This window comes from Coregonus lavaretus, assembly GCF_964263955.1.
Source record: "Coregonus lavaretus genome assembly, chromosome: 26".
NCBI lineage: Eukaryota > Metazoa > Chordata > Actinopteri > Salmoniformes > Salmonidae > Coregonus > Coregonus lavaretus.
The window spans coordinates 14,788,385-14,860,473 of record NC_140013.1 but is presented as its reverse complement, the minus strand read 5'-3'; the positions used below and the strand labels follow the sequence as shown (position 1 = coordinate 14,860,473).

Sequence of the window (72,089 nt, the reverse complement as noted above, 5' to 3'; positions counted from 1 at the left end):
AAGTCAAATGACCGCTGGTCCTGCTCACACTGCCCTACCCTATGCTTTGACTTCTTTCTCCCCTCTCTCTCCAGATGAACTCTTGCGACTTGTGACGGCCGGCCGCCCAACAACCTGCCCGCTTGACCCTATCCCCTCCTCTCTTCTCCAGACCATTTCCGGAGACCTTCTCCCTTACCTCACCTCGCTCATCAACTCATCCTTGACCGCTGGCCATGTCCCTTCCATCTTCAAGAGAGCGAGAGCTGCACCCCTCCTCAAAAAACCTTCACTCGATCCTTCCGATGTCAACAACTACAGTCCAGTATCCCTTCTTTATTTTCTCTCCAAAACTCTTGATCCAAACCAGTCAGGTTTCAAGACTGGTCATTCAACTGAGACTGCTCTTCTTTGTGTCACGGAGGCTCTCCGCACTGCTAAAGCTAACTCTCTCTCCTCTGCTCTTATCCTTCTAGACCTATCCGCTGCCTTTGATACTGTGAACCATCAGATCCTCCTCTCCACCCTCTCCAAGTTGGGCATCTCCAGCGCTGCTCACTCTTGGATTGCGTCCTACCTGACAGGTCGCTCCTACCAGGTGGCGTGGCGAGAATCTGTCTCCGCATCACGTGCTCTCACCACTGGTGTCCCCCAGGGCTCAGTTCTAGGCCCTCTCCTATTCTCTCTATACACCAAGTCACTTGGCTCTGTCATATTCTCACATGGTCCCTCCTATCATTGCTACGCAGACAACACACAATTAATTTTCTCCTTTCCCCCTTCTGATAACCAGGTGGCTAATCGCATCTCTGCATGTCTGGCAGACATATCAGTGTGGATGTCGGATCACCACCTCAAGCTGAACCTTGGCAAGACGGAGCTGCTCTTCCTCCCGGGGAAGGACTGCCTGCTCCATGATCTCGCCATCACGGTTGACAACTCCATTGTGTCCTCCTCCCAGAGTGCAAGGAACCTTGGCGTGACCCTGGACAACACCCTGTCGTTCTCCGCTAACATCAAAGCTGTGACCCGATCCTGCAGGTTCATGCTCTACAACATTCGCAGAGTACGACCCTACCTTACACAGAAAGCGGCACAGGTCCTAATCCAGGCACTTGTCATCTCCCGTCTGGATTACTGCAACTCGCTGTTGGCTGGGCTCCCTGCCTGTGCCAATTAAACCCTTACAACTTATCCAGAACGCTGCAGCCCGTCTGGTGTTCAACCTTCCCAAGTTCTCTCATGTCACCCCGCTCCTCCGCACACTCCACTGGCTTCCAGTTGAGGCTCGCATCTACTACAAGACCATGGTGCTTGCCTATGGAGCTGTGAGGGGAACGGCACCTCCTTACCTTCAGGCTCTGATCAGGTCCTACACCCAAACGAGGGCACTACGTTCATCCACCTCTGGCCTGCTAGCTCCCCTACCTCTACGGAAGCACAGTTCCCGCTCAGCCCAGTCAAAGCTATTCGCTGCTCTGGCACCCCAATGGTGGAACAAGCTCCCCCACGACGCCAGGACAGCGGAGTCACTGACCACCTTCCAGAGACACTTGAAACCCTACCTCTTTAAGGAATACCTGGAATAGTATAAAAGTAATCCTTCTTCCCCCACCCCCCATAAAAAATAAAAATAAAAAGTTGAATGCACCAATTTGAATGCACCAATTTCTGGATAAGAGTGTCTGCTAAATGCTGTAAATGTAAATGTAGCTACTCTCTGGAACGCTACAGTGTATTGACTCAGAAACATGGTATAGGGATCTGTGTCTGGTTTGTTTTTGTGTGGGAGGAGGTTGATTTATCACACAGTGGAGTATTTCATTAACTGTTTATGCTGGGTGAATAAGATTTATTTTCAAGGTGGGTTTATTGAAAGTTAAGGGACTACTGAGCTGACAGTGTTTATGTGATTGTCTGGGCGGTCAGTGTGAATAGAAATCCGCCTGTCTGGTCATGCGTCAGATTAGAGAGGCGATCGTTATGGCACCGAAGCTCATCCCTCCTTGCCCTAAACCGCTGCCTACCCCTGGGGGGGAGAAAAGAAAGCATCCTTCATTACCCTGCTGCTCTTCCCTCCTCTGCCCTCCCCCACTCCCCCCTCAGCACTATCCCTTTCCTTGGCCGTTTTGATGTGTAAATGAGTGCATTGAAAACCTGCAGGCCCCAAAGAGATGCTTTCCATGAAAATGCATCAGTCTGAGCACAGCAGAGTTCACACAGCTCAGACCCTTCACTACTGGCCTCCCACTGGGCTCCCAGTCTGCTAGTTCAACACAGTCTCTCTAGCTCTCTCTCACCAACACACATTCACTAACCAGCACACACACACACACACACACAGTTGTAACTATGTAATACACATACAAAAACATAAACATTTTCATATACTGTATACAGTACATACAACGTCCAACAAAATCCAATCCTAAACTTCTGATAAAGAGAATAGTGTGAAAGAAGAACCTTACTGTAGCCTGGGTTGAAAAAATAGCATAATTTCAGAGACCAAGCCATATCTCAGACTGCCCAGCTTAATCTTTTATTTTTATTGGCCAGTCTGAGATATGGCTTTTTCTTTGCAACTCTGCCTAGAATGTCAGCATCCCGGAATCGCCTCTTCACTGTTGATGTTGAGACTTGCGGGTACTATTTAATAAAGCTGCCAGTTGAGGACCTGTGAGGCATCTGTTTCTCAAACTAGACACTCTAATGTGTGGCAAACTAGACACTCCCACTCCTCTTTCTATTCTGGTTAGAGCCAGTTTGCGCTGTTCTGTGAAGGGAGTAGTACACAGCGTTGTACGAGATCTTCAGTTTCTAGGCAATTTCTCGCATGGAATAGCCTTCATTTCTCAGAACAAGAATAGACTGACGAGTTTCAGAAGAAAGTTATTTGTTTCTGGCTATTTTGAACCTGTAATCGAACCCACAATTGCTGATTCTCCAGATACTCAACTAGTCTCAAGAAGGCCAGTTTTATTGATTCTTTAATCAGCACAACAGTTTTCAGCTGTGCTAACATAATTGCAAAAGGGTTTTCTAATGATCAATTAGCCTTTTAAAATGATAAACTTGGATTAGCAAATACAACGTGCCATTGGAACACAGGACTGATGGTTGCTGATAATGGGCCTCTGTACGCCTATGTAGATATTCCATTAAAAATCAGCAGCTTCCAGCTACAATAGCCATTTACAACATTACCAATGTCTACACTGTATTTCTGATCAATTTGATGATATTTTAATGGACAGAAAAATTGCTATTTCTAAGTGACCCCAAACTAACAAGGACATTTCTAAGTGACCCCAAACTTTTGAACGGTAGTGTATGTCTTTACAATATGATGCTGTTTTTCCAACAACACGATAGGTATGAACAATCATAACTCATTATAATGTAATGTCTTCTTTACACATCTGAAAGCCCTGATATCTTCACGTTGTGAGAAGCCTCAATCTCAACCATCATCTCTGATCCTCATTCCTGTCATCCCAATCATCAACACGTGAGACATGCATACCAATGGAACAGTCAAATTTGATGTCAATATGAGAAATTAACTCTAGAGCCGATAAGGATCAGTACAAAGAGCATACAGGAACATTTACCACATATAGCAGTTTAGTTGGATTCGGAACAGACAACTCCATTATTGTAATTAGTTGGAATTTTCCAGACAGACAACTCCATTATTGTAATTAGTTCGAATTTTCCAGTTTTCCAGTTTAATGTTTTGCATGTTTTTTTTTCACAGTCTTTGATCAATAAATCAGAGACAGAACTCTAAAAGCATCTCATCCTTTTTTCTCCTGCCTCTGGACTGGTGGATGAGTCAGAGAAGAGAGGGAGGTTCCGCCTCTCTTGCTGTGAAGCCGCTAATAAGCTAACAGCATTGCTGGGATCATAATCGTCTTTGCCGTCTTCTCAGATACATTGATTTCATTGCATGTTCATTTCATTGCATGTTCATTTCATTTCAGTGTTGCTTATACTCATCCTCTATTTAGATTTAAACTCATCCTTTGATATGACCCGGGGTGCAGTGATTCGGGGTGGAGGCTAGCAATGGCAAGCATTTGTTTGAGGGTAAAAAAATTATTTTGCCCCTTTCATCGTGTTGTTGTGTTGCGCCATAGATCAGAGGCTTGGGATTATGTAGGTCAGGCGTTTGAGAGAGAGAGAGCACCCCTTTTGTAGCTGCCATTTTGAATCGGTTGCTAGGCAGCACCCCTCTCTAATTGCCAGTACCATAGACTCCTTTGAGAGGAGATAAAGAGAGCAGGAACAACAAAAGACAACAAAATCAACAACAGCAACAAAGAACACAAAACCATACTGCATTACGATTTGCTTTATTGAAACACTGAAAAGGAGAAGGGAAGTGTAAAGGACAGGATGTGAGTCTGAGTCTTCACCCTGCATGCCTCTCTCCACTGCTCTGCTTTGTATGTCTGCCTGCACTTTACGCCTCTCTCTGTTTGTCCCCATTACTTTCAAATGCGACAACACAACCCCGTCTGTCACACTAACTGACTCTTACCTCCTAATCCCAGGAAACAACATGACACACCATTTCAAAATGGCTGGCAGGTGTGTGTTGACAGGTGGGTGAAGAGGAGGAGAGCTGCTTGCATCTCTGTTGGCTGGCAAGTGTGGCAAAAATGTGCTCATGTCACGCTCAGCCATCAAAGGCTGGCCCCACGGGTCTGTGTTCCTCTTAGAAAGCCAGCCCAGCACAGCTTTCCTCCTCTCCCCAGGGTAGACTAAAATCTTCCTTTTTTTTCTTTATTTAACTAGGCAAGTCAGTTAAGAACAAATTCTTATTTACAATGACGGCCTACATTGGCCAAACCCGGACCAATTGTGCGCTGCCCTATGGGACTCCCAATCACGGCCGGTTGTGATACAACCTGGAATCAAACCAGGGGGTCTGTAGTGACGCCTCAAGCACTGAGATGCAGTGCCTTTGACCGCTGCGCCACTCGGGAGCCCAAGTTCCTCTCCCTTTGAATTCACTCCACACTTTGATTTGAACTTTTTTAATCTCTGAGCGTTGTTTCATATTTATGGACTCCAAGGAACATTATTTTAGTCAGAGCATTTTCAGAACCACCTGAAATACCACCTTAGAACTAAGGTCTACATTTTTACATATTTTGTGAGGTTGCCTTGGCACGCTGACCCAGCAGTGTCGCTAACAAACCAGAAAGAACAATGCATTGCAATTGAGTGACTGAGATGAATGAACTTAGGGGTACTGAAGGGTTTTCAGCAGTGGTGTTGATGTTCAGCATAGCAGAGGTGTGTGTTGGTTGATTGGGATCTCCCAATGGGGCACACACACAGAGGAGTGATTTTGCCCACTAGACCTGGAGGCCTATAGACCCATTGTGTTCTCTGGCCCATTGTGAAGCGGCTGGTAGCTTTATAGAGGGGTGTAATGAGAGCGACCTCCCCCACCTCAACAATACCAACCCCAACCCCCCAACACAGGGAGGGCAGAATGGGGACTGGGGAGGTGGGGGGCCTACTTAATTAAGCACACCCCCAGGTGGAAGGAAGGAGGGACGGGATGGTGGGGGGGGGGGCCTTATTGTCGCCCCTCTGTACCAATCTAACCAACCAGTGGAGTATGACTGTTCCACTAGACATGCTCTGCGTTATGTTCTCTGTTCTATGCCACTACCAGTAAACACCCTATACACAGCTGAAGTCGGAAGTTTAAATACACCTTAGCCAAATACATTTAAACTCAGTTTTTCACAATTCCTGACATTTAATCCTAGTAAAAATTCCCTGTTTTAGGTCAGTTAGGATCATCACTTTATTTTACATTTACAATTTAGTCATTTAGCAGATGCTCTTATCCAGAGCGACTTACAGTTAGTGAGTGCATACATTTTCATACTTTTTTAAAGAATGTGAAATGTCCGAATAATATATTTACATTACATTTTAGTCATTTAGCAGACGCTCTTATCCAGAGCGACTTACAGTTAGTGAGTGTATACATTTTTCATACTGGCCCCCCGTGGGAAACGAACCCACAACCCTGGCGTTGCAAGCGCCATGCTCTACCAACTGAGCTACAGGGGACCTAGACCTGGAGGTAATAGGAGAGAGAATTATTTATTTAAGCTTTTATTTATTTTACATACACTCAACTAGTATTTTGTAGCATTGCCTTTAAATTGTTTAACTTGGGTCAAACGTTTCGGGTAGCCTTCCACAAGCTTCCCACAATAATTTGGGTGAATTTTGGCCCATTCCTCCTGACAGAGCTGGTGTAACTGAGTCAGGTTTGTAGGCCTCCTTGCTCGCACGCGCTTTTTCAGTTCTGCCCACAAATGTTCTATTGGATTGAGGTCAGGGCTTTGTGATGGCCACTCCAATACCTTGACTGTTGTCCTTCAGCCATTTTGCCACAACTTTGGAAGTATGCTTGGGGTCATTGTCCATTTGGAAGACCCATTTGCGACCAAGCTTTAACTTCCTGACTGATGTTTTGAGATGTTGCTTCAATATATCCACATAATATTCCTTCCTCATGATGCCATCTATATTGTGAAGTGCACCAGTCCCTCCTGCAGCAAAGCACCCCCACAGCATGATGCTGCCACCCCCGTGGTTGGGATGGTGTTCTTCGGCTTGCAAGCACCCCCTTTTTCCTCCAAACATAACGATGGTCATTATGGCCAAACAGCTATATTTTTGTTTCATCAGACCAGAGGACATTTCTCTAAAAGTACGATCTTTGTCCCCATGTGCAGTTGCAAACCGTAGTCTAGCTTTTTTATGGCGGTTTTGGAGCAGTGGCTTCTTCCTTGCTGAGCGGCCTTTCAGGTTATGTCGATATAGGACATATATTTACTGTGGATATAGATACTTTTGTACCTGTTTCCTCCAGCATCTTCACAAGGTCCTTTGCTGTTGTTCTGGGATTGATTTGCACTTTTCGCACCAAAGTACGTTCATCTCTAGGAGACAGAACGCGTCTCCTTCCAGAGCGGTATGACGACTGCGTGGTCCCATGGTGTTTATACTTCTGTACTATTGTTTGTACAGATGAACGTGGTACCTTCAGGCGTTTGGAAATTGTCCCAAGGATGAACCAGACTTGTGGAGGTCTACAATTTCTTTTCTGAGGTCTTGGCTGATTTCTTTTGATTTTCCCATGATGTCAAGCAAAGAGGCACTGAGTTTGAAGGTAGGCCTTGAAATACATCCACAGGTACACCTCCAATTAACTCAAATTATGTCAATTAGCCTATCAGAAGCTTCTAAAACCATGACATCATTTTCTGGAATTTTCCAAGCTCTTTAAAGGCACAGTCAGCTTGGTGTCACGGTTTCGGCCGAGGCTGCTCCTCCTCCTGGTTCGGGCAGGCTTCGGCGGTCGTCGTCCCCGGAGTACTAGCTGCCACCGATCTATGTTTCCTGTTCGATTGGTTTTGTCTGGATGTTGTACACCTGTGTCTTGTTAGTCCTCGTTAGTGCCCTATTTAGTTCTCGTTGTGGGTGCTTGTCGTTGTGTGTGATTGTACTACTGTTTCGTGTTTTGGAGCTACATTTTCCCTCCAGTGTTTGAGAGGGTTGTTTGCACATGTTTGTGCGTCATTCGTTTTGTCGCCTGTGTGCGTCGTGCATTTTGCCTTCGGGCTTATTTTGCTTCGGTTGGATATATATTTATTGCACTAAAGCCTTTGGACTGAGCCTCTGTGTCCTGCGCATGATTCCTACACCACACCCACCTTCAGCACGCCATGACACTTGGTGCATGTAAACTTCTGACCACTGGAATTGTGATACAGTGAATTATAAGTGAAATAATCTGTCTGTAAACAATTGTTGGAAAAATTACTTGTGTCATGCACAGAGTAGATGTCCTAACCGACTTGCCAAAACTATAGTTTGTTAACAAGAAATTTATGGAGTGGTTGAAAAAACGAGTTTTAATGACACCAACCTAAGTATATGTAAACTTCCGACTTCAACTGTAGGCCTACATCTTTTAGCCCAAAACCTCTCCTTAAATACCCCCAGCCATTTCACCTAGTTGGTCTATTTCACACCTGATTCAACTAATCAAGGGCTTGATGATTAGTTGAGCAGTTGAATCAGATGTGTTGGTGGTACTGAAGTAGATCAAAGTGGAACGGCTAGAGGTGCTTGAGGAGGTTTGGGAAACATTGCTTTAGCCCAACACACTGCCTCTTCCCCTTGCCAATTTACCTGTCTGTGTTTCATGGGCAACGAGAACCTGAGAATTCAACAGCCCGTTTATACCTGGTGCTAACATGGGTCCTTTGTCCTGATCTTGTCTACATTCTGATTGAGCCCACATTTCCAGAAATGTGTCTACACATGGTATTAAAATGTTTCTGTTATCCGTCCACTGTATCTGCATTGTGACCAGATTTCCTGGATTATGCAAATTATTTCACAGCTATTCTTTCAGAATAATATTTATTGTAAAGACACATATTGATGTAATTAGTCAATGGTGCCACCTGTCAAGAGGGGCGGAATAATGATGATTTACTGGTTTCTCTGTCCAGATCTGTCTAAAACAATGCGTGTCTGACTACTTCCGGAGGTGGGCAGGATGATCTGATCACTGTCAGATCACAATGTGTCTTTTGATTGTCTACACCTGTCTAAAATTGTGGCCACAATCAGAATGTGGACAAGATCAGGACAAAGGACGCAATTTAGAACCAGGTATAAACGGGGCTATTGAGACAGTTCTTTAGGCAGTTCAGACATATTGGCTCAATTAAGCCCGTTCTCCGGCCAGGGGTGTTGACTTAGGCTGATCACTGCACATTAGACTTCTCAGCACTAAGAGGAACCAGCTGACTGCCTATAGGCCACAGTCAGTCATACACACACTGGACCTTTTTTGTACCGCAAATGAAGGAATGCTCGACCACCCCAAACCTAAAGAAAAATCTGTTATTGCATGAGGGTTATTCTTTATGTTAAGACGAACATGGTTCTCCATTGTGGCGTGGCGAACATTACATGCCAGCTCAATGTAGAACTGAAATCAACTGCCAGCCAATATAGGCTTTGGAAACAGTGAGGTGGTTGGTCAGTGATGATTTTGGCAGCAAGTGATGCTTGGGTGAGTTTTCGAGTCTACCTGCAGCACTTGCGATCACTAAGTTTGATACCTCAGTCTTCAATTTCTCTGTCGTCACACTTCATCCTGCGTTGGCATGAGGCATGTTGTTCTGGTAATAAAACATTTCCTGTGTATTTGGTCTGCTCTGCATCTGGCCTTGTTTACAGGCCAGAGAAGAGCCTCATTAAGGCTTACACACCGCTGGGCGGATGTGTCCATAAAGTACCTATTAGTGGCTCCAGACTGCAGGCCAGAGCCACAGTCACACTGGGCCAGCCTCTAGCTCTATTACACCATGCCAGGCCATTCAGCACCAACAGGGAACATGGCTAATATTGTTGTCCAGCTGTAGGGTGTCAGGGATAGGACTGCATTTCTATTGTTAGGTCAAGCGTGTTTGTGTGTGTGTGTGTGTGTGTGTGAGAGAGATTTCCGAGTGATACCCTGAGAAAGAGAGAGAGAGAGGGCACTCTGAGACAAAGCCCTCAGTGAAGCCTGTGAGATGAATTCCACAAGTGTTTTCAGTTTGAAGTGTCACAAAATGACCAAAAAGAGCTTCTGGACATCAGAACAGTGATTACTCACTTGAACTGGTCAAATAATTGTTCTTTAATGAGTCGGACGAGAGGGATTTGCTCCAGACACCCGACAGGGCCCTCATCCCCGTCATTCGCAGTAGAAAGAAAAGGAGATATAGCGGAAGGAGATCGGGGTGCTTGGTAAGGAGCTGGCGGCGAGTGGCTAATCTGCCTTCGATACTATTGGCCAATTTACAATCACTTGATAATAAAGTGGACGAACTACAGGCACGAATATCCTACCAACGGGACATTAAAAACGGTAATATCATATGTTTCACCGAGTCATGGCTGAACGAAGACATGAGTAACATACAGCTGGTGGGTTATACACTGTATCAGCAGGATAGAACAGCAGCCTCTGGTAAGACAAGGGGTGGCAGTCTATGTATATTTGTAAACAACAGCTGGTGAACGATATCTAAGGAAGTCTCTAGGTTTTTCTCACCTGAGATAGAGTATCTCATGATAAGATGTAGACCACACTATCAACCAAGAGAGTTTTCAATTATATTCTTCGTAGCTGTCTATTTACCACCACAGACCGATGCTGGCACTAAGACCGCACTCAATGAACTGTATACGCCCATTAGCAAACAGGAAAATGCTCATCCAGAGGCGGCGCTCCTAGCGCACACCCGTCGCTATGGGCGGGCCATGGGGGGCCGGGCCCACCCCCAAAAATGCTTGTGCCCCCCCCACTTGAGGCACAGATCTCTTAAAAAAGTACTTTAATTTTATATTATAATAGTTGCTAATTTTGTGTTGCATTAATGTTGCATTCTTTATCATTAAAACATAAAAAATATAAAGAAACAATGGTGTGATTTTGTTTGATTGATGGGAATCTACACTGCAACAGCCTATCACGGCCTTAATAAAAAGAAAGTTAGGCTACGTACGTGACGTAGCCTACGTCAGTGTAGCCGCTCAACAGTTACCGCGCATTTTTGAAAGCTGGATGAGTTTTCGCCGGCTTACTCGCTTCAGTTCGTCATGGATATCCGTAAGTGGTTGAAAAGCCCACCAACAGTCTCCTCTGCCAAATTGGATACGACACCAACGCCTCCTGATGTTGTAGTTGGAGAAGGAGACCCTGGACGACAGTCTGAGCCTGATGCTAGTAGCTCCGTGGAGTCCGACCCTGGGCCTGGCAGGACCTGCAGGTCAAGTGCAACCGCGACTGGGGCAGCATTTGGGCCACAACTGCCTGTTGAATCAGTGGGTGTGAGTGACCTCGGCATGGACAAACCCAAACAGGTTGTGTTGAGGAAATATCCAGTCAAAATGTTTGGTAAAAAAAAAACGATCATTTTCCTCTATTGAACAGGGGACTGGCTTGAGTACTCGGTGGAAAAGGACTCCGCATTTTGTTATGCTTGCAGGAAATTCAAATCTGTATCATCGGACGCGACCTTCTCCATTAAGGGATTTAATGATTGGACATGCAATTGGAACAGGCAAGGGCTTAAATAAGCATGCAGCTTCAAAATAACATTTAGCCTGTGAAGCAATGTGGAGAGATTCAGAAAAACGTAGAGAGACAGGAAAAGACATTTCCACTCTCTTAAATTCATAGCAACTGGCTCGCAACAGATACTACATGTCAGCTGTAATTGATATGCTGGAGTTTTTAGTGGTGAATCAATTGCCGTTACGTGGAGATAATGCTGGTTTTGCCAGTGTGCTAGATGATAATAGCTCAATGGGGCTGTTTTTGTCTCTCTTTGAGTACACCATGCGCAAAGATCCTGAACTGACACGGATTACAAAAACAATCCCACAGAATGCACGCTATACCAGCCCACAGATACAAAACGAGATTATCGAAATGATGAGCAAACTCGTGACAGAGGAGATAGAGAGACAAGTTGGCGATAGCTGGTATTCAATTAAAGTGGATGGCACACGGGATCCTTTAGGCCAAGAAAACATATCTGTAGTTGTGCATTTTGTTGACAAAAACTATGGTCTGTGTGAGCCTCTTGGTAATGGCCACATCTGAGAAAAGTGATGCAGAGGCTCTGACAGGTGTCATCATTGATGAGCTCACCAGCGCCGGACTCAGCACGGACAAAATACTGAGTCAAGTTTATGATGGCGCATCATTCATGTCTGGCAGGCATGGTGGTGTGCAGAAATTGCTCCAAAACAAGCTGGATCGTAACATACCATATATTCACTGCTTTAATCACCAACTTCATCTGATTGTGATTCATGCCATGTCCAGTGAAGCAGCTGTCTATGATTTTTTGGAGTATGCAACATGCTGTACAACTTCATCAGGAAGCCAACCATGGCTATTCTGTACAAAGGCGATACCCTGAAACGTCTCTTGAACCAGAGATGGACTGGTCACTTGGCAACGGTCAAAGTTGTGGTGAAGAGTTTTCACGACATATCCACATTACTGACTGAGGTGGAAAACACACGAGGCCTTGGAGCAGAGGTGCGCGTCGAGGCTACGGGGCTGCTTCGTGCCATTACGCAGCACAGTTTTCTTTTCATTGCGCACCTTGTTATGAAACTGTTGTCACTTTTCGAGCCGCCTAACAGACTACTACAGGCCGAAGATATGGACTTGTTCACTGCGTTGACACTTGTGAACAGCGCTTCTGACTGCGTGAAGACGCTGCGTGAAGTTTTCTGCACTGTGGGATCTCTGCGCTCCTCCAGCATCGGCCACCGAGGCTGTGCCGGTGATCGACCCTGGTCCAAGCAAGAAATGACGCACAATTAATAAGAACCTCTGCGGATTTGCAGTTGAAGAAACAGTTGGTCAGCCACAAAGTGACATAGATGAAAAGACTGAGTTCATGAGATTGTTTTACAGTGTTATCGATGCTGTGCAAGGAGAGATTAATGCGCGTTTTGGAGAGCGCAGTAGCGAGCTCATTGGCGCACTGGCTGCTTTGAACCCAGAGGCAGAGGATAATTTCCTGGACCCATCAAAGGTAACCCCTCTCCTGGTATTAGCTGGAACTGATGTGGTTGAATCTGAATATACTGTGGCTCGTGAGTTCTTGTTGAAGAAAATGACTGACACCCTGGTTCCCCCCGAAGATGGAAAATGGACAATAGCCAACATCCTCAGCACATTCAACTGTGCACTCCAGGCTATGCCGACTGTTCTCACAGCCTACACACTTGCCCTAACTTTAGGAGCTTCCACAGCAATGCGTCTTCTCAGAGCATCGGCGCAGTATGCTGCACAGACGCAAGGCCCGGCTGATTCAGCTTGCTTTTGAAAAGGACCTCACTCACAAGTTTAAGTCTGAGTGGAAGGATACTTTGATGAGGAGGTTCTGCTCGGAGAAACGCCGCCTCCCGCTGTACTGACAGGAGGGACTGGAGAGAGGACAGCGCTGCCTCCACTCAAAGTACCAGTAGGTTCAAAGTCTCTGTGTGTGTGTGTATATGCGTGCGTGTGTGTGTGTGTGTCTCATGGCAATGCGTATCCCTCTGTTGACTGCTTTAAAATGCAATGTTTGAGAGATGCTTCTGGTGTTACATCTAATATGTTGTATAGTCAAGTGTTTTATGGATATTCATAACATTGCTTCTATGTAATGTGGTGTAGGCTATAGGCTACCTGGTCATATTGCTGTTGGTTATGTTTAATGTGATGATTACGTGCTGCGCAAATAGAGTATACGATTATTATAAATATACGTACTGTAGGCTAATAATAATAATTGTGCCCTGCCCTCCCATGCATTTCATATGCCCCCCTTAAGACTGAGGTCTGGCGACGGGTCTGCCCTAGCGGCCGGAGACTTTAATGCAGGGAAACTTAAATCCGTTTTACCTCATTTCTACCAGCATGTTAAATGTGCAACCAGAGGGAAAAAACTCTAGACCACCTTTACTGACGATTACAAAGTTCTCCCTCTGTTTGGAAAATCTGACCATAATTCTAACCTCCTGATTCCTGCTTACAAGTAAAAACTAAAGCAGGAAGCACCAGTGACTCGGTCAATAAAAAAGTGGTCAGATGAAGCAGATGCTAAGCTACAGGACTATTTTGCTAGCACAGACTGGAATATGTTTCGATGGCATTGAGGAGTACACCACATCAGTCACTGGCTTCATCAATAAGTGCATCGATGACGTCGTCCCCACAGTGACTGTACGTACATAGCCCAACCAGAAGCCATGGATTACAGGCAACATCCGCACTGAGCTAAAGGGTAGAGCTGCCGCTTTCAAGGAGCGGGACTCTAACCTGGAAGCTTATAAGAAATCCCGCTATGCCCTCCGACGAACCATCAAACAGGCAAAGCGTCAATACAGGACTAAGATCGAATCGTACTACACCGGCTCCGACGCTCGTCGGATGTGTCAGGGCTTGCAAACTATTACAGACTACAAAGGGAAGCACAGCCGCAAGCTGCCCAGTGACACGAGCCTACCAGACGAGCTAAATTACTTCTGTGCTCGCTTTGAGGCAAGTAACAATGAAACATGCATGAGAGCTTCAGCTGTTCCTGACGGCTGTGTGATCACGCTCTCCGTAGCCGATGTGAGCATGCGCTGACCAACTGGCAAGCGTCTTCACTGACATTTTCAACCTCTCCCTGTCTGAGTCTTTAATACCAACATGTTTCAAGAAGACCACCATAGTCCCTGTGCCCAAGAACACTAAGGTAACCTGCCTAAATGACTACCGACCCGTAGCACTCACGTCTGTAGCCATGAAGTGCTTTGAAAGGCTGGTCATGGCTCACATCAACACCGTTATCCCAGAAACCCTAGACCCACTCCAATTTGCATACCGCCCCAACAGATCCACAGATGATGCCATCTCTATTGCGCTCCACACTGCCCTTTCACACCTGGACAAAAGGAACACCTATCTGAGAATGCTATTAATTGACTACAGCTCAGCGTTCAACACCATAGTGCCCTCAAAGCTCATCACTAAGCTAAGGACCCTGGGACTAAACACCTCCCTCTGCAACTGGATCCTCGACTCCTGAGGGGCCGCCCCCAGGTGGTAAGGGTAGGTAACAACACATCCGCCACGCTGATCCTCAACACGGGGACCCTCAGGGGTGCGTGCTCAGTCCCCTCCTGTACTCCCTGTTCACTCATGACTGCATGGCCAGGCACGACTCCAACACCATCATTAAGTTTGCCGATGACACAACAGTGGTAGGCCTGATCACCGACAACGACGAGACAGCCTATAGGGAGGAGGTCAGAGACCTGGCCGTGTGGTGCCAGGACAACAACCTCTCCCTCAACGTGATCAAGACAAAGGAGATGATTGTGGACTACAGGAAAAATAAGAGGACCGAGCACGCCCCCATTCTCATCGACGGGGCTGTAGTGGAGCAGGTTGAGAGCTTCAAGTTCCTTGGTGTCCACATCACCAACAAACTATCATGGTCCAAGCACACCAAGACAGTCGTGAAGAGGGCACAACAAAAGAAAATATTTGGCATGGGTCCTCAGATCCTCAAAAGGTTCTACAGCTGCACCATCGAGAGCATCCTGACTGGTTGCATCACTGCCTGGTATGGCAACTGCTCGGCCTCCGACCGCAAGGCACTATAGAGGGTAGTGCGTACGGCCCAGTACATCACTGGGGCCAAGCCTCCTGCCATCCAGGACCTCTATACCAGGCGGTGTCAGAGGAAGGCCCTAAAAATGGTAAAAGACTCCAGCCTTAGTCATAGACTGTTCTCTCTGCTACCGCACGGCAAGCGGTACCTGAGCGCCAAGTCTAGGTCCAAGAGGCTTCTAAACAGCTTCTATCCCCAAGCCATAAGACTCCTGAACATCTAATCAAATGGCTACCCAGACTATTTGCATTACACCCCCCCCTCCCACCACCCCACTTTTACGCTGCTGCTACTCTGTTTATTATTTATGCATAGTCACTTTAATAACTCTACCTACATCTACCTACCTCTATGTACATATTACCTAAATTACTCAGTACCGGTACCCCCTGTATATAGCCTCTCTATTGTTATTTTTACTGCTGCTCTTTAATTATTTGTTACTTTTATTTCGTATTATTTTATTGTATTTTTGTGTGATTTTTTTTTTTTTTGTTGTTAAAACTGCATTGTTGGTTAAGGGCTTGTAAGTAAGCATTTCACTGTAAGGACTACACCTGATGTATTCGGCATGTGACAAATAAAATTTGATTTGATTTGAAAATAGTTCCTTGGGGGGAGACAGAAGGGAAGGAGGGATTAGCAGTACTCCCTGAGCTCTCACGAGCTGCGGTCCTGCTCACACACACACACAGTGTAACCGACAGCACTTTCTAACACTCACAGAGTGTGTGACACACAACACAACCAAGCACTCCTCCAGGGGCTCTGCTACTAAAACAAACGGCCGCGGGGGAGCTGGGAACTCTGCAGCCACAGAATGCTGCAGCAGAGGTGGAAGTGATCCCCATGTTTGACACTTAACACAGGGGCCCCCCAGGGGTGTGTCCTCAGCCCTCTGTCGTTCACCCACGACTGCGTAGCTTTGCAAAACACCAACTCCATCATCAAGTTTGCTGACAACACCACGGTTGTAGGCCTGATAACCAACAACGACAAGTCAGCCAATAGGGAGGAGGTAATTGAACTGGCATTGTGGTGCCAGGACAACAACCTCTCCATCAACTTCAGCAAAACAAAGGAGTTGATTGTTGACTTCAGGAAGCAGAGGAGGGAACATGCCCCGATCCACATAAACGGGACTGCAGTAGAGAGTCAGCAGTTTTAAGTTCCTCTGCGTCCACACCGAGGACTTGACATGGACCAACAACTCCACCACTCTTGTCAAGAGGGCACAACAGCGCCACTCTACTTCCTAAGGCGGCTGATGAAATTTGGCATGCCACCCCAGGTCCTCTCCAAATACTACTGCTACACCATCGAGGGCGTCCTGACCGGTTGTATCACGGCCTGGTACGGGAAATGCTCCGTCCCCGGCCGCAAGGCCCTTCAGCAGGGAGTGAAGACAGCCCAGTACATCACTGGGACCGTGCTCCCACCCATCCAGGACATCTACTCGAAACGGTGCCTGAAGGAGGCCCGCAGCATCATCAAGGACCTGTTCACTCCCTAACCGTCGGGCAGAGAGTATCGGAGCATGAGGTCTGATACCAACAGGCTCAGAGACAGTTTCTATCTACATGCAATCAGACTGCTGAACACTTGAACTGGACTGACCACCTGCTCTGATCCTCCGCACCTTTGCACATACAGTATGCACGCACTCATGTACACACACACACACATTTACATTTATGCTACACACACACACACATCACAACTGCTGCTACCAGACTCTTATTATGATTGCTAAATACTGCACAATTTAAACACTTGCCCCCAAATCCCTCCTTCCACAAAAACACGTGTTAATATTGAACTTTAAATTGGGCCTTCTGTATTATACTTATGTAAAAATGTTTATTCTATTCTACTGAGCCATTTACTTTATGTTCGTATTCTTATCTTTTATTATTTCTTATTGTTGTTGCATTGTCGAGAAGGAACCTGCACATAAGCATTTCATTGGATGCTGTATACCATGTATATCCCGTAAATACAACTAATAAAACTTGAAACTTGAAGTGAGGGGAGGCTGACGCCTGGGGTGTTTACACAGAGCAGTTAGAGAGAGTGGGAAATGCCACGGGAACACAATCCAATCCCCATGTTTGCCTTACCCTCGTTAATCCGACAAATGACAGCGAGCAGATTGCCTTACAGAGAAAGCTGGCACTTGGATATTTATCCGAACTAAGGCAAACATCTGGCCTGCCGGCTCCACTTTCTCTGTGAGGCAGAAATGAGGGGGTAGTGGGGTGGCGATCCGCTCGGCCAAATTTATTTTGGGTGTTAAGTTTTAATTCAAAGTGAAAGTGATGCCCGGCAGTGAGATGAGGTGTACCCTGGGTCTTTGTTTCCCCCTGGGTCCCATCTGTGTGGAGGGACAGAGGGGCGTGAAGAGAAGTTGTTTGTGTGTGTGTGTGTGTGTGTGTGTGTGTGTGTCGTGAGGGACGGGGTACGGGGGGGGGGACGGGGGGACGGGGGGGGGGGGGGGTGATACACAGAAGGTGCTGATGGTGTGAAACTTCCCTCCTGGTTGTTTGTTTTCATTATCGGTCAGGCGAAGCGGAACACCTTGGGTCACAGACAATGCCCAATAACGCCCCCCTCTCCTCTCCCCCTCACTGGGAGTAGGATATCTTACTATCGTGTTAAATTGGAATTATGGCACTCCCATTCTAACCTCATGAACTGTAACTGAACATTGTACTAGGGATATCTTCACAGGAGTGAGACCTGTAATATTACTACTAATGTACCGTATTTCACTGCTTGTCCCATATTTCACTGCTTTTCCAGATCAAAGGAATCACAGGATTAAAATACTTTCAGTTTGTTTGTACTTAGTTGTAAGGTACAGCCAGTGTTTATTGTACTCTAGTCAAAGGTGTTTGAATCACCTGTCTCCCCTGTGATCACCTGGCCAAAGTGGCCCCATTGACAGATGAGGTGTGTGAAAGTGAACAGGCCCTCTGTGTTACATGGCTCAGTGAATGGTCTGAAAGATGATCTTACCTGGCCATGTCACCTTCGCGGCAGCAGCTCAGTTCAGATGGCGAACGTATCGTGTGTTACCTGGCCATGCTAACGACTTGAGAGGATTTTAATTGGCCAAGAGGCTCCATCCTAGCCCCCGCTGGCATCAGAGCCAGGAGACGTGGCATAAAACCTACATAAAGCCTAGACCTCCAGACTCGGTGGGTTCAGAGAACCAGAGTGTCTGCGCGCTGTCTGGCTGCCTCCCCTAGACAGGGCTCCTGTCGCTTGGCTGCGGAGGGCCACTCAACCTGGGCAGATATTCTTTCCTCCACATCTGCTGTGTATTAGCCAGAGCCCCGCCATTCAAAGGGTCCTTTATGGAGCCGTCAGCAGCCCCTCTGACTGGTTCCTATTAAAACACAAACACAAGCACACACCAGAAGGGCTCTGTTGCACATGCTCACACCTCTGAAAAATCCCTCCCTTTTATTTTACAGGAATCTGACCTCCTGCAGGACACAACAGCTGCAGCCTGTTTTTTTTATGAATCAACAGTGTTTATTTCTGCTGTGTAGGAGGTGAGAGTCCGGGGGTGGTTATTACGCTGTTACACACTTTAATGGTTTTCTTTCTGATTGAAGTATTCTATCTGCCAAGAGCACACTCAGGATTAGTTTAACTCAGGACTTAGCGGAACTAAATCAGCAGACAAATAAGATGAAGACTATGTTGAAGAGTAGATGTGTTTCTCATGACACGTGTACTGTCATATGAGTGAAACACAAGGAAAATGTTGTAGAACAGAAACCAGTTGACAAGTGAAGAGACTGGTCTAAAAACTGTATTGAAACTATTGTCATTTGTTTTCACACCTTAGACAGGCTTTCAATAGCAACCTGAACTGCTATTCTAATCCTGCCAATACAACAGCTGTAACATGTCTAAAAAGCCAAATTATCAAAGTGCAAGGATGTAACAAGTAAAACACCACAGCACCTCCAAGACAGGAGTGGACCACTTCTCCGTTCAACTTTTCAAATGGATACTGTAAGGGTTGGTGTGAGGTGTGACCCAGGTGCAGTGCAGGATATACAGTAGGCAGTAGGCAGAGATGGTGAAACAAGGATCTTTACTGGTGGTCCCGAAGCCAGAATACAAAATAACGGACATATCACGATAAAAGAAAGGTGGAGCAAATTAGTCTCCAAAAACCGGCTGACAGCCAAAATACGAAATACTACCTACGACTGAAACAAATAACGAAACAGGGAGAACACTTCTCAAGTACCTGTACATAGGTCTCTGATCAGAGACTGAGTAGTACTGCTGGACATAGAGAAACTAGTAGAGGGCTGTTTTGTGAATGGTGCATTAGTAATCCTCTGAGCTCACATTGAAAGGGAGAAGGGGATTTAATTGGGTGCATGGATGTTGCTGATACAGAGGTCTTGGGAGTTGGTTCGGTCTCTCGTTTTCAGGTCATTTTTGTCCTTCTGTATGGTTCTGTGGCTCAGTCTGCCTTCAGTCTGCACAGTCAGGCTGTCAGGATTTTTCTTGCCTGTTTATTTTGTTCCACAGCAAACGTTTCATCACCAGCCCTTATATGAAGATTTATACCCACCAAACCACAGCCACATGACGCACAGACACAAACATGTACACACAATCCCCTGTGGATTCACCTATGAAATATTTTTGTTTGCTGCTGCCAAATGCCCTCTGCACTGAGCAGGACCTTGGACAGAAGTTGTGGGTCAATATTTGCTGGGCGCCACACTGCCCCCAACACGCACAGTCCGTGGCTCGCTCGCTCCAATTGGCAGTTTGCACAAGGCATGTTGAGTCAAAGGTGACCCTGCACGTGGCGACTGTTTACTTGCCGATGGTGATATCTGCCTCTTGTTAAACCTGGGTATTGTTCATTAGTCACCAAACGGAAGAAAACGGACTGAAAAAGGAAAGGACTACCTGGTCTTGACTAATAAGAAACACTAAGTTTTTCTCTTCCTGTTGCAAAACGTTTTTAAAACATTTTCAGTTGAGTGCCCTAATGAACACAACTTGCTCTGTAAAACTTTAGATTTCATGATGTCTGCATCTTGAAGCCCTGCTAGTGTGTTTACATACTTTAAAGGTACCGTTTGCTTTAGCTTTTGCCCTGGTGACCTAATGGTGTAGTCACACTTTCAGATGGAGAATATTGTTCTGACTGTACTTTATAAGGGGGTCACATTATTGTAATGAAGATAACATTGACATCCATTCTCAGTTTAATAACACCCTATGGAGAGTGAAACCCCAACCGATACAATATCCCTACCGGGCACCTGGTCATTAGAATGTTATGCAGAGTCTGGCCACAGCAAAACATATGCTACAGGTAGGGCCTGCAGTAACACAGAAAAACTCTGGGCCCTATTCTAGTTATATAGCCTATAACATTAGAGCCTAAAGTCTTTCCTGGTGAGGTCACATCATGGTCAACCTACATAAAGGCCTAGAACCAGAGAGCTATAAGCTACAGGGTTTGTTTGCTCCTTCCTCGCATTACTGGAAGATGTCTGTAGAAGACACTGGATTTAGAAAGACACTGGGTTTAGAAATGAGCATACTGTCTGTCTGAGCATACATTTCTTTTCCAAGTTTCATCTTGGCTAATTTACAAAAAACTACAGTGTATTCAGGTACAGTACATTCCATCTGAGTTTGGTCAGTTTGGCTCTGAGGAATCACAGGGCTTGACCAGACATACCAAGATGCTCAGAAGATGTGTAGAGTAGACCCACACCAGTAAGCAGACTCAAGTGTACACCGTTTGGTCTGGCTTGACCAAACAGAGTATAGTCTCTCTAGACAGACGGGTTGCCTCCTACAGTATTCTGTTGCCCTATGTCTGGGGTTTCCGAGATTAGAGTGAATTTGGCTGAAGTTATTCCATGGCTGAACCACAGTACACTGGATGAGGACTGAGGAATGCTCTTACCTTTAAGGGAGTCTTTCAGATCCACTGACACATCCCAAAGGATTTGGGGAGGTTGGACAACCCATCTTGAATATAAACAGAAGCCATGATGAGATATACCAGATACAGAACACTTGAAGTATATCAACAGTGGTCTTCATAAGCACTGGGACAGTGAGGTCAAATAATGGGTACTGGCAGTACACTCAATTTGGATTTAGTATCAATGAGGAGTACAAAATGACCTTATGTCTGGATAATTCCCTGTATGGTTAACCATTCTTGAGTCTCCAACTAGAAACTGAACCTATCACTTCCTTAACCACATTATCCAGTCCATATCTCCCCACTATCCCCCCTCTCTGCCGCAGGACCTCTCCCTCCATGCAGCAGTGGAAAGTCTGGAGCCTGTGTGCCTCGTGAGTGACTAGGGATAATTACCTGGTGCCACCTGAGAGGTCCAAGAACAACATGAGTGTCTGTAATTAAGAATGGCATGCTTCTCTGGGTGAGAGAGCGCAAGCCCGGTGAGACCAGACCAGAGAGCCCGACAGCAGACAGACTGATGAAGCCCCACGTCAGCATTCCAGCCGTACCAACGAGACAACGAAAACCCTACAAACCCCAGACACAGAGTTTCACTTGACTCGACACTTGACTTAATAGGACAGTCTTTCAGGGAAAGTCTTGTCCCCCCTCAGATGACTGGAAGCAGTTTTAATTCTGCAAGGTATCTTCAAACTAAGCATACATGTACTGGGTTGTAACCATCTTTTACAATGCATAGGACATTTATCAACATTTACATTTCAGTCATTAAGCAGACAACTTAGAATCAGTGCATTCAACCAAGGAAGGTAAACCAACCACAAAGTATAAAGACGACAGAAATAAGCAAGACACTAGAAAAGCGATACCATTGTATGATGTTTTATTAAAAAGTAAAGAAAACATACGTCAGCCTGGCTAACTCCTCCCCACTAGCAATTATTGATCAGAAGGTTTACCATTGGCAGTGATGGCTGGGGGAATACTATTTACCTCAAAACAAAGAAAAAATAGAAGATCTAAACTTCAAATCCATATCCTTTATTGGAAAATCTTTACATGTGAGCCCCACACCTGTCCAACCAATCCCGACCCCAGTTGAGACTACTAATATAAAAAAAAAAAGCTGTGTAAAATACTTTAGTTCCTCTGGAAAGAAAGAAAGCATTTACAACAGACAGGTATTCTACTGAGGAGGGCAGTCACTTTTGCAATTGTTTAGATTTGCTCTTCCATCTATATATTCAATGTAATTGAACAGCCAACAATGAAATCTCAATCATCTCAGATACAGGAGTTGAGTAGTACAAACAAAAACCTCAAAGCGCTTTTTAAAACTGCCCAAATTATAAGAACCAAATGAAATCAGATCGTAGGATTGATGATTCAATGACAGTGTTGGAAAACCTCCAACATACCGCATAGAACTGTACATACAGAACAGGCCATAATCAAGACATCTGCATTGTATATCACTACCTAACCTGCGGTCTGTACATAGCTACCCCAACACCACATCTGAGAATTACTACAAGGCCCTTAGCGCTCTCCAAGGTGTGATTATGATACACAGTATGGTACACACTCTAGCGAGAGGGAAGGGGTGTTTTAACACCTATCCTACAGTAGAATGTGCATGAGGTTGTTTAAGGCGATATGAACACCACAAGAGGTTCTCATGGGACCACGGCTTGCACTTTGCTGGTTAAACGTGCAGGAGTATTGCGCCACCTGGTGCTAATGGATTTGAACCTAACACTTCCCATGGTCCATGAACCCTCCTCCACACACAGACCACCTACCTCGGACTAGAACCCAACCAGACCTTGTATGGATGACATAAATAAAGGTGACCGCTGACAAATCTTTGTGAAGGAAGTGGCTACAGCTCACAAGTATTTCATACACTGCCTTTGAATCAAATTCAGCCAAATGTGCAACAAAACAATCACTAAACATGAAAATCCCATTTAAGTCAAACACGTTTCCATGCATTTAGAACATGGCTATGCTTGTATGTGGTTTAAAATAATAAATGCCTATAATGTCAATGAGACAGTAGACATGAAAACATAGGCCTAGTTTTACAGGGAGAGAACTACAGGGCTGAGTTTAAGGGGAATCATCTACTTAACCGGAGGACATTAAGGAGGTGAAAGGTTGGGCAACGTGGTGGACCAGGAATGAGACACTGCAGATAAACGTGTTGCTGCACCCACAACAGAGTCCTCTGTGGAGAAGGAGGAGGCTAAGATGTACTGTTGTTTTTACAATAGGTCTTTCCATTGTCAATAACACTGGAAACTGAATTGCATATGTAAAAACCTGGATTATCTGGTTCAATGCTTAGGCAGAGTGATGGCTAGGCAGTGTGCTTGTGTGTAGCCTGAAGGAAGAATTCAGACGTATATGCCAAGTGCTTTGGTGCCCTCACACGGCTGGGTTGCCCAAAGGCCAGTTGTTTAGTCACGTCAAAAAGCAAAACCAGAGAATGATGACACTGTACATCGACATAAATTAGTTATATCCTGGACAACGGTTACCAGCCCATCTCTCACAGCCCAAGCCGCACAGAAGCTAAATTACAAGTTTAAACTTGGGAGGATGACCAGAATGTTAGGTGTGGAAGGGGATAAATTCACATTAAAAAGTCTAAGAGCTCTGACAAATCCTCTCGTCTTAAATGTAAATGTCTTGGTTTGAAAAAAGTATAATATTAAATCGCATTACAAATATAAATCAGTTTCTTTTTTTACTAAAAAATATTAACATAAAACCAAAATCACAAAAAACTCCATCTGAGAAGTTGAGTACCATTTCCTCAGAATTGGGAGATGGGTTCTGTTTTCATTTAGGGGCAGAAATTTGAAAAGACAAAACAGAAAAAGCACCCTGGACTTCATTATGAGCGTTTTTGCCGCTTGGAATGTCGGTGGCTGGCCCGGTTCTCCTCGTCACTATCCCCGCCATCGCCCCCCCGCTGCCCAGTTCTCCGGTTGTCGCACTCCTCGCCATCGCTCTCCTGCTCCCGGTAGTCCCTCCGGCTGGACGTGGCCACCGCCCGCTTGCTCTTCCTCTTTGCTCCGCCCTCTTCCTCGCTCTCCTCCTCTTCCTTTCTCCTTCCTTTCCTCCTCTGCTCCACCACTGCTTTCCTGGGCCGACCCACCTTGCCTTTCGCATTCTGCATCTTCCGACCCTTCGGCGTCTCCTCCTCCTCTTCTTCCTCCTCCTCTTCATCATCCGAGACCTGAGGGGTCCGACTGACTCTCTTCCGCTGGCGGCGGCGCAGGTAGCTGAGGCCGGGCAGCAGCTTGTGGAGCAGCTCGGTGAAGCACTGCTCCGTCTTGGCCATGCAGGAGAGCACCGAGCTGCCCGGCTGGTTGTACTCCTCTGCGTTGGAGAACACCAGCTTGACGTCCTCCAGGAAGTCCTGGGCGTGCCGGTACTGGCCCTCGCTGAACTTGGCCTGCATGGTCTGGAAGTCCATGGGGCTGGAGATGATGTCAAAGTAGTCCTCCGCCTCCTCTACTGACACCGGCTCTCTGGAGAGAGGACGGCGTGGTTAGGGGTCAGGTCTACTGTGTCAAATCTAGTTAGCTTGTTACCATTGCCATGGAATTCACATGGACACCTACATTGAACATCTAATCAACTGTCTGATATCTATATAGTTTGTGTCAATGTATGTTGTTACATTGAGATGGGACTCTGTCCAAAGTTAGTTGTGCCAGTCAAGCCATAGTTGAAACACTTTCAGGAGGCATTTCCTAGCTTCACAAATGTTTCACTGCATGCCAGTCTAACTAAGAGACTAGTAGTGCATCAGTCTCACCTGAACGGCCAGCTGTAGCGGAATTTGACCAGTTTCTGCAGGATCTCCTCACTCCTCTCCAGCTCCAGGGCCTGCCGACGCACACCTGTCTTTGAGCTCTGACGCACCTGCAGCAAACCAAACACACCATATTAGTGTTGGGAAGGGGTCAAATGATCTGCATAGAAGCTGGCTTGCACCAGTGTGTCTTTGAGTCACCAGACCAAAGTCTTTCTAACCATGCGTGTTCTCACCATCTCGTCGATTTCTGCAGGGCTGCTAGGGGCGGCCCTCGGTTTACTGGGTTTACTGGGGGGAGAGTGCTTCTTAGAGCCACCCTTACTAGACGCCTTCGATGCTTTAGAGTGCTTGGTCTTCTTCCTTGATCTCACTGGGAAGCAGAAGAGTCTAGGTAAATACACAGACCATCAGGAAAACATTTCAGTCAGCCCCATTTGTTGTACCTGTATGAACTAAGAATAGTGATGAAGCTATAATCACAAGTAAAATGTTAACATTCAGATTCTTTTTTAAATCTCTCAATAGACATCTTAAAACAGATCTCCTCCGTTCTACTAGGTTCATCAACAAGCCCAACTTCTCAGAGGGAGGGAGCCATGTCTAGTCACGAGACCTCAAAATGCACTAAGCCGTATCCTCTCTGTTTGGTTTGCAATGTTATTGCAGTACTATAACCACCAACCACCACTCTCTTCCAAACCCAATTGTGTATGGTTACCTTACGTGCAGGCCAAAAATCACAGAGGATCACTCTGCCACATACTGTCAGCCAAGCCGGGGGTGAAAAGCCCGCCAGATCAAAAAAGGGGGGGACAACACTCAGACAATGAAGGAGGAAGAGAATGGGCTCCGAATACTGCACCACATTTCTGTCATCCCCATCCCCATCCCCCTCTGCACCCGTGAAATGGAAAAGTGTCCATTGTTCAAGCTGTTCAGAGTTTTCCCTGGTCTGCTGGTCAGGATAGGAGAAACTCACTTCAGAGTGTAAGGGCTTCTGGGTCAGCACTTATACCCAATTCAATAAATATACAGTGGGTATCATAGATAAGTATGAGTTGGGATTGAAATATATTTCATTGTGAATTTGTCATTGATCTACACAAAATACTCCATAATATCAAAGTGAAAATAACTAAATGTGGAAGAGGTCAAGGGGTGTGAATATACTTTCTGTAAGGTCCCTCAGTCAAGTATTACATTTCAAGCACAGATTCAACTACAAAAACCAGGGAGCATTTCAGTAGCCTCAAAGATGGGCAGTGATTGGTAGGTAAATGGGTAACAATAACAAATCAGACATTAAAATATATCTTTAAGCATGGTCAAGTTAATAATTATGCTGTGGATGATGTATTAAACCACCCAGACACAAAGATACAGTCGTCCTTCTGAACTGAGCTGAAGGACAGGAAGGAAACTGCTCAGGGATGCCACCATGAGACAGTAGGTGATGGGAGAAAACTGAAGATGGATCAACATCGTAGTGACTCCACAATAAAGACCAAAATGACAGAGTGAAAATAATACAAATATACATAATACAAATATTCCAAAACATGCTTCCTTTTATCACAGCAAAGGAATACAAAGTTTGGCCTAAATGAAAAGCCTCATGTTTGGGGCAAATCAAACACGTCATTGAGTAACCGCCTCCTTATTTTCAAGCATGGTGGTGGTTGCGTCATGGTATGGGTATGCTTGACATCCGCAAAGACTGGGGAGTTTTTCAGGATAAAAACAAAACGGGATGGAGCTAAGACCAGGCAAAATCCTAAAGGAAAACCTTCTTCAGTCTGCTTTACACCAGACACTGGGAGAGAAATTCACCTTTCAGCAGGACAATAACCTACAACACACAGCCAAATCTACACTGGAGTTTCTTACCAAGAAGACAGTGAATGTTCCTTAGTGGCCAAGTTACAGTTTTGACTTAAATCTGCTTGAAAATCTATTGGCAAGACTCCCACTAAATTGTAAAAAATTGTTTTAAAAAGAAAATGTCGCCAAGGGGGTGAATACTTATGATAGACACTAGGCTGGAACAAAACCCTGCACGTTGGCCACCCTGCTCTCGTCAGTACTGTTACATTGGGTTATGGTAAGTAAGGGTCCCTACAGGAGTCAATAATACTCACAGCTGTGGCCCATGGCCTTGTAATCCTTATCCTCCTCGTCCTCTTCATCAGAGTCCTCAGATTCAGACTCCGCTTCATCCTCAGAATCCTCCTCTTCCTCAGTGTCCTCGTTGTAGTTTCTGGAACAACAAGTAGCCATTAGCATTCTATGTTAAAGAGCGTTCATCCAATTGGTACCCAACAACCACATAACCAGTGTTCTAGCAAAACCCGCTTCTTTCTTTACACGCTGTAGGTTTGGAAGAACATCTGAAACATGGAACAGAATTGTATGATTTTGGGGGGCTCATCAGTGGAGTCAAAATAATAAAACACTAGAGTATTTTCCAAGTGGCTTATACAGCACCATCTTTAGATTGAAACGGCTTGCTCGTCGTGTTTGACGACGAACCAGAAAGTGTAGACACAGCTAAGTCTTTAATCCTCCAGTGAGGTGATGTGTGTTATTGTGTGACCACTACCTTTCGCGGGAGCAGCGTCTTTGCACGGCGGGCTGGCAGGCGGGGCACAGCCACTCCCCTTGAGGGATGCGGTAGAGGGCGGGGCGCAGACAGAACAGGTGGAAGGCCTTGTTGCACTCGTCACACAGGATGAGCTTGTCATCCTCACCTGAAGAAAGGATGGAGGGGAGAGGAGAGATCATCACAAACAGACTCAGTAAGTAGTCATTAACTCAAGACAATGAAATGTGTAAAGTCATTAAGATCAGCAAAAGTTATTCATGTAAAATATTAAATAAGGAGAACCCTCTCTGAACGGACTGCGCGTGCAAAAGCTACAACTGAGAAAACGAACAACGCCCGTGCTGCATCCTTCACCGCCCAGGACCCACAGCTACAAGTTAGGGCCAGAGGTGGTTAATGATTAGAGGTGTAGGAACTATTTTGACAGGGACAGATGTGAGAAAAAAACCCTGAGTGGTACACAAAAGCTGCCCCAAGACATCCAGGGTAATTTGGCTAGGGCTCCGTTTACAATGAGACAGCTGGTCAAAACCCCAGGGAGAAGGGTCCCAGAGTGACTTTTGTTTCACTCATTAGCTCACCCATTAGATCTACTAAAACAAGCATTCATCAAAATAATTTATAACCTATATAAATCTGTCATTTCCAAATATTTGTAGTTCAAGATAAGGCTACAAGTCATGGCTGACCTGAAATCACTGGGTAGGTTTCCACTACACCAACTCTGCTAATGTCAGATCTGCTACATGGATAGGAGGGAGCGGTGTATTTTCATACAGGACCTTGCGTATTGTACTTCTACTAATTGGTGCTTATATTACTTCAATACTTATACAGGGCCTTATACTGTAGTATCCTACTGCTAGTTCACCTGTAGCGTGGCTGTGTGGCAGTGTGTGGTACACCTGCACCTGTCTGACACTACCCTGTCCCTGCTCTGGGCTCGTCCCCCTGCCCTGCCTGGGACTAACCATGTCCCGCAGCACGAGGACAGGTGGCATCAGCCCTGTCCCTGGAGAGAGTACAGGTTGTTATTGGAAGAGAGAATGTGTTCCAATAACATAACTGGTTAAATCAAGGTAATACATTTACTAGAGCAAAGCTCAACACATAGCTGATAATAACTTCTCTTAGCAACTTCACTTCAGTCATTCAAAGATTCTATTATATTAATTATGCATTTCTGCCTGTTCGAGAGGTCTGACTCAAAGGCCAAAATGTGAAAAATATTGTCCTCTATCCATCGCTTTCAGAGTTTTCTATGCTCCCCAACTATCTAGCTTTGATTTCGATGACTGTAGCAAGCTGCACTGAGCAAAACAACACATTTCACTGCACCTATTGGGTGTATGTGACAATAAAATATATATTTTTAAAGAAACTAAATGTAGGTGATTATTTCTACAGTTTCAATTTAGTTTTAGTCATTTCAATGTCGATTAAGATCGTATTTCCACTGAAAGGTTTGTTAATAAAAAAAAATTACTCAAACCACCTCGCGGGCCGGATTTGATGGGCTCGCAGGCCTTGTTTGACACCCCTGCTTTAGTGGCAAGTTGTTTGGAATGCAAGATGATTTGTGGATCGCTGAGTCTTCACAGCACCTTGCTCAGGCGGATCATCTCCAACAGGCAGAAAATGACAGTCAAATGCTGTAGTGTAGATCAGGTTTCCCAAACTCTGTCCTGCCCCCCCCACCATCAAGCTTAGATTATTTGAATCAGCTGTGTAGTGCTAGGGCAAAACCCAAAACTTGCACCCGGGGGGCCCTAGGACCGAGTTTGGGAAACTCTGGTGTAGACTCAATACTGTGAAAGGTTTTCTTGACGAAACTTTGGGGCACGGTGCTCTACCGCCACCTAATGATAGATTTCAGCACAACATACAGTGGGGAGAATAAGTATTTGATACATTGCCGATTTTGCAGGTTTTCCTAATTCCAAAGCATGTAGAGGTCTGTATTTTTATCATAGGTACACTTCAACTGTGAGAGACTGAATCTAAAACAAAAATCCAGAAAATCACATTGTATGATTTTTAAGTAATTAATTAGCATTTTATTGCATGACATAAGTATTTGATCACCTACCAACCAGTAAGAATTCCGGCTCTCACAGACCTGTTAGTTTTTATTTAAGAAGCCCTCCTGTTCTCCACTCATTACCTGTATTAACTGCACCTGTTTGAACAAGTTACATCTGTAGCTCAGCTGGTAGAGCACAGCGCTTGTAACGCCAGGGTAGTGGGTTCGATCCCCGGGACCACCCATACACAAAAAAAAAAAAAAATTATGCACGCATGACTGTAAGTCGCTTTGGATAAAAGCGTCTGCTAAATGGCATATTATTATTATTATAAAAGACACCTGTCCACACACTCAAACAAACAGACGCCAACCTCTCCACAATGGCCAAGACCAGAGAGCTGTGTAAGGACATCAGGGATAAAATTGTAGACCTGCACAAGGCTGGGATGGCCTACAGGACAATAGGCAAGCAGCTTGGTGAGAAGGCAACAACTGTTGGCGCAATTATTAGAAAATGGAAGAAGTTCAAGATGACGGTCAATCACCTTCGGTCTGGGGCTCCATGCAAGATCTCACCTCGTGGGGCATCAATGATCATGAGGAAGGTGAGGGATCAGCCCAGAACTACACGGCAGGACCTGGTCAATGACCTGAAGAGAGCTGGGACCACAGTCTCAAAGAAAACCACTAGTAACACACTACGCCGTCATGGATTAAAAACCTGCAGCGCACGCAAGGTCCCCCTGCTCAAGCCAGCGCATGTCCAGGCCCGTCTGAAGTTTGCCAATGACCATCTGGATGATCCAGAGGAGGAATGGGAGAAGGTCATGTGCTCTGATGAGACAAAAATAGCGCTTTTTGGTCTAAACTCCACTCGCCGTGTTTGGAGGAAGAAGGATGAGTACAACCCCAAGAACACCATCCCAACCGTGAAGCATGGAGGTGGAAACATCATTCTTTGGGGATGCTTTTCTGCAAAGGGGACTGGATGACTGCACCGTATTGAGGGGAGGATGGATGGGGCCATGTATCGCGAGATCTTGGCCAACAACCTCCTTCCCTCAGTAAGAGCATTGAAGATGGGTGGTGGCTGGGTCTTCCAGCATGACAACGACCCGAAACACACAGCCAGGGCAACTAAGGAGTGGCTCCGTAAGAAGCATCTCAAGGTCCTGGAGTGGCCTAGCCAGTCTCCAAACCTGAACCCAATCGAAAATCTTTGGAGGGAGCTGAAAGTCCGTATTGCCCAGCGACAGCCCTGAAACCTGAAGGATCTGGAGAAGGTCTGTATGGAGGAGTGGGCCAAAATTCCTGCTGCAGTGTGTGCAAACCTGGTCAAGACCTACAGGAAATGTATGATCTCTGTAATTGCAAACAAAGGTTTCTGTACCAAATATTAAGTTCTGCTTTTCTGATTTATCAAATACGTATGTCATGCAATAAAATGCAAATTAATTATTTAAAAATCATACAATGTGATTTTCTGGATTTTTGTTTTAGATTCAGTCTCTCACAGTTGAAGTGTACCTATGATAAAAATACAGACCTCTACATGCTTTGTAAGTAGGAAAACCTTCAAAATCGGCAGTGTATCAAATACTTGTTCTCCCCACTGTACATATACACTACCGTTCAAAAGTTTGGGGTCACTTAGAAATGTCCTTGTTTTTGAAAGAAAAGCTATTTCTGTCCATTAAACGAACATAAAATTGATGCGAAATACAGTGTAGACATTGTTAATGTTGTAAATGACTATTGTAGCTGGAAACGGCTGATTTTTAATGGAATATCTACATAGGCGTACAGAGGCCCATTATCAGCAACCATCAGTCCTGTGTTCCAATGGCACGTTGTGTTTGCTAATACAAGTTTATCATTTTAAAAAGACTAATTGATCATTAGAAAACCCTTTTGCAATTATGTTAGCACAATATATATTATTGGTATTTTACCCCCTTTTTTGCCCCAATTTCGTGGTATCCAATTGGTAGTTACAGTCTTGTCCCATCGCTGCAACTCCCGTACGGACACGGGAGAGGCGAAGGTCGAGAGCCGTGCGTCCCCCAAAACACAACCCAACCGAACTGCTTCTTGAGACAGTGCCCGCTTAACCCGGAAGCCAGCCTCACCAATGAGGAAACACCGTACACCTGGCGACCGAGTCAGCGCGCACTGCGCCCGGCACGCCACAGGAGTCACTAGTGCGCGATGGGACAAGAACATCCCTGCCGGCCAAACCCTCCCCTACCGTGGACGGTGCTGGGCCAATTGTGCGCCACCCCATGGGTCTCCCGGTCGCGGCCGGCTGCGACAGAGCCTGGACTCGAACCAGGATCTCTAGTGGCACAGCTAGCACTGCGATGTAGTGCCTTAGACCACTGCGCCACTCGGGAGGCTGTATTTCTGATCAATTTGATGTTATTTTAATGGACAAAAATGGAAGGACATTTCTAAGTGACCACAAACTTTTGAACGGTAGTGTATATTTTCTACATCTAATTGACTTTAGTGTTAAAATTAGATCCACTTTTAGGATAATTTCTGCAATTGTTTCTTATCAATTGGCATGCGCTTTCCATTGACACCATTTTAAATTCCCCCTTCAGTTTTCGGACTCCCTCACACAGCTCCAGGACATTGAGGATCACTCACCTTTCTTGCGGCAGACCTTGCAGCGTGCGTTCTCTGCCGACATGTCCCACTTGATGCAGGCGTCCAGCATGCCCAGCAGCACGTGCATCCGGGAAAAGGTCTGGGCCTCGCGGATCGCCGTCTTCCATTTCTCGACTGCTGTCGCCACCTGCACGGCAGACAAATTACTATTATTGACTTTTGTTTTTTAAAATCTCTTCTATTGTATAGACTTTTACAGAAAAGTATGTGTTTAAAATGCACTTTAAATAAACATGTATTTGATTTGAAAAGACAGTCCTCCTTAAACTCAAATACAGCTTAGGATAGAATAAGCTCTTTAAAACCAGATCAAGGATCAGATTACCCTAGCTTCAATCCTATTCTTAACCATTAGCAGGAAGAAGAAACATTGGATTCTGGATCAGTCATTAGTAATACCCCTTTCATAAATAGACAAATCCCACTTTTTTACCATACCATCTTCTTTATACCATCTTTTGTTTATATCTGAAAGGGGTAGGGGGTAAAAAAAAAAAAAAAAAAACATGGTACATTACAACCCACCTCGAGACCTAGTCATGAAACCTTCATTTTCAGACCCTGTAACCAAAAAACTGGTAATGGGCTGTGAGAATAGATCTGTTTTATGCAGGTAAATTCAATGACACCTTCCTAATTTGAATTGCAAACAGGCCCCATGGTTTAACCCCCCCCCCATCGAAATTGCCGATTACACACTGACATGTATAAAAGGGGTTATACTTGCAAGAAAGTGATAAATAAGGGGCTGTTTGAAAGGGGGTTGCCTTGTTTTTATTATAGGTAACATACCATGTTCTGTCTAAAATAGGTATTACTCACCCTGGCCTCCTCCGCCAGCTTCTTCTCCTCATCCACCTCCTCTGTCTTCCTGCTCTCCTCCCCTTCCTGCTTCTTCTTCTTCTTCTGCTTGGGGGCCATGAAGCCCTGCAGGAACTTCTTGATGACGCAAGCCTGGAGGGTGATGACACACTCCCCAAAGTCCTTCAGGTTCTCCAGGTCACGCACCTGAACACACAAAGAGAAAGAGACAGGGGTCAGAGGGGAAAGGTCAATTTCAGATGTCATACTTTGCTGAATGTGCAACACACAAAGAAAAATACAGGTAAATGGGCATTGAGGAAGCTCTTGAAAAGTTGGTAGATACAAAATAATGTGTACGGCCATTAGTTTTTCCTGACCATATGACCTGACCAGATAAGTGATCAGGATAAACTCCTGATTCAAAACATGTGAATTGATTGTATGAATAAATAGTTACCTTCTTCTCAAACTCATCCATGCTGTCGTCCATGTAGCCCAGGCCGCCCTTCTGGAGGCGCGAGGCCACCTCGATGACGTCGCTGCGCAGGTACTTGAGCAGCTCCTGGTGGCCATCGCAGCTCCTCAGCCCCGGGTTCCCCTTGCGGGCCAGGTTGATAGAGTGGAGGATGTCCTGGTACCTGTCAGCGTACAACACCCAGTCACACTTACCTGATCCATGTGACCTAACCAGGAAAAACTCTGGGCTATTTGCATAAATTGGACAACTTTTAAAAAGTGTGGAGTCGCTCACAAGGCAGTCATTGGGTGAGTGAGTGAATTCGTGGATGGTTTGTAGAATGTAAGGCTCACGTCTCCTCACCTGACTTGCAGCTTGGTCTTCAGCTCGCTTTCTCTCACACCCTGTGCATGGAGACTCTCCACCAGGTCATCGAGGTCCCGTGGAGCATCACACACAAACCTTCAACACAACAAACACAAGCTTGGTGTAAACACATAGTATGTCCAAGCACAAATATAATCATCTGCTCTCTGGTGTAAGTATTGTTTCAACATTGTTATTGAAAGACACACAAATTGTTTTAGTTATCAAGTCAACTAATGACCATTCTCTGCTAGTGAGTTTCTTACCAGAGGTTCTGTCCCTGATTGGGAGTGGTGGTCTCGATGCAGACAGCGGCTGGCGCCCCCTGGTGGGCTCCCTCGCTCAGAGCACCATCTAGACTGCCACCGTCCTCCTCAACATCTGCAGGACCAGCAACAGAACAGGGTAGTGTTCAGTAGGCACAAAACCGAAGAAAGTGAGGGACTATCTGAACTTGACCAATAAGTTTAAATGTTTTTCCTGTTGCACTACGTTTTTCTATGGTGTGCCCTAATGAATACGACCCAAGTTTAACGATGCAACTACAACAAAACCATCTACAACTAATAATACCAATAAATTATATTTTGGGGTTCACAGCAAATTCTAAAAATGTTTTTGACATGGTCAAATAACTCAAGCATAGATTGGTAACTTGGTTTCTAAGTTGGCACACAGAAACCACAGGGCCATGAGTAATGTGGTCCTCTGTAGCTCAGCTGGTAGAGCACGGCGCTTGTAACGCCAAGGTAGTGGGTTCGATCCCCGGGACCACCCATACACAAAAAAAAATAATGTATGCACGCATGACTGTAAGTCGCATTGGATAAAAGCGTCTGCTAAATGGCATATTATTATTATTATTATAATGTAGTCAAAAAGAATGGCACTGACTGGCCTATAGGTGGCACTGTTGTAAGAGGTGTCACTTAAACCCTCATATCAGCCGCCCTGTTTGACCTAGAGACTAAACTTTGTATGTAGGCGTCTTTTACATGCTGAACAAACGTGCTTCGAGGACCCATAAGGTCCGTAGGCCTCTCTTAACTTCAGGGTTCATACACATTTTGACAGATGGAATTTCATTACTTTTAACCAAATTTCCATGACCAACCGTTAGCGTAGTCTATGTGCGTATAACAAAAGTATGCGTAATGTGGTATTGACACAGAGGCTGCTCTCTGTACCATCTCCTGTCGTTGTGCAAGGCACTTAACCCCCCACAAAGTAGAATACCAGTTAGGCAACTGTATAACACGTGGTCAACACTCTGGGTGTGCAGGCTTTTGATCAAGCTCTGCTCAAACAGAGGGGGACTGGAATAAAAGCCTACACACCCACTAGCTGTCCTGTATAACATTGCAACCAAATACGTTACGCCTTTTGAAATAATTCACTAATTTAATACATCAAAGATCAAAAATGGCTATGTTAGGCTACAAATATTTTTATTCAGCTGAAGCAAGCCCACACATTTTCTTCAGTAAATTTACCTTTTTAGTTTAGTCATACCTTAGAAGTGTTTACTTTGCAGGCTGACTAGAATTTATTGAGTTACAATGTCCTATACATTGGATGCCCAAATCAACTGGAAGTATCTACAAAAGTTTTGAAGCCACATAATCCAAAAGAAAGGCTACATCTAATCTTTTTTTCCACCTAATATTACTGTTTGCGATTCACACATTTTAATTTTTATTCACATTCGATTCATCGTGATTGAACCAAATCCCAACTAATACAATGGCGAAGTGAATCGCTTGTTATAAACAATAATTGTTTAAATGAATCAACTTTGTATGGCCTTGTTCGCAAGTGTTGGTGGAAAGTTTTTTGGGACATGACGAAAACATACATGCTAATAATAGCTAAACAGTTAACTACAGGGTAAATATGTTTTAAATTGGCTACCTATTATTAGTCTGTTCTCGATCATATTTTATAGGCTATATATAGGCCTACCTGCTGCTGCAATGTCTGACCGTCTCCCTTTCCTTGAGCAACTGACCACTCCTCTGGCATGCAAGTGATGCGCGCAAACAGACGCGCTAAAGTGTCATTCTGATCCTGGCTGATATGTTGATTTTAATTTGATTTATAAAATATTTAACAGTGCCTAAATAAATTACATTAAGTGAAATTATTAAATTAATTCCCATGACTTTTCCAAAACCTTTCGAATTGCATCATTTTCCAAACTTTTCCAGGCCTGGAAAACATTTAAAAATTCCATGACTTTTCCAGGATTTTCATGACGTACGAACCCCGTAACTTAGTTTGAGAAAAGCTAAGGGATTGGTTAAGACAGCGGTTCTCAAACTAGGGCTTGCCGGATATAAAAATGGGGTCGCGGGAGAATTGAAAAATGTATGCTATTGCTAGCAATCAAGAGGAAAATGACTGAACGACTCAAACACCCCAGCTTATGCTCTCCAAATGGACGTTAGCTGTGAGGGTCGAGATGCCCATTCATTGACTTATGTTCACTATACATGTTGGATGCTATTCACAAGGACATATTGTTCTATCTCACGATTCCCAAGCATGAAACGGTACAGGGGATGTTCAGTGTGCTGCATCACTATATTGACGAAAAACAGATTCCATATGGGATCGAATGATGTGCTTTTGCACCGATGGGGTTCAATCTATGGTGGGATGGCGGGCAGGCCTGTGCACTCTAGTTTTAATGAGTCTCCCTCTGCCATACGGACGCAATGTATGATACATGCAACTGGCAGCACAAAAGCCGAGCACAGAACTCAGAGATATACTGCAGCAGGTAACTTAGATTCTAAACTAAACAAACCCACTGTGCGCACGCCTGTTCGCAAAACTATGTGGAGATATGGGATCAGAGCATGACAATGTTCTATTTCATACCGAGGCTTGGTGGTTATCGAGGGGGAGTGTTGGAAAGATTTTTCACATTGAGAGAGGAACTGTTGTCTTTCACAATGGGATCCCAATTTTTTTTTTTTTTACAAAAAGACTTGGTTGACTTTCTGTGTAATGAAAATAAAATGTGTATCCTTGCTTATGTAACGGACATATTTGGGAAACTGAATGAACTGAACACAAGCTTGCAGGTGTTTTGGTTCCTGACTCAAAGGGAATACCCTGCCGTCTCCCCCTGAGCATTAATGCCATGTTCAAAACAACTGGGAACATCGGAAAAAACGAGCTCCGACTGGGAAAAATTGTTTTGAACGGTCATCCTACTCAGAATTCCAACTCGGGAGCTCGGGTCTCTTTCTAGAACTCAGACTTTCTGAACTGAAGATCACTAACGTCATGATTTGACCTCATATTTTTCTGAGTTCCCAGTTGTCTTGAAGCACCATAAAACTCATGGGTGAAGCTGGATTAAGTGCTCTCGTCTGCATTAAAACCAAACATTGATCCGGGTTGGATGTGAGAGCAGAGATGAGGTGCACACTGTCGACCACACTCCCTGACTTTGAAAAGCTCCGATGCGACATGCATCAAGCACACCCATCTCATTAGTAGTGGTGCGATGCGATACATTATGTCAGACTAATTTGCAATTGACTGTCATAGCCCCACATTAAACGTATGTGATGGTGATTTGAGAAATACTGTTAGAATGTTTTTCAATTGACTGCCATATCCCCAAAGGAAAAAATAAACATTGGCTGTTAATAATTACATACTTTTTCCCCCAACATGGTTGGAGTCCAACATTTTCAGATATGAAAATGGGGTCGTTGGCCAAAAAAGTTTGGGAACCCGTAGGTTTAAGAGATGGCTGATTTATTAATAAATAAGGAAAGCAGATTTTACGTGTTCATTTAAATCCTTTGTAAATCCACTCCACAATGCCTTATCAACTTGAAACTAAGTTTGGCATTGATATGTTAAAAAATAAGGAAACTAGTAACAATTCACTTTGACTATGTAACGCTAATGCTCAAAATAATCATTTTTAAAAAATCTTCTCATGGACTAAAAGTCAGATTTACTCCAAATGTAGTATTTTGACTCATCACAATAGTCCCTAAAGAGTTTAAGAAAATAATGTTGACGTATTCAAAGATTGCCACACTATACCAGTAGATGCATATTAGCACATACAGTAATATGCAAAAAATACTTCAAAAATCTTCTCATGAACCAAAGAACCAAATAACATGTAGGCCCATGGTACACGTCTTACCTTAGTTTAAAAACAGCTAAGGGTTTGGTCAAAATATGGCTGAGTTATTGACAAATCAGATCTTGTGTCCATTTAAACCACTGTAAATCCACTCCACAGTGGTCTATCAACTTGAAACTTGTTGTCGCTATCATGAATGTCCCTAAAATGAACCACACTGAATTTGGGATTGATATCTAAAACAAGGAAACTATAAGCAACTCATTCTTTGCATATGTAACGCTAATGCTCAAAATCCTCATGAACCATACGTCAGATTCACTCCTGATGTTGTATTTAGATTCATGATTGCACATAAAGATAGTTCCTACATGACAGAGTGCTTGCTTTGTTATTCAACTGATCATGTCCTTTCTGTCATCCTGGGAGCCCAGTTCATTGTTGCTCATAGATATATTTATCAATTATATTTCTTTACCCTTCAGGGACATGAGGCACTATACCTAGCTAGTGAAGAGCATAAGCTGTACTAGTACTAAGGTTTGCAGACTCTCAGCTGTGATGACAGTGTTCTCACCATTAGTCTCCTCTTTGGTGGCCTCCTCGTCCTCAGGCTCGGCTGCAGCCTCCTCCAGGGGGAGGGTGTAGCTGTAGTCAATGCTGTCGTGCACCCAGCCCTTCTCTATGTACAGGCCAGGCACCACATCAGAGAACAGCCAGTACCTAACACACAGACACAAAGAGTTGGATGGTCAATACCGACGGTATTATAAACCAACAGTGACATTAAATCAACTATGTGGTAAAACGGTTTACATTTTACATAGTTGTCGATTTTCTAATATATCCAATGTCTTGGGACCGTTGAGGATGCATGCACTAAACCATACAACTTATGTGCATGTATCAAGAGTCAACTTTAAATGAAACACCTGAACCATTGAAGTGTGCATGCTGGCTGACCTGTTATGGTTTCGATCAGTTCCCAGTGGGATTCTCCTCAGCACCAGTTTGGCTTTGGCGATGCCGTCCTGGAAGGCCCTCTCGGCTGCAGCCTTCTGCTTGCGGACACGCTCCTCCTCCGCCTCCTTCTCCATGCGCTCTGAGGGGAGAGAAACAATTATTTGAGCCTGTGACACTTTTTATAGGCACATCATTCATAACAGAGCATTCCCATTGCATAAATGACCTAAGCAATCATGGACACTCAGCCTTGTTTGGCTCAAATTCAACCATGGTTATCTTATCCTTTCTAATTGTCCCCCACGATGAAATCGGGGAGAGGACTGTAGATCTGTCTCCGTCTGTTAGTACGTTAGTCACACAATCTCAGACCGCATTGGCCCCATTTTGACTAAACTTGTGTGAATGATGAGTCTTACCATAGAGATCTGGCATTAACAAAATTACACTGATTGGTCAGATGGTGGCGCTGTAACAAGAGATTGAAAATGCAAACTTTGAAAGGTTAAGCCCCTCACCCTGTTTGACCTACAGTCGTGAAATGTGGTACATAGGACCCTCTCCTCACACGGAACATATTTGCCTCAGGGACTCATAAGGTCTGTCATAAATGGAATTTCTGGCATTTTGAATTTGTGAAAAACACTTAAACACTACTCTTCTGGCACCGAATGACCGATCTGCACAAAACTTCGTATGTGGCATCCATGGACAAAGGTTTCTCAACGCAGTCTTCTCCAGACTATTGACCAATAAACTTTCATGTGGTCTGGCACAAAGGACATTCATATTGTAACAACATTAGGTACACAGGTTGCAAACATTGTCAAGACAACATATGCAAGAACATTCATATCGACCACACGGTGGCGCTATAACGGACACGTTTATATCTCTTAATCTGTTTGACTCAGAGTGATGATATTTGGCACACATGCTCAGGGATGAGTCTAGCTAACCAACGAGATCTCAAAAACCAATGGCCCGATTTTGACTAAACTTGAGTGAATGATGCATCTTGCCATAGAGATCTGGCATTGGGGGGGGTGCTGCATCATTCACGCCTTTGTTAAGAAATATTTTTCTATGACTAGTGATAGCCTAATGACCAACAACACTTCCGGCTGTCCTTACCCTTGTTCTGTCTGTCCTGCTCCTCCTTTTCCTTCTTGGCCTGGATGGACATCAGCCTCCTACTCTTCACTGTACTGATCATGTCTTCAGGCTCCGCGGCCACCGGCTCTGCTTTCACCTTCTTCACCTCTTTCTTGGCACTACCCTCTTTCTTCTTCTCCATCTTGGCGGTGGCTGACGGCGTATCGCCATTGGCAGCCTCCTCGCCTTTGACCTCGGCTTGTTCCTTGCGCCGCTGCTTCTCAGCCCGCTTGCGGTCGTTGACCTCCTTGAGCGAGGCCAGCCTCTCCTTCCACAGCTCGGCCGAGCGCTGCTGCATGGAGTCCACATGGTCCTCCACCGAGTAGGTCATGAGGATGCGGTGGCACAGTGCCACCAGCAGGCTGGCCTTCTCTGTCGACGTCAGCTCAAACACCTCCACCGCCTCCAGCCGCTCGAGGAACTCGCTGCTTACCACCTGGTCGAAGCCCCCTAGGGGGCCCCAGTCATCCCCCCCAGAGCCCTGGCCCGAGTCATCGCCGTGGGCGTCGCACGGCCGCAGACACAGGCGCACCAGCTCAGAGACAGAGTGGAGCGTGAGGGGGATCTCCGACAGGGGCATGTCCAGCTCGCTGTAGCCCTCGGCCAGCTCATCCTGCAGCAGGGTCTGAAGCAGCACCACCAGCACACGGTTCAGGTAGAGGAAACCTGCCTTCTCCCCGGCCAGAGCCTCCATCAGGGCCACTGCCGTCACCGGGTACTGGTCATCGGGCATCAGCAGGCCAGCGTAGCAGTTGAGGAAGTCTGCCACCATGGCCACGTCTCCGAACAGGGAGTTGGGCAGCCCCTCTGGCATGTCGACCAGCTTGAAGACAGGCAGTGCCTTGCCGCCCACGATCTCCAGGTCCTCATAGCGGCGCTGCTGCTCTCGGCGCACCTGCAGCTCCTTCTCCCGCCGCTCCTTGGTCTTCTCCCGGAGCTTCTCCTTGATCTCCTTACGTTTCTTCCTCATCACGTCCTGCTTCTCCTCCTCGCTCATGGCCGCCCATTTCTTCTTGTGCTCCAGCAGCTCCCAGCGCTTCAGGACCAGGTCACGGAGCTCCTCGGGCAGCCGGCCCCGGTCCTCAGGCGAGAGGGCCTTGGCCGCCTTGGATATGAGACAGGACATGGCGTTCCTCTTGTCCTCCTTGCCCTTGTTCTCCTTGTAGTAGCGCAGCAGGTGCAGGGCCATGGGGTGCAGGGGCTTGCCCAGTTTGGGGGTCCCTGGGCCAGTGCTCCGGGCTCTCTTCTTGGGGCTTCCGGCAGAGGGAGGGCTCTTGGCCAAGTCCAACAGGGTCATCTGCTTCATCTTGGGCTTCTTAGCGCCCCCACCCTTTTCATCCTTTTTGGAGGACGCCTTCTGACTGCTCTTGCCGGGGGTCTTTTTGCCAGCAGCAGATTTCTTGTCCCCAGGTTTTTTGCTGGATTTTGGAGAGGAGAGGACAGAGGCCCCTCCTTCTCTTTTCTTGGGGGTTCCGGAATTCTTTACCTTCAGAGGCGAGCCATTCATTTTCATCTAAAATATAAATGGATGCATTATTGAATCAATCTAATGCAACACACTAAATATGCAAATTCAATTGAACAACATTTAAATTCTCAAACCCTGTGTCCTATTCCAGGTGAACTCAGATTCTTTATAAAACCACTAAGCCAGCTAAAAATATATGCAAATGAGATTACATCAGCATACATAAAATTTGACAAACCTGCATGTGGCCCCAGATTGTAGGGCTCAGGGGCATGCCGAGAGAATCCTTCTTTTTCTTCTTCTCGTTCCCCGAATTCACTCCTCCTGGGGTGTTCGAGGTCTTCAGCTTCTTACTGGGTTTGCCCTCCGTTGAGCTCAGGCTCTTGCGCTTGGTTGAGACGGGATTCTCTGCAAAAAACTAGAAGGCAAACAAAACTACTAGTCACATATTTAAAAACAAATGTAATATAAAATCTTAAATACAATGCCTTCAGAAAGTATTCACACCCCTTGACTTAAGTTGCATGGACTCACCCGGTGTGCAATAATAGAGTTGATGATTTAATGACTACCTCATCCCTGTACCCCACACATACAATTATCTGTACGGCTCCTCAGTCGAGCAGTGAATTTCAAACAGATTCAACCACAAAGACCAGGGAGGTTTTCCAAAGCGTCGCAAAGAAGGGCACCTATTGGTAGGTGTTTTTTATTTATTTAAAGCAGACATTGAATATCCCTTTGAACATGGTGACGTTATTAAATCACACTTTGGATGGTGTATCAATACATCCAGTCACTACAAAGATACAGGCTTCCTTCCTAACTCAGTTGCCGAAGAGGAAGGAAACCAGTCAGGGATTTCACCATGAGGCCAATCAATGGGGCCTTTAAAACAGTTACAGAGTTTAATGGCTGCGATAGGAGAAAACTGAGGATGGATCAACAACATTGTAGTTACTCCACAATACTAACCTAATTGACAGAGTGAAAAGGAAGCCTGTGCAAAATACAAATATTCCAAAACAAGCATCCTGTTTGCAACAAGGCACTGAAGTAATACCGCAAAAAATATGGCAAAGCAATTCACTTTTTCTCCTGAATACAAAGTGTTCTGTTTAGGGCAACTCCAATACAACACATTACGGAGTACCACTCTCCATATTTTCGAGCATAGTAATGGCTGCATCATGTTATGGGTATAATTGTAATCGTTAAAGACTGGGGAGTTTTTCAGGATAAAAAAGACAGAATGGAGCTAAGCACAGGCAAAATACTAGAGGAAAACCTGGTTCAGTCTGCTTTCCACCAGACACTGGGAGTTGAATTCACCTTACCCCAAAACACAAGACCAAATCTACACTGGAGTTGCTTAGTTTTGACTTAAATCTACTTGAAAATGGTTGTATAGCAATGATCAACAACCAATTCGACAGAGCTTGAAGAATTTTGAAAATAATAAATAAATAAAAACGGCCAAATGTTGCACAATCAGGTGTACCCAGAAAGACTCACAGCTGTAATCGCTGCCAAAGGTGCTTCTACAAAGTATTGACTCAGGGCTGTGAATACTAATTTAAAATGAGATTTCTGTATTTAATTTTCAATAATGTTTTCACCCTGTCATTATGGGGTATTGTGTGTAGACGGGTGAGATAAAATATATTTTGAATTTAGGCTGTAAGAACAAAATGTGGAATAAGTCAATGGGTATGAATACTTTTTAAAGGCAATGTATGATGCCGTTTTGTCTTACATCTACATGTTCATTTTTCATCACATAATCGAGAGCTCCTATATCAACAGGAGATTATGTGGAGGTTTTTGGACCAAGAAAAAGTAAAACACCATATAAATCTAGGTTTACCTTGTGTGGATCCAGGAGGAAGTCGCTGAATTTGCTGGGCAGGTTGAACTTCTTCACCAGTTCATCCTCCACCACCCAGGGGGCCGTCTCTCCTATCCCAAGCCGGAGTGCATAGTGGCGGATGAAGTAGCGCATGATCTCCTTGGTCGGAGGGCGCTCAGTCCGGAAGAGGCTGTCCACTGGGACATCACTGATGACCTGTTGGTGTAGGGTTTAAAAATGTATATAAATTACATAACATAGACACCAGTGTTGTGTTCATTACAGCATGCAATGGAAAACGTTTTAAATCTATTTGGTAACGGAAAACAAAAACGTGTGTCTCTATTCAACAAGTTCAGGTGGCCCTTCCTGTTTCAATCCATTTTCTTCCATTTTGTAACCAATGAACACGACCCAGTTACCTAAAACATATACACTTGATGGCCGGAGGTGAACAACAGACATTTTAAAGCAGTGGAGAGGACACCAACCTTGTCCTCACTGATCAGCTTCACGTCGTACTTGTGTGGCAGGAACTTTGGCATCACCCATCTCTTCTTCTCCTCCTTCATAGCGGTGGGAGTTTTCCTGGGGGAGCGCCGTGCTCGGTCACCTAATGGCAAACAAGCACCCAGTATATTTTAACACTCATGTACATTTTTGGGATCAGGTCAGTGTGGACCCTATGCTATTTTTACATGTACATTTTAATTTAAAAAAAGTTTATCCAGGTTTGTCCAATTGACATCAAATCTCTTTAATATGTGAAAATAGCCGTCTCTAAACTAGCCCACGTCTTAAAGCTTCATGTGCTGTGTTGTAGGGATGTAACTTATTTTTTTGTGCATTTCAATCAGGGGTGCCAAACTCATTCCATGGAGGGCCTAATGTCTGCTGGTTTTTGGTTACAATTAAGACCTAGACAACCAGGTGAGGGGAGTTCCTTACTAATTAGTGACCTTAATTCATCAATCAAGTACAAGAGGGAGCGAAAACCCGCAGACACTCAGCCCTTCATGGAATGAGTTTGACACATGGTTTAAACTGACACGTTTAAAAAAAAAATAATGTTTTATCGGTTTTCCGTTTAAACTAAAAAGAAAATCAATTCAATCAATTCACAATGAAGCTGCGCTGCTGCCAGCAAGGGTTTGGGTCGCACAGTGCGTCCCTTTCAGATGGTTAAGCATTGCACCTGTACCTCAATGCCACCTCTCAAAGTTTACATTTCCTTCTCATTTTACTTCTCAAAGTATTGCCATACAGGACTTCTCTGCTGGCGCTTGCCTCTCTGCTATTTTCCCCAACATAACGATGACGTAGTGGCGGCTAGTCAATTCCAAAATAATTGATTCCTCGACTCCTTGCACGTCGACTCCCATTTCAGAGTGTCAAGATTAGATTCCGCTAGGAATCAACTCCTAAGATTCAGTACTTTTGGAACGGAGGAGACTGATTAGTTGCCGTACTTCCGAGAACACAAACACTTGCATCTTTCATAGCGAGCTAGCGAGGGACGGAGAGAGAGGGGAGGGGCATAATATAGGCAGGTCGGCCACCAGGCAGACAGAGTCAGAACCATGCACTAGGCCTATCTACCGGCAATCAAAAGCTGTATCTCGCAATGGAATGCTGTAGTTCACCATTTCTTCACTTCTGTAAAGGGCCTATCAAAGAATAGGTTAGGATAGAGATGAGCACGATGCAACACGTCGCTCTCATACAGTCACTGCGCATCTGCACGGGTTCGCTTCACACTGTTCACAGCGTGGTAGCCTGGGCACCAAAACAGTGGCGAAGTTGAGCCTTGCGCTTCAACGCTCTTAGTTGTTGCATAAATTTACCCACTATGCTGTTTACTTTCTGCATCTACTTCATATCGCTGAGTCTACCTTTAAATTTACAAAACTTTCCCCAGTCCTTTATAGCCTATCGTCTAGTTAAGGCTATAACCGAGAAAATAATGTTTTGTTATAACTGCACTGTAATTTACATTCTGTAGGGAAAAAAATAAAAACGGTCAGGGATTTTTCTTAATGTGAAGGATCCCAATTTCGTTTTAAACTTTTACACCCCTACTGTGTTGTGGATTTTGGTGTAGGTTACCCAAAATCTAATAATTTTATTTGTTAGCACAACATGACCCAAAGGTGCTATACTCACTGAGGCTCTCTCTCCTGCTTTCCCTGGGGCTCTCCTCCTCTCTGGACAGCTGTTGTTCCTTCTTCTGGTTCTCCTGGCTGGCATTCTCCTTGTCGCTGGAAGGAGAGTCGCAGGCTCCCTCTAGCTTCTTCTCCGACGTTTCCCCCTCAGCATTCCCCTCAAGGGGCTGTATCTTCACGACCTTAACCCGCAAACTCTTTTCCTTCCCCACCTAAAAACACCAAAATGAATTGGGGGAGGGGGGTAAAAAGGTATTTCAGATCAAATACGTGCAAAAATGTGTAAAATTGGGTGCATTTCATTTTCTATCAACATATTTTCCATTAACAGTATTTCTTCCACCTTCATTGACTACCATCTCACCACATGAAAACAAACATCCACAGCATTAGACCAAAATAAAAAGAACCTCACCAGAAAGTCACACTCTTCGTCTACGGCGTATTTGGTGAGGATCTCCACCCAGGCCTGGTCCACCAGCTTGTCCAGGGAGACCGTGTTGTGATGAACCATCTCCAGGACGGGCTTCTCGAACCATAGTGGGTACTCCTCCTGAAGCCTGGACATAAAACACTCATGTCAAACATCTCATTTATCTAACAACACTCAATTTAAAATGAGTGCTAACTGGGTCCCGTGTAGCTCAGTTGGTAGAGCATGGCGTTTGCAACACCAGGGTTGTGGGTTCGATTCCCACGGGGGGCCAGTATGGGATTTTTTTTATTTATTATATATATATATATATATATATATACACTCACTAACTAAGTCGCTCTGGATAAGAGCGTCTGCTAAATGACTAAAATGTAAACTGATTTGGGTTTATTGGTGAACTTTCACTCAACTAATTTTGACAGATTGCGGCTTTGTGTGGCTATTGCTATTTGCACTATTCACACTAATCTAGTATGATACATGCCATTTAGCAGACGCTTTTATCCAAAGCAACTTAGTCATGCGTGCATACATTTTTACGTATGAGTGGTCCCAGGGATCAAACCCACTACCCTGGCGTTACAAGTGCCATGCTCTACCAATTGTGCTACAGAGGACTGCAAATGCTTTCATTTCATTCATAAACATGCACGCAGCAGTCTGAGCCGAGGAATACATACAAATGGTAACGCCTCAATGAAACAGACTGTACAGTGTTCACAACCACTTCTCCAACAGGGGGAGACAATTCAAACCCTGACTTCCCTGCTTGGTATAAATAGACATCTTTAAATACGGCTGCTGATCCTGCCTGGCCTGCGCCGAGGGTGCTGGTGGAGCACAGCCTGGCTGTGGCACTAACCTGAGGTCATTCGTGTACACACAGAACTCACAAAGTTTCACACCCTCCCACAGCGCAGCACTTAATGCCACAGCAGCCAATCTGGACACACTGTACTGAAACGTATCAAACGAGAGAACCTAGACCTTGTCTATAAACATTCCCTAATCAAATCCCTTCAGATGGACACAAATGCCTAGGGTTTAGGGGGGGGGGGGGTGAAGTGCTAGGGGTTGTTTCTGGACCAGACACTTATTTTGCACCCTCCTCTTTTCATTAAATAAAATGAAGGCTTTCTCCCTGTCACTGGATTCCAGGATGACTCAATCTATACGTCCTGCAAAAAGAAAGGAGGCGCACAGGGAACGTCCAATAACAACACAGCTGTGAATCATGTGACCTTCAACGGGAGACAGTGAGCTGTGGGTGCTACAGATGGAGCTGCACTGATATTTTTTGCCTCTGTATGTAATGACGATTTATATTTATTTTGAAACAGGGCATTTCTGTTAGCGGTCGTAATGTCGCTCAAGCTAGACTTGCTTGTTACTCACAGTTCAGTGACTTCTTGCTCCTCCTCCCAGGCCTCCTTGTGTGTGAGCTGGTTGCTGCCGGTACTCTTGCATGTCCAGATGCGTTCGGCATATCTCTGCAAGCGCGCCTCATACTCTCTGTAGCCATTTCATCAGGATAACAACAACATATATTCTCCTCAAATTATCATACAGTCTCATAGTGTGAGTACTAGGATACAGGATAGGAACAGCCACTTAGTCACTTGACTCAGTTAGCTCTACGGCAAACCCAGAGTCCCCCCCATTCATAATTAATTAATCATGTTGGCAGCAATTGATCTCAATAATTTAAAAGGGTGTGAGGGACGTCCCACACCACACATACATTCGGGATCCTTTCATAACTGAGCCAAAGTGCAGGGTAATCACCATAAACACTGTGCTCCAACTGAGACTAAATCTGTAGGGACTAAGCAATGTGTTAAGTCGTGTCCTGATATCATTATCACTTTGGCATCTATAACCCCAATGGCTATAGGCTAGATGTTTAGCAGTACAAACTTTACTCATTATATTACACTGACTGAGAAAATGCAGAGCACAAACGTTTTGGGTTGATGATGCTGTGCACTGGGATAGTAGTATTAGGGTTTGCTTACAGGTGGCACATAATTTGCTGTTTATCAGATAAGGTTATTGTACTGTACCTTTAGACTAGAGACAAAAAATGGTGATGATGGCCTAGTGAGTTATGCAGCCTCAAGGAGCAATACATTATGTCAAACTCACGTGGGGCACCAAAATACTTCTGTAACTATTGTATTGAACTGCATTGTTATTACACAGTTGAACAACCTGAACGATGCATGTTTAATATCAATAGGGCATGCCAGGCAGCCATGCATCAGCTACACTTGATTGGAAAGTGATTCACGAACACGTTTGCTTTTTTCTTACAAGTCATATAACAACAGTTGTATTTCCAACAAGTCAAACTTGCCAGTTTTTTCTGCAAGTCAAATCCGACCGATTTGATCATGAGCTAGTGTCAGAACTGACGTGATGTAATCTGTGACGTTTTCTGTCTGTAGTTAGCTGCTTGCTCTTCAGTCTACTCTGTAAAGTTAGCTAGCTATGCTAACAAACGCGCCACAGAGGCGACATGACAAACTCAAAGAGACCGTGAGAATCACCCAAACCAGTTATGCATAATCAACTAGATAACTGGATTGTGCAATTCTCAAATAATATTATTAGTAGTTAGCCACCGTTTGTCTAGTTAGCTAGTTTTAAAAAGAGAACACAACTTTGGCTACGAAATAACAATGTGTGCTCATATTACGACACAGGGAAAACAATCCCAAAGAAGCACAACAAATTCAACATAGCTACAGTATTTAGTTATTAAACTTCAGGAGGTGAATAACATTTTAAATACTGACAAAATGCAATGTCCCAATTAGTGTGTATAATGGTTGTACTTTGATAGTCAGCTAGCTAGCTGGCGAACCGAGTCGGCTTTGCCATAATGTGAAAGGATACTCTTTGTTCCTGAAGGCCTCCTTGGTGTGTTCGATGATGTAGACCTCCTCCTCTGGGCCTGGCGGCTCGGCTAGCGGCTTAATCAGCGGGTAGGGTTTCCGGCCCAGCAGTGGTGCCATCCTGAGTACGAAACGGCAGCGATGACGTCTTTAAAAATAAAACTCCTAGCACAAAACTACGCAAAATATGACAATATGGCCTTAGCATGTAGTCAAGTATCCACAAATATTCCAGGAGCATTCAACGTATAGCATCTAGCTAGCTAGTCGGCTAAATCTTCGCTGCAAAACAATAACACAGCACTTCTTGCTAGCAGTCAAATCGCATTCTTGTTCTGTTCGCTGGTAGTTGTGTCATTGTTTATCAACAGGAACTTGTCAAAAACAGCTGTTTAAAAATGTACACTGAGAATGGACTCTTCGGGTAGGCTACACGGATAAACTTCTGCTAGCTAGTCCGAAAGGAGGATGGAGAGGCGAGCTGACAGGATTCTCGAACTCGCGGCAACAGCGGAGGTTCCCGTCAGGGGGTCTGGCGCGCTCTCTACACTCCGTTCTCCAAAGACTAGGCCTCTTCTCATGGAGTGAATTTGTTTGACTCGCAGTTTCCGTCCTTGAAAGTTGAAGTTGTTACAATAATAGAAAAGGGTTGTAATAACTTAATTGAAATATGCAAGAGGTTAACACCTGGGTTGAAAAAATGGCGGGAGTTCCCGCCCGGCAAAATTCTGCACAACCCCCAAAACTCAGTTCCCCCCGCAGCAAACGGCGTCGTATGGATTTAACCCGCCCCTCTCTCTTTCGATTGGTCTCACAAAGAGCGATCCTATTGGCGTCTTCTAGCTTGTGTTTGCATATTTCCGTTAGGGAACGCCTACTCTGTGCAGTGCGCGTGTGCAATAACTCACTTCGCCCTTGCACTCGTTCTAAACAACGCACATTTTTTATAAACTTTGGCAAAGTGTAAAATCTACTAAATTTAGTCCACTCTGTTCGTAACAGATTTTCGTTTTGGGGAACAGAAAACTGTATTGAGATTAAATGTTTATTCGGTGAGAAGATTAGCATAATGTCGGCCAAAATCCATCTCGCTCCATCTTCTCCCGCTGCCGGCACTGGGCTTCCTCTCATCACCATATATTGTAGGGATTGGAAACGCCAACCGGATGCATCACATTTACACATCCGTTGAAATATCTGTCTCATTGTTAAATCTGTGACTACAAACTGGCGAGGTCTAGCACAGATAGAATAATGAGACAGATATTTCACTGGACGGACATATGCAAATGAGGCTAGTACGCGCCAATAGGACCTCTCTAGATCGTGCTTGGCTCTGCCCACCTCCTTGCTTCTTACCATTATGACTCATTTGTTCGCGTTTAAAATGACAGCTGTGGTCTATCCTGGTTATAAAAAATCTTTGGCTCTATTGTTTCCAACCGTACTTCAAAATGATGCCCTCCTCTAGAATGAAACGTCGTGGAGCCAGTTTCATAACCCCAGTATACCGCTGTTGTGTCAACATATTATTTCAAATGACAAGTAATTTTAGACACGCGATTTATTGATTTTAATTGTTCATTTGTCACTATCTTGGGTTACTTATAAAAAATCTTTGTTGTAGTCCTAAAACACGGAAATGACTTACCTCTGGTTCGTTCGGCCACATTTTCTAAACAACATTATAATCACCTCCAACAATAATGTTATCGGTTGAATATTGGTTTTTCAACTACGTTAAGACTTTACTAATAGATGTTAGAAGAATATTGTTTTTTGACCGTATGGTATAACCATAACTATTTACCAATATGGAATGTGACCCTTTACATTCGAAAACAATAATTATCCAGTGACCCTCATCATCACACCTGCTTTCTAAAACTACCTGGAAAACGCCACACCAGTAGAATGAGATGAGCCATGGCTAAAAATGATCTTGTCACCCCATTGTGAAGTCCAACATTTTAAGTCAGCATCTGAGGAATGTGTCTCTTGAAATAAAAAAACAATTGGACATTAATTAATCTTTACAAAAACTAAAAATAGCCTTGTGTTTTGTATTGTTATGTAAACCCCTGGTGTTCAAGGATAAAAAGGAAAGATAAATGTTGAACAGAAGAGTATCCAAGAAAAATAGTTGTCTAGAATAAACAGGGACCATTATTCTTTCCTTTTGTTTTGATAATGACGAGATTTTCTAAAGCATACTGGAAATGTTACTCTTTTCTTTTGAAGAATGAGTCATTTTGTTTACAGTCTAAAGCTCTTATCAGAGAGACCTGTCTCCATGCTGCTCTTTCTTCTACTAACAAATGGGAAATTATTAAATTCAGAATTTGATGTCTTGCCATCACTACTGGTAAAATGCTAGCTTGGAAAAGATTCTCCAAGCAGATGGATATTATTGTTGATATTAACAGGCTGAGCAATAAACTTGATTTAAATGAAGATGAAAAAGCAGAGCTTGCTAAATGCCAATGTGAACTGGACGACATATACAACGATAAGGCACAGGGTGCCTTCATCCGTTCAAAGGCCAAATGGATTGAGAAGGTGAAGAAAACACTATTTTATTATTTCTTTAATTTGGAGAAGAATAGGCAGACTAGGAATAGTATTTCATCCATTTACGTAAATTACACTATATCTGATGATCTTGAAGTGATTAATAAGAAAATACACTCTTTCTACAGTACACTGTATCAATCTCATCTTTTGGAAGGCGACTTGGATTCCTTTTTGATTCAGTTAATAACTCTGTTAAGCCTATAGAAGAAAGGTTTAAGAAACTCTGTGATTCTGATATAGATATTACTGTTGGACCAAGCCATTAAACAAATGCCTATAGGTAAATCTCCTGGACTGGATGGCCTGACTCCTGAATTCTATCGACATTTTTGGTTATTGCTTTCGGTCTTATTGCTTTCGGTCTACAAAGAGGGTATTGCTAATGCTATCTTACCTCCTTCTTTAAGACAGGGACTAATAGTTCTTATACCAAAACCAAAGAGGGACTCTCTTTACCTGGACAATTGGAGACTATTAACGTTGTTGGTAACTGACTATAAGTTACTAGCCCATGTCTATGCCAATAGGCTGCAAAAAGGCCTTGATGATATAATCAGTGAAACTCAATGAGCCTTAATTAAATATGCCATTTAGCAGACGCTTTTATCCAAAGCGACTTACAGTCATGCGCGCATACATTTTTGTGTATGGGTGGTCCCGGGGATCGAACCCACTACCCTGGCGTTACAAGCGCCGTGCTCTACCAGCTGAGCTACAGAGGACTCCTTCATTAAAGGAAGGAGTATTCATAACCATATACGATTGGTTTTTAGATATTTTAGATTACAATGAGTTCATAGAAGATGATGGCTTTATATTGTTAAAACATTTTTTTAAGGCTTTTGAAACTTTAGAGCACAACTTTTTATTTAGAACTCTCTACTTTTGGGTTTGGGGAGAATTTCTGTAAAGTGATAAGGATTATATATAATGATATTAGCAGTTCAGTGACTATGAGTAATGGCACATCCCCTCGTTTCTCTATTACTAGAGGAATTAGACAGGGTTGTCCAATCTCCCCTCTTTTATTTATTTTAGCCACAGATTTACTAGCCGTATTTCTTAACAAATTTGAGAATTTAAAAGGGATCCGCATTTTTGGTAAAGATATGAATATCAGTCAATTTGCAGATGATACTGCCCTTTTCCTAAAGGATAGGGCGGCTATTCCCTTGGCTATTGACAGAATCAAGAAATGTTCTATGGCCTCTGGGTTGACCCTCAACCTTAACAAATGTGATCTCATGCCAATTCATTGGTGTGACTCCATCAACATTGCCTCCATATCTGTTATTTAGGAATTGTTATCACTAAAAACGTTTCAGAAAGAGAATCTTTAAACATCGATAATAGGATTAATTCCATGAGAGTTTCATTAAGTCAGTGGCTGCAACGTGATATCTCAATTTTGGGTCGTATTCTTTTGTCCAAGACTGATGGTTTATCTAGAATCATTTACCCAAGTCAGTCCCTTTTTCTTTCTTCTAATAATGTCAGAAAAGTCAATTCTGTTATATTTAGATTTGTTTGGAGGAATAAAACGCATTATATTTGGAAATCTCAATTAGTGAAAGACTATGATCGTGGAGGTTTACAGGCTATTGATTTTGAGTCGTTAGTGGGTACTTTTAGAATTAAATGGTTGAAATGATGTCTGTCTAATCCTACCTCTATGTGGTATCATATCCCCAACAGTCTGTTTAATAAACTTGGTGGACTTGAATTCCTAATTAAATGTGATTTTGACCCTCCAAAATTACCTGCGAAAATGTCTAAGTTTCACCAGCAAATTTTATGTTTCTGGAAAATGATATTCAAGCACCATTTTTCCCCCCATAAAACATTGATTTGGAATAATAGAGTTATTAAAATTAATAGGAAATCCATTTTCAAAGGCCTTTGTTTTGACAAGGGTATTCATTTTGTATGTGATTTGTTAGACAACACTGGGGAGTTTCTGCCGTTTGATGAGTTCATTGGTACATTTTAGGTAATTATTACTCAGAGAGAATATATGAAGGTTTGCAAAGCAATTCCACTTCCTTTACTTGGACTTATTAAGAACTTTTTGTTATATTATGAGGTTGTTCCCACTTTTCCAAGTTGAAAAATGAATGACTTTAACCTTTTGGATAAAAAATTCAACAATAAGTGGATATGATTGGCAGTTAATTAAGTAATTTTTGGTGATTATAATTCAATATATTGCTATGGAAGTGACCAACCCATGCTATGGTCAAAAGCGACTACCTTTTACCTTAATTGTCCAGTTATCCCAAAAGTTAAAGAAACTAATTAAAAAATATACCTGTTTAATGATTTCTTGCACAAAAGATTCAATTTTGGCAAAATACCTTGTGTTTTTTGTTCCTCTGATTCAGAATCTATAGAGCATTAATTTAATTAATGATTTTTTTCATGCTGCCATTCTAGTGAACTATGGATTGAAATTAATGAATGGTCGTGTATAAAATCTCCAGAATGACATATGTTTACCTTTGATGATGTTAAATGGCATTATGCTTATCCTTGTAATTCCGATCATAACTATTTTATTAACATGACTGTAAGTCGCTTTGGATAAAAGTGTCTGCTAAATGGCATATTATTATTATTATTATTATTCTCTTGGCCAAATATTATATTCACAAATGTAAATGGGGTGGAAAAATTCCTTATTTTGTAGTTTTTTTCATTGAACTGTTAAAATTTTATAAATCCCTTAAACTTGTGAAACTTAAAAAGTTGGACCAGACCGGAGTTTGGGGCTTGAGAAGTGAATGAGAGAAGTGGAAAATCAGTCCTTAGTTGTTAATTTTCTTGAAATTCAAAGGCACAACATAGATTCGAGCCAATGCCTTAAGTAGCTGAACATGTTATTACTCCAACCTCGTGAAAGTGACAAACTAACACGTTTTAATTTTCGCAAAAACAACTTTATATAGGAGTTCCTTTGAGTTGACGGCCTGCACATGCGCAGTATGGCGTGGGACGACCATTAGACCCGATGGCGTGTTTCTGCGCATGAGTTTAGCAAGCCAATGTCGCCATGACATCTCCTACAAGCGTGAATAGGGATTTCTATTGGAGAAGCAGTTTCTACATATCTTCATACTAAACCATCTTTGGTTCAGCCATCCCTATGGAAAAAATGAAGGGTGAAGGAATAGGGGTTTTGAATAAACGTTTAAATAATGTCTGAGGTTAATACAGGTTTAGGAGATCTTATACGTTTTGTTCTATTAGACAATAGCAGCCAGTTAACATTACCTCTATGAATTATGAAGCCTTTATGTGATTTATGTGTTTTTTATTATTACATAATTTCTTTAAAAAAAATCACAAAAATTGGTATTAGCTGATGAAGATTACCTGATAGAACAAAATGTATAAGATCTCCTAAGCCTGTGTTTACCACATACCTTATTTTCAGCGTTTATCCCAAAACCCTACAAAAACGCCATTAATTTTCCTCATAGGCTTCCTCCAACGAACCATGGCGGAGTTAGTGACTACCAAAAGACGCCGTTACTATTTCTCTCTATAAAGTCTGTGGTAAACACAGTTTTAGGAGATCCAATGAGATAATCTTCATCAACTAACGTCACTTTTTGTGAATTTTGAAGAATTTATGTAATAAAAAAACATAAAGGCTTCATAATTCATAAAGGTCATGTTAACTGACTGCTATTATCTCATAGAACAAAACGTATAAAATCTCCTAAGCCTGTGTTAACCTCAGACCTTATTTCCGGCCCTTTATTCCCAAACCCTGTTCTTTTGCCATACATTTTCCCTATAGGGATGGCAGAACAAACCAGACCTAGCTAATTTCCGGGTTTTAGGACTACAAGCTGGTGAGCTCTATTGACTGATCAACAAATCACCTGGCTTGCATCCTAAATAACTACTCAATATTATTTGTAGATCAGTCAGTCAGTCACAATTTACCCATGCTACATCATGGTCTTGATGCTCTTGAACACTGCCACCGTCGATGGTATATGCAGATGGCACTTTAAGACCTTTTTAATAAATAAAATTATCGGGGGATATGTAATCAAATAAAAATATATATTGTACTGTAGCAGCATGTGGATAGCAGCTGCTACTATACTGTAAAATACCATCAGCCACTGTAAATAATGTTGTATCTACAGTGTAAGTACCATAATCAGGATTTGAATAGAGTACCACAGTATGTCATAATACTCATAAAACCTAGCGGTCAAACACGGAAATGGTTCCAATCGATTTTCCGCCATTCATTTTTCCCATAGGGGATTTTAGAAACACTTCAAATAAGGGCTGTTATCACGTTTCAGGAGAAGACCCAGATGCAGACAGTGTCAAAGTAACAAAAGTGTATTACAAAAACAGGGGGCAGGCAAACGACAGGTCAAGGGCAGGCAGATGTCAGTAATCCAGATCAGAGTCCAAAAGGTACAGAATGGCAGGCAGGCTCAGGGAAGGCAGATGTCAATAATCCAGGGTGGTGTGACAAGGTACAGAACGGCAGGCAGGGTCAGGGCAGGCAGAATGGTCAAAACAGGAACTTGCGAAAGACAGGCGCAAGGGGAAACCGCTGGTCGGCTTGGCTTAACCAAACAAACTGGCAACAGATAAACAGAGAACACAGGTATAAATACACTGGGGATAATGGGGAAGATGGGCGACACCTGGAGGGGGGTGGAGACAATCACAAAGACAGGTGAAACAGATCAGGGTGTGACAGCTGTGTTTTGTGTAGGCTTACACTGACATGACGTTTTGATAACTGTGTAAATCTCTCTCATACAAGGTGACTTTTATCAGAGAGGAAGAGGAAGAGAGAGGCCCAACTCTGCAGAAAATCTGTCTCCCTCCAGCAGGTGGTTGTTTTTTGTTGTTTTGGCTACCAAGCATGGCGTTTTTGTATAGAGGTCAATGACAGTGTCGAATTTGCTCAACAAAAAAATGAATGGCTTATTTGCTACGTGAGGTTTATTTGATCTAATAGAAGTTTCGTAATGCTTAAGTTGTTACGAGTGTACTGATACTGTTCTTTGAGAAAAACATACTTTACATCGGAGTTGTCTCGAGATGGCTATGCATTTTCATGTCATGAGGCTAGTAGCCTCACATTTCTCTCCATTGAATACTGGCGGTTGACGTCAACAACCCTCATCGAATATTTAAAAAAACATTATAATAATGAGATGTAGCCATCAATCCAAAAAAATGATAGGCGGGAGCTGAGAGAGCCCACCGTGCCGCTTTGAGGACAACGACTCCCATTGTTAGGGTGGAGAGACGTGTATCTTGTCAGTATATCCATAATCTTTGCTTTTATCAATATATAAGCCTGTAGTTAACTAACTAGCTAACTTAGATGGTGAAGCTAGGCGTTCTTGATAATGTTTGTTTGTGTCTGTGGGTGTCACGCCCTGACCTAGAGAACTCTTGTTGGTTGGGTCAGGGTGTGAGTTCAGGTTGAGATCTATGTTATTAGATTCTATGTTTAGGATCTAGAATGTGTATTTCTATGTTTGGCCGGGTGTGATTCCCAATCAGAGGCAGCTGTCGCTCATTGTCTCTGATTGGCGATCATACTTAGGTAGCCAACTACCTTAGTTGTGGGATCTTGACTCGTGTTTGGCTTGTTAGTGTGTAGCCATTGTTTGAGCTTCACGTTACTTTTGTTGTTTTGTCAAGTGTTTATCGTCATTAATAAATATGTACACATACCACGCTGCACCTTGGTCTGACCCGTCTCTCAACGATCGTGACAGTGGGTGAGGGGTGGGTAACCTACTTCAACTACTACTTGACTTGTAGTTGCCCTAGCAAGCTGTATTATTTTGGTCAGTGGTGGAAAAAGTACCCAAATGTCATACTTCAGTAAAATTAAAGATGCCTTAATAGAAAATGACTCAAGTAAAAGTGAAAGTCACCCAGTAAAAGCATTTGGTATTAAATATACTTAAGTATGAAAAGTACATGTAATTGCTAAAATATAAGATTGTAAGTAGTAAAAGTATAAATAGTTTCAAATTCCTTATATTAAGCAAACCAGATGGCACCATTATTTATATATTTTTTTACATTTACGGATAGCCAGGGGCACACTGCAACACTCAGACATCATTTACAAAAGAAGCATGTGTTTAGTGAGTCCTCCAGATCAGAGGCAGTAGGGATGTTCTCTTGATAAGCATTTAAAATGTAACAAGTAATTATGGGTGTCAGGGAAAATGTATGTAAAAAGTACATTATTTTCTTTAGGAATGTAGTAAAGTAAAAGTTGTCAATTTTAATAGTAAGGTAAAATACAGATACCCCAAAAAAACACTTAAGTAGTACTTTCAAGTATTTTTATTTAAGTACTTTACACCACTGATTTTGGTCTGGCTTTTTGAGAGGTTTCAGAAATGGACTTGATTATCATCCTCTCTTGAGTCAACAGTGTGCTTACTTTACTACAGGAATAAATGGATCTGTTTGCTGTTACCCTCTGGACAGCAGATCATTAGAATAGCTAGTAGGCAAGGTTATGTAACATTATGTAGTCCTACCTGCTATGGTGGGTTTAAAAATAATTGGTATTCACAGGTTAGTTTTTTTAGGTAGAATTACTGTCATGTTATTGATACCAAATTGCAAACCTTATTTGCACCTTTTCTATTCCAGAACCAATGGGTGTGCCTGAGTCTTATTACCTCTCAACTAGGTAAACTGTTTCAACCTGGAACACTATTCTCCTGCTTTGGTCTGTTTCAGTCATTGCAGGGTCCTGAAGAGCAGGAGTGTGTGAAGGGTTTTGTCCCAGCCCAGCTCTAACACCTGACCTAAATAATCAAACGAATCACCACGACAGGCTATGTTTTGTAATCAGGTATGAGCTGGGCTGGAACAAAAGCTTATTCACACTTCTGCTATTCATATCTGGAGCTGTCCACCCTTTAAAGTCATTATTCTGTATTATGGGTACAGTTGAACTTGTTGACTGATACTGTATGTGCTTTTAGGTTACTCTCTATGTGTAGGCTATTGTACTGGCCTGTGTGGTACAGTCTTTAATATGTGTAGTAGTTTGTTGCATCGTATTGCTTAGTTGATTATTTGTGTCAACTTTGAATTCAATCTAAGCCACAGATTGTTAACTTCCTCCATGTTGTACTTGACCTTTATACAATAGATGCAAACCAGAAGACATTCAAGCAGCACTTTGAGAGCAAGCACCCCAAGTCTCCAATGGTCCCAGTACTGGTTGATGTGCAGGCCTACTGTAAATAACCACATACCTACAGCTGGGGTAAGACTCTTCCATCATTCACACACAGTAGACATAGTATAAACCACCAGGTTGTCAACAAAATGCTGTCCTCAATGCTTAAGTTGTATTGTGTATGGCTCAATTTGTGGAAATCCTGTGATCACTCATCATCTTTAATTTTGTGATTCAAAGACACTTGATGACCACGATTTGAATGACGTTGAGGGACACGCTGAGACCCAGAGTACAACTGGACATGGGACGGATATTTGAGACAATGACTTAAAAGGCATGCAGAAGCACACCAGCACCCCATTTTATGTTTATTCCATGGCCAACCATACCTCTAGCTACCCCCTATTCCACATTGCCTTTTATGCCCCATGGTCCCTCAACTTCAAACATTTTGGAACTCTCCATCTTATCTCTATAAACCCACCCTACCTTCACCCATCTTCCCAATGCTGCTTCCTTAACTTGTTCTTCTCCTGATTTGATAACATCTAGACTCAGTAACATGTTTAAATGTATTGTGGTGTACTGTTTTTGCTACCTTTTTTTCACCTGTGTAATGCTGTCCTCCTGCTTATTCTGGGGTTCAGACTGAATGCAGTGGTAAATGTGCTGCTCACAATTGACAGCAGCAACATTAAATTGACAAGAAGGGTGTTGATATAGCTGGGTTTAGGCATGGCTTCCTTGTTTTGTTTCTCATTCTGCTGGAGTTGACCTAGTATTTTATATTAAACCTACCTTACGCATCCAGTTGTTTCTCCATTTGTAACTCACCCACCAAAAATCACAATATGCTGTTTTACATTTTGTGTTATTTGTGCTGGTCTAATTGCTAAAATGGAAAAGCAGAAGAATCTGTGCGCTCTCTGATAGTAATAATAGTTCATATGGTTCTCTTCAATGTCCCAGGTTTGTGGCATTGATGAATAAATCATTAAATGTTTACTTTAAGTAAGATGTTTATGTTATTTATAAAAGGCTTATGTATGTATTGTTTACAATTTTGATTTCTTTAAAACAATGTAATTGTTGGAGTTCAGGTGTTTGAGGTGATTGATGGGGTGACTTGGTGCATTCTTGTCAAATAAATATGCTTTTTCATTTCTCGATTATGTATACATTCCGCAATTAATTAATCTCGCTTTGAGTTTGCAAGACTTAACAGAACATGTCCCCAAGTTAGTTCTGAATTGCTTTAATACAGCAGTGCATTCTGACACCATGAATTTGAAATAGATTTCTCCTCATTCATATAGTTGGCAGAAATTATAAGGGATTAAATATAGACCTCCACTGGCTGAAGGAGAAGAGGATCTTGTAAAATAAGGGTATGCTGCTATTATCATTTAGGTAGCTAGCTAGCTCGCTTCTTTGCAAAAAAAAATAGCCTAGTATTCATGGCACATTGTAAATATCTGACTGCTACTAGGATAGTATTCTGTACAAGACACAAGACCAAATGCATAAATAAGACAAATAATAGTAAATGAAAATGTTCAATATATTTTGTTTTGGATCAAGGTAGCTAGTAGCTATCTAGCTGACAGCACAGGTCTAAGCTATAAATGAAGTGCAGGAGCTTGTAGTCTTGCATGATGTCTACTTTGATGCTAATTAGCATTTTCGAATCTGAGAGTAAATAGAGCTGAATATATTTCTAAAGGTCACCTTGTCCGAGATTGATTCACATTCTTATCAAAACGTCACGCCAGAGAAAGCCTACATGAACCACAAACCTTGTTTGAAGTGGTTCTAATATGTCCTATGGGAAAAATGAATGGTGAAAAAAAAAGGTTTGGAACCATTTCCCTGTTTGACCGCTAGGTTTTATGGGTATTATGATGCATCCACTGTGGGGATCTATTGCAGTGGTTCCCAACCAGGGGTACTTTGACTATCAACAGGGGGTACTTGAGAAGACTCATGAGACCATAGGCCTACTGGTAGAATGCACATGAGGGGGTACTTCAGAGGTACTCCTGGCAGATCAAAATTCAGTTGGTGGTACAGTAACCAAAATAGTTGGAAACCACTGCTCTATTGCTTGGGTGGGCTGGGCACCCCCATAATTGTCAAATATATTGACATTGTTGGGCCCCTCTAGAAAGAGAAATAAATGTGTTTGTGTGTTTTTTTAAACATAATTTCCCTTTACATTTAGATTCAATATCCCTGTCTGAAGACTTATTGTATCCATTACAATTTTGAAAAGTCACCTTATTCCCCTATAATCCACTTTTGGTTATATTTTGAGTGAACTATCAATTTGTAAGTCGCTAAATGGTATGTTATGTAAATGTAACTATCCCTTACATTCAATAACAAGCAATTAAATATTTATTTTGATGAAAATGTTTAGTATGACAGGGAAATTGTATTATTTACAAAAAATGAAAACACTAAAATCACCCTTTTACACTAATTTATACTGAAATTACATTTCCTACTGTGATAGGAGTTACTCACTTCCCATGGATTTTTACATTCAACCAAGAATAATTCTATCATCTCTATCAGGTGTCATGAGTTTATTTCATGGACTGCTTAAAAACCCACAGTGCTAAGTCTGGAGACTGATGGCCAGTCACGGCCCAAGCTTTCTATGTATAGATTGAGGGCTCAAGGCCATGGATTTGCAATCTGATCATTTCCATGAAAGAGTGTTGATAAAATGCAACCAGGTCAAGTGGTCATCCTATAGGGTGAACAACATTTCTGCCAATTATTTGAGATTATGGGAGTCAAAAGATGCAAAACACTGCAAACAGAAAACACAATATCGACAACCATATTTTACTACGGAGAAGGGTATATTCCAGCATGTGCAGCACTTTTGCAGCACTTGAGAGCAATACCCACCTGACCATAAGAAATCATCTCTGAATTACAATACAAGTGTATTTTACACAAAGGTCTTGAACTACTTTTCAACCTTGTTCACCATTCAAACTCATGCTATGCCAGTCACATCCAATGCCCTATGAAAATGTAACAAGCAAGATACAGTATATCAAAAAGGATAGACATGACAAACAGTTTTCTAATCTTATTTGCAAAGCGGAGTACAAATGTAAAAAATGATTTCAAAAACTTCAGCCCATATTCAATCAAATCCAGTGACCGTAATAGGTTTCCGTCATACTTCCTTTGCTGCTTGGATAAAAACTTTTTTTTTTTTTAAACAGTGCTAACAGAGTGAAACAAAAAAAACTCTACAGAATATTGATTAACATATGCTCAACTTCATCCCTCAGAATTAACAAACCGATTTGATTGAATAGGGGCCATAATCATTTATATCTGTGCAATTTATACGAATAGCATAATATGAGACACTTGGCTGACAGAAAATAAATAGTGTATATTTCAGAGCGATAGGCACTTTCTGTGAGCACGACTTTATGTACAGTGTAACGCATTAAACGGCTTAACATTCCTTTCAAAGTTGAGAAAGTAAAATTGTATTTAAAAAACAACTTAAAACTGTTAAAACAATAACTTAAACTTTCTTTTTAAATGTATTCCATTTGTAATTACTTGACTAACATAAATGTATATTTTATAATAATCTATAATAATAATAATAATAATAATAAGCCATTTAGCAGACGCTTTTATCCAAAGCGACTTACAGTCATGCGTGCATACATTTTTGTGTATTGGTGGTCCCGGGGATCGAACCCACTACCCTGGCGTTACAAGCGCCGTGCTCTACCAGCGGAGCTACAGAGGACAACGTACATATAACTGCCAAAATAAAGTAAACACCAACATGAAGTGTCTTAATAGGGCGTTGGGCCAACACGAGCCAGAACAGCTTCAATGCACCTTGGCATAGATTCTACAAGTGTCTGGAACTCTATCGGAAGGCGGCGACACCATTCTTCCACAAGAAATTGCATCATTTGATGTTTTGTCATACAGTACTATGGGGGCATTTCCATGGTAGCCAAAAGAATGGCCATAATAATGGCCTGTCCAGCATTTTTATACATGACCCTAAGCCCGATGGGATGTTAATTGCTTAATTAACTCAGGAACCACACCTGTATGGAAGCACCTGCTTTCAATATACTTTGTATCCCTCATTTACTCAAGTGTTTCCATTATTTTGGCAGTTACTCGTATGTCCCATTTGAAGCCTTCAATAAAGAGAGAGTGCATAGGTTGCATGCATGTCCATCCAGTCAACTAGTTATCTCAGTACAGACTTTTTTTCAGTGCAAACTTTCTTCAGTGGAGGGGCTCCTGATCCTTCCTCTTCTTCCTGTTAGAAATATTGGTGATTTCTTTCATGTTATTATTAAGAGCTGAAGCAATTACCAATCACAACTTTTTTGCAGCAAAAAAAAATTGATTAAAAAAAAAAACATTGTCATATCCTTTATTAATATAGAAAATGACTTACCTCTGTGCATGGAGCTCTTACTCTGACACCAAGGGGCAAAACCAGGTCCTCTTTGATCAATGTAGGAGGCTCATCAGCAACTTCATGTGCTGGCTGGGCCGGTTCTGCATATAGAGTGAAACACTTAAAAGGCATTGAGATATTAACTGTAATATAGCCAATAGAGTATACCTCAGTTACATTAGTGACATAATAACTAGGGCCCTGAGTTTTTCCTAGTCAGGTTACAGGGTCTGGAAAAGCTCCTCGCCCTACATGGGAAACACTGTGATGGTGTAGTATGCTAGGCCAACTGTACCGTCCACACTCTCCTGGCCCAGCATGGGTGGTTGAGCGTCTTCGGTCGTGCGGAGGGTTGTAGTGTGGGGGAGAGGACTGACTGCCTCACTGGCATGCTGGGAGCTGGAGCTGCTGCTGTCCATTTTGGGCTGGTAAACATCAGACAGGAAACTCTGGTTGCTGCATTCATCTGCGGTGAAGAGAACAGGAGCAGTCTTGGTTTCGAGTCAATAATTTTCAATTCAGGAGGTAAATTAAAATTCCAATTAAAAAGTATGTTACATTTTTTAAATCTGCATTGAGTGAATTTCCATGGAATTTCCCCAAACCCTGTTATTAAGAGTATTGCAGTGCTGTAAAACCTGCTCCAAACACAGTGCTGCTTGTGCTTCTCATAGTCAGTCAGTGCCTCACCTTGGAAATCCAAGGTAGAGCTGGTGTTTTCCAACACCACATCTTTTAGACCTCGAACCTCCCCTGTTATGGATTTGCTCCGGTATATCTGAAAGAGAGAAGGAGAGAGAGAGTAAAATAGAGCCAGCATAGTGTGGTTGTTCCATACACAAACTCATTAAATTAATTAATGAACCATATAATGGCCAGAGGCAGTCATCTATTATAAGATAACATACCTGTTTAGTGTCTGTCACAGGCACCCACTTGAATATGCGTAGGGATGTGTCTCCCACTGTTACCCACTTCTTCTCCCTGAAAATGAAATGTAATAGAACAGAGAATACGTCTACTACATTCAGTAATACAAAGCATGAACCAAAGATTCTGCTGACGTTGGCTCATTTATTGGTGTCTATGCATAGGGCTAGGCTATGTAAATAGCCTATGTGTGAGATTATTTTATTTATATGTGCAAGTGCATTTTCTGCCTAATATTCCTGAACCTCGCCGAAGGAAACTGCTCAGATGGACGATGGATATATTTTCAATGTGGGTCACACAGTTATATCAGAATGCGTAACAACATGTGGACAAGTGTAGCCATTTTGACAGATTGTTAAAAAATCCGTTAGTCCCGCCCATAGAATTACCGGGCTTCGGCAGCCCAGTCTCTCCATTGGCTGTTGTTTCAGTCATTCACCAACCCTCCTAATATTTTCCGAGTGAAGTTTGTTGTGTGGCGTTGCAGATGTTTACATTTCATTTACATAATCCCCGCGGTTTTACTTACCATTTACGCACTTTTTCAATTGCTGCCAGCACCTTTTTAATGTCATCTTTAGCACGACTTCGTGTCTCCGCGCGACCTGATCGTCCGGACATCTTTAGTCGTTGTTACTTTTTGGAGATGTCTTTTCTTGCAACTCCAAACTTGCAGTGTGCCTACTCTTCCAATAGGCTAATATTCTCGCGAGGTTTTAACACCCATTCTCTTTTCCTAGTGGTTGGTTTGTCTGTTTTCTTCATCCTCCCGTCATCTTTGAACTGACGTCATCACATTCCCATTGACAGTAAAATAATAGGTTGTTATGACGGAAATGATGGATATGTGGATATTTTAACCCCATAAATAACAAACATAATGACTTACATGAAGTTCATTATATGATTTTACGAAGTTGATTTGCAAATGATTTACAAAGTTCACTACCAGATTGAAAGGGATGACAATCCTTGGGTATGAGAGGAAGTGAGGGGGATGAATAAACTACAATAGAAAAGGAGTGATGAAATCCAATTATGTACAGCTGGAGCTCCCGCCCTGCCTGCTATCAATCATATGGCCAAAGTATGTGTTATTATGGGCCTATCTTTTTAGTCTTGCAGAGGGTAGCACTGACCAATAAACACTGATATGGCATGCATTTGTAAGCTTGGTTCTATTGAGCAAACCAGTGCTTGACTTGGACTGAAATTGGTGTTGGTACTCATTTTGTGTGCCGGTACTGTTTATATTTAGGTGCAGGAACTCTGCAATAGTTTTAAGACAATATTCTAACAGAGGTGCAGGAACTGAAGCAGTAGAACATTTTAGGTGCCGGTACTCAGTTCCGGTGAGCTCTGGAGCAAACAAATATTGGTTGGCAGGCTCAATCAGCAGGGTGAGATATTTTGTGTAACTTTAATGTATTCTGATCTTATAGCTGTGGCTAACTACCTCAACTAGGACTAGAAAAGACCCAGAACAGCGTAGGAGAAGAGCTGACCTGGATTCAAATACTGTTTGTCAAATACTATGACTGTGCTTGATTTAGTTTGAGTGGTACAATGGAACCAACAGGAAAATCCTCCAAGCTCAGTCAAGCACACCTCATTTGACATTTGACCAAGGCAGATCAGATCAAATTAAATTGTATTCGTCACATGCTTAGAAAACAACAGGTGTGGACTAACAGTGAAATGCTTACTTACGGGCCTTCCCAACGATGCAGAGAGAAAGAAAATAGAGAAATAATAGAAAAGTAAAACACGTAATAATAAAAGTCATAATAGATACACAATGAGTAACGATAACTTGGCTATATACAAGAGGTACCAGTACTGACTCGATGTGCAGGGGTGCAAGGTCATTGAGGTAGATACAGTATGTACACTACCGTTCAAAAGTTTGGGGTCACTTAGAAATGTCATTGTTTTCGAAAGAAAGATTGAGTGAGAACGGCAATAACTGAGGAATGCAGAGAGTAGGCTATGTTAAGAAAGTGTGTATGTATGAGTGTGTGTATGCATGTGTGTGTGTATGTATGTATGTATGTGTGTATGCATGGGGGTATATCTGTGTGTGTGTGTGAACTGATGGTCAGGAGAGCAGTTTTAGAGTGGAAAACTACAGCCCGCCTACAGAGGGGAGGGATTTTTTTGTATGACGTATGAGTATAAAAGATGGACTCTGAAATTGTGATGGCAGAATTCTCAATGAATAAATATCTCTGACTATGCAGACCGGGACTCTGTCCGTTACTTAAATCCCAAAAGACTTACAACCTTTTGGGAGACAACTGGCTTACCTGGTTAAATAAAGGTGAAATAAAAAAATAAAATAAAAAAAAGACACACAGAGACACTGAAATAGTTTGTTAAATAATTCACATAACACTATTTAATGAAGCTGCCAGTTGAGGACCTGTGAGGCGTCTGTTTCTCAAACTAGACACTATAATGTATTTGACCGCTTGCTCAGTTGTGTACCGGGGCCTCCCACTCCTCTTTCTATTCTGGTTAGAGACAGTTTGCGTTGTTCTGTGAAGGGAGTACTACACAGCGTTGTACGAGATCTTCAGTTTCTTGGCAATATCTCGCATGGAATAGCCTTCATTTCTCAGAACAAGAATAGACTGTTTCTGGCCGTTTTGATTCAGTAATCTAACCCACAATTGCTGATTCTCCAGATACTCAACTAGTCTCAAGGCCAGTTTTATTGCTTCTTTAATCAGCACAACAGTTTTCAGCTGTGCTAACATAATTGCAAAAGGGTTTTCTAATGATCAATTAGCCTTTTAAAATGATAAACTTGGATTAGCAAACACAACGTGCCATTGGAACACAGGACTGATGGTTGCTGATAATGGGCCTCTGTAGATATTCCATTAAAAAAAATCAGCCGTTTCCAGCTACAATAGTCATTTACAACATTAACAATGTCTACACTGTATTTCTGATCAATTTGATGTTATTTTAATGGACAAAGAAATTGCTTTTCTTTAGAAAACAAGGACATTTCTAAGTGACCCCAAACTTTTGAACGGTAGTGTACATATACAGTGCATAAATCTGGACCCCTACAAATCAGCTGGGCTAGACAATCTGGACCCTTACTTTCTAAAATTAGCCACTGAAATTGTCGCAACCCCTATTACTAGCCTGTTCAACCTCTCTTTCGTATCGTCTGAGATCCCCAGAGATTGGAAAGCTGCCGCGGTCATCCCCCTCTTCAAAGGGGGTGACACTCTAGATACAAACTGTTACAGACCTATATCCATCCTGCCCTGCCTTTCGAAAGTATTTGAAAGCCTAGTTAACAAACAGATCACCGACCATTTCGAATCCCACCGTACCTTCTCCGCTATGCAATCTGGTTTCCGAGCTGGTCATGGGTACACCTCAGCCACGCTCAAGGTCCTAAACGATATAATAACCGCGATCGATAAAAGACAGTACTGTGCAGCCGTCTTCATCGACCTGGCCAAGGCTTTTGACTCTGTCAATCACCGCATTCTAATTGGCAGACTAAATATCCTTGGTTTCTCAAATGACTACCTCGCCTGGTTCACCAACTACTTCTCAGATAGAGTTCAATGTGTCAAATCGGAGGGCCTATTGTCTGGACCTCTGGCAGTCTCTATGGGGGTGCCACAGGGTTCAATTCTCCGGCCGACTCTATTCTCTGTGTATATCAATGATGTCGCTCATGCTGGTGGTGACTCTCAGATCCACCTCTATGCAGACGACACCATTTTGTATACATCTGGCCCTTCATTGGACACTGTGTTAACAAACCTCCAAACGAGCTTCAATGCCATACAACACTCCTTCCGTGGCCTACAACTGCTCTTAAATGCTAGTAAAACTAAATGCATGCTCTTCAATCGAACGCTGCTTGCACCCGCCTGCCTGACTAGAATCATTACTCTCGACGGGTCTGACTTAGAATATGTGGACAACTACAAATACCTAGGTGTCTGGTTAGACCGTAAACTCTCCTTCCAGACTCACATTAAGCATCTCCAATCCAAAGTTACATCTAGAATTGGCTTCCTATTTCGCAACAAAGCCTCCTTCACTCATGCTGCTAAACATGCCCTCGTAAAACTGACTATCCTACCGATCCTTGACTTTGGCGATGTCATTTACAAAATAGCTTCCAACACTCTACTCAGCAAATTGGATGTAGTCTATCACAGTGCCATCCGCTTTGTCACCAAAGCCCCATATACTACCCACCATTGTGACCTGTACGCTCTTGTTGGCTGGCCCTCACTACATATTCGTCGCCAAACCCACTGGCTCCAGGTCATCTATAAATCACTTCTAGGCAAATCCCCGCCTTATCTTAGATCACTGGTCACCATAGCAACACCCACCCGTAGTATGCGTTCCAGCAGGTATATCTCACTGGTCATTCCCAAAGCCAACACCTCCTTTGGCCGCCATTCCTTCCAGTTCTCTGCTGCAAATGACTGGAACGAACTGCAAAAATCTCTGAAGCTGGAGACTCTTATCTACCTCACTAACTTTAAGCATCAGTTGTCAGAGCAGCTTACCGATCACTGCACCTGTACACAGCCCATCTGTAATTAGCCCACCCAACTACCTCATCCCCATATTGTTATTTACATTGTTATTTATTTTGCTCATTTGCACCCCAGTATATCTATTTGCACATCATCTTCTGCACATCCATCACTCCAGTCTTAATACTAAATTGTAATTATTTTGCACTATGGCCTATTTATTGCCTTACCTCCATAACTTACTACATTTGCACACACTGTATATAGATTTTCTATTGTGTTATTGACTGTACGTTTTGTTTTTGTTTATTCCATATGTAACTGTGTGTTGTTGTTATTAATCGCACTGCTTTGCTTTATCTTGGCCAGGTCGCAGTTGTAAATGAGAACTTGTTCTCAACTGGCTTACCTGGTTAAATAAAGGTGACAAAAATAAATTAAAATTGATTAAATAGTTTGTGTAAATAAGGCATTTCTGTTTTTAATCTTTAATAAATTTGCTAAAATTTCTAAAAACCTGTTTTCGATTTGTCATTATGGGGGTATTGTGTGTAGATTAAATTTAATCAATTTTAGAATAAGGCTGTGGCCTTATCCTCCCGGGTGGAGCAGCGGGGCCTCCCGAGTGGCGCAGTGGTCTAAGGCACTGCATCGCAGTGCTAGAGGCGTCACTACAGACCCTGGTTCGATCCCAGCCTGTGTCACAACCGGCCGTGACTGGGAGTCCCATAGGGCGGCGCACAATTGGCCCAGCGTGGTCAGGGGAGGGTTTGGCCGGGGGAGCTTTGCTTGGCTCATCACGCTCTAGCGACTCCTTGTGGCGGGCCGGGCGCCTGCAGGCTGACTTCGGTCGTCAGTTGAACGGTGTTTCCTCCGACACATTGGTGCGGCGGGCGGGTGTTAAGGAGCGCGGTTTGGCAGGTCATGTTTCGGAGGATGCATGACTTGACCTTCGCCTCTCCCAAGCCCGTTGTGGAGTTTCAGCGATGAGACAAGATCGTAATTGAAATTGGGAGAAAAAGTCATAAATAAATAATACGGCTATAATGTAACAAAATGTGGAAAAAGGGAAGGGGTCTGAATACTTTCCGAATGCACTGAACATATAACTAGGAATAAAGTGACAGATAGTAAACAGTAGCAGCGTATGTGATGAGTCAAAAAAAAAAAATGGGGCAAAAGGGTCAACTATTTAGCAGTCTTATGGCTTTGGGATAGAAGCTGTTTAAGGTCCTGTTGGTTCCAGACTTTGTGCATCGGTACCACTTGCCATGCTTTAGCAGAGAGAACACTATGACTTGGGTGGCTGGAGTCTTTAACTATGTTTAGGGCCTTCCTCTGACACCGCCTGGTATAGAGGTCCTGGAAGGCAGGGAGCTTGGCCCCAGTGATGTACTGGGCCGTACGCACTACGCTCTGTAGCGCCTTGAAGTCAGATCCCAAGCAGTTGCCATACCAAGCGGTGATGCAGCCAGTCAAGATGCTCTCAGTGCTGTAGCTGTATAACTTTTTGAAGATCTGAGGGCCCATGCCAAATCTTTTCAGCCTCCTGAGGGGGGAGAAGCGTTGTCATGACCTTTTCACGACTGTGTTGGTGTGTTTGGACCATGATAGAGCCTTAGTGATGTGGACAACGGGGAACTTGAAGCTCTCAACCCGCTCCACTACAGCCCCGTCGATGTGAATGGGGGCATGCTCGGCCCGCCGTTTCCTGTAGTCCACGATCAGCTCCTTTGTCTTGCTGATGTTGAGGGAGAGGTTGTTGTCCTGGCACCACACTGACTTCTTCCATATACACTTTCTCATCATTGTCAATGATCAGGCCTACCACCGTTATGTTGTCTGCAAACTTAATGATGGTGTTGGAGTTGTGCAGAAGGGCACTAGCGTAGCGGATGTGTTGTTGCATACACTCACCACCTGGGGGCGGCCTGTCAGGAAGTCCAGGATCCAGTTGCAGAGGGAGGTGTTCAGTCCCAGGGCCCTTAGCTTAGAGATGAGGATGGAGGGCACTATGCTGTTGAACACTGAGCTGTAGTCAATGAACAGCATTATCACATAGGTGTTCCTTTTGTCCAAGTGGGAAAGGGCAGTGTGGAGTGCAATAGATATTGCGTCAACTGCGGATCTTTTGGGGTGGTATGCGGATTGGAGTGGGTCCAGGGTGTCTGGGATGATGGTGTTGATGTGAGATGACCAGCCTTTCAAAGAATTTCATGGCTACGGATGTGAGTGCTACGGGGCGATAGTCATTTAGACAGGTTACCCTGGCATTCTTGGGCACGGGGACTATGGTGGTCTGCTTAAAATATGTAGGTACTACAGACTGGGTCAGGGAGAGGGTGAAAATGTCAGTGAAGACACTTGCCAGCTGGTCAGCGCATGTTCTGAGTATGCGTCTTGGTAATCCGTATTGCCCTGCGGCCTTGTGAATGTTAACCTGTTCAAAGGTCTTACTCATATCGGCTATGGAGAGCATGATCACATAGTCGTCTGGAACAGCTAGTGCTCTCACGCATGGTTCAGTGTTGCTTGCCTCGAAGCTAGCATAAAAGGCATTTACAGTTGAAGTCGGAAGTTTACATACAGTGAGGGAAAAAAGTATTTGATTCCCTGCTGATTTTGTACGTTTGCCCACTGACAAAGAAATGATCCGTCTATACTTTTAATGATAGGTTTATTTGAACAGTGAGAGACAAAATAACAACAAAATCCAGAAAAACGCATGTCAAAAATGTTATAAATTGATTTGCATTTTAATGAGGGAAATAAGTATTTGACCCCTCTGCAAAACATGACTTAGTACTTGGTGGCAAAACCCTTGTTGGCAATCACAGAGGTCAAAAGTTCCTTGTAGTTGGCCACCAGGTTTGCACACATCTCAGGAGGGATTTTGTCCCACTCCTCTTTGCAGATCTTCTCCAAGTCATTAAGGTTTTGAGGCTGACGTTTGGCAACTCGAACCTTCAGCTCCCTCCACAGATTTTCTATGGGATTAAGGTCTGGAGACTGGCTAGGCCACTCCAGGACCTTAATGTGCTTCTTCTTGAGCCACTCCTTTGTTGCCTTGGCCGTGTGTTTTGGGTCATTGTCATGCTGGAAAACCCATCCACGACCCATTTTCAATGCCCTGGCTGAGGGAAGGAGGTTCTCACCCAAGATTTGATGGTACATGGCCCAGTCCATCGTCCCTTTGATGCGGTGAAGTTGTCCTGTCCCCTTAGCAGAACCCCCCCCCCCCAAAGCATAATGTTTCCACCTCCATGTTTGACGGTGGGGATGGTGTTCTTGGGGTCATAGGCAGCATGCCTCCTCC

At 43.4% G+C, this 72,089-nt stretch overlaps 2 protein-coding genes and 1 long non-coding RNA gene across 3 annotated transcripts; 1 reads left to right on the top strand and 2 right to left on the bottom strand.

The window, feature by feature from the left end:
- Positions 1-22,115: 22,115 nt before the first annotated feature.
- On the bottom strand, positions 22,116-49,797 carry LOC311101795 (tyrosine-protein kinase BAZ1B-like). Its single transcript, XM_084142983.1, has 20 exons — positions 49,058-49,797; positions 47,555-47,671; positions 46,139-46,283; positions 45,725-45,935; positions 44,053-44,174; positions 43,580-43,777; positions 41,951-42,130; positions 40,224-41,757; positions 39,090-39,228; positions 38,704-38,849; positions 34,276-34,390; positions 34,007-34,105; positions 33,644-33,824; positions 33,205-33,390; positions 32,362-32,509; positions 27,681-27,828; positions 27,220-27,338; positions 25,315-25,451; positions 25,082-25,188; positions 22,116-24,791 (listed from the first exon to the last, which is right to left on the bottom strand). Exons 1-20 carry the CDS (start codon positions 49,174-49,176, stop codon positions 24,152-24,154), a joined length of 4,791 nt encoding a protein of 1,596 aa, XP_083999109.1. The 5' UTR covers positions 49,177-49,797; the 3' UTR covers positions 22,116-24,151.
- A 6,467-nt stretch (positions 49,798-56,264) lies between these two features.
- On the top strand, positions 56,265-59,745 carry LOC311101292. Its single transcript, XR_014609908.1, has 5 exons — positions 56,265-56,341; positions 56,432-56,501; positions 58,300-58,339; positions 58,808-58,924; positions 59,078-59,745. It is a non-coding gene; the product is annotated as an uncharacterized lncRNA (long non-coding RNA).
- Positions 59,746-61,677: 1,932 nt separating this feature from the next.
- LOC311101254 (B-cell CLL/lymphoma 7 protein family member B-B-like) lies at positions 61,678-64,929 on the bottom strand. The gene is made up of 6 exons (XM_084142374.1): positions 64,774-64,929; positions 64,220-64,295; positions 64,002-64,089; positions 63,607-63,777; positions 63,309-63,412; positions 61,678-63,167 (listed from the first exon to the last, which is right to left on the bottom strand). Exons 1-6 carry the CDS (start codon positions 64,863-64,865, stop codon positions 63,096-63,098), a joined length of 603 nt encoding a protein of 200 aa, XP_083998500.1. The 5' UTR covers positions 64,866-64,929; the 3' UTR covers positions 61,678-63,095.
- Positions 64,930-72,089: the final 7,160 nt, after the last annotated feature.

Coding starts and splice junctions, on each gene's coding strand:
- LOC311101254 (XM_084142374.1), bottom strand. CDS start 64,865: ATGTCCGGACGATCAGGTCGCGCGGAGACACGAAGTCGTGCTAAAGAT. Junction 64,090..64,219: donor CTGTGACAGACACTAAACAG/GTATGTTATCTT, acceptor TCTCTCTTTCAG/ATATACCGGAGCAAATCCAT. Junction 63,778..64,001: donor CTCTACCTTGGATTTCCAAG/GTGAGGCACTGA, acceptor TCTTCACCGCAG/ATGAATGCAGCAACCAGAGT.
- LOC311101795 (XM_084142983.1), bottom strand. CDS start 49,176: ATGGCACCACTGCTGGGCCGGAAACCCTACCCGCTGATTAAGCCGCTA. Junction 41,758..41,950: donor CAATCTGGGGCCACATGCAG/GTTTGTCAAATT, acceptor TTTATATTTTAG/ATGAAAATGAATGGCTCGCC. Junction 25,189..25,314: donor CTGCAGAAATCGACGAGATG/GTGAGAACACGC, acceptor GGTTTGCTGCAG/GTGCGTCAGAGCTCAAAGAC.